Source organism: Cygnus atratus, chromosome 3, assembly GCF_013377495.2.
Source record: "Cygnus atratus isolate AKBS03 ecotype Queensland, Australia chromosome 3, CAtr_DNAZoo_HiC_assembly, whole genome shotgun sequence".
NCBI lineage: Eukaryota > Metazoa > Chordata > Aves > Anseriformes > Anatidae > Cygnus > Cygnus atratus.
The window spans coordinates 38,468,062-38,540,150 of NC_066364.1; positions in this window are offsets into that span (position 1 = coordinate 38,468,062).

Sequence of the window (72,089 nt, forward strand, 5' to 3'; positions counted from 1 at the left end):
TTTGGAGTATCTGTTTTCTTTATTCCCTTTCGGACAGACTTCATTGCCATCACCATGCTGCAGTCGCTGAAGTCTCCATCTGTCGATGCTGAACCACCCCAGCACCTGCATTTTGTGTCCCCCACATGCCAGAACCTGTGTACAGGGATGGGAAGGGGATGCTTGGCTGGCACCGTGGGGGAAGGACCATGCTGCTGAGCTGCGGCTGGGGAGTGCATCCTCCTGTGGACTCCCTGGGTTACTTTAAGCCATGGCTTCCCTACTGAAGACCCAGAGCTAAAGCACTTCTGCATACGTCTGTCTTACCAGGCATGGAAATTCTTCCTATGCTTCTAAACCCTTTGCAAAATATTCTGCCAAGCCCTGGGTTGTGCCCAGGGACTGGGATTTCATTCTTGGCTTCTCTTCATTCTGAAGAACTCTTTCACCTTCCTTCTTTTCCACCGAGAAATGTTTAATTTTCTTAACTTTTCTCTCTGCTTCTCTACCTAAAATTAGACCGCCATTTTCCTTATCTCTGACCAGCTCTATGGTGCTACACTTTTCCATTTATTTATTTAATTTTTTTTAATTTACATTCTCTGTGATTTATTTCTGGGAAAATGTGGCTTGCAGAGAATGTTTACTAATGCTGGAAAAGAAGACAGGGCAAAGTACAAACTGGATTAATTCTTGCCTTCTTTACTGTGCACTTTTCAGGAATGGTCAGTTATTTGTCCTTCAGCCAAACCTGTGAAACTTTTCCAAGGCCTGGGGTCTGCATGTGGGTAGCCTGATGGCATTCAGTGTTGTTCCTGGCTTCAGAGGGGTAAGGCCGGTTGTACCTGAGCCCAAGCCTTGCCTAGCAGTTCTTTTCTGCAATTTTAGGCTTAAGCTGGCAATTAATGCTGTTATCCCCCCAGTCCGTCAGCATGCTTGTTGTACAGAGAACATCACTGACTTGGAGCAGTCCCAGTCCTGGCCTGGGGGAGTGGATGGAGGAGAAGGAAATGGACGCAGAGGACGGGAGAGAGGCCAATCACCTCCAGCTTTTATGAAACTTATGCCCTGTAAAATACTGCAATTATATTGTTTTCTAAGTCCAGTGGGAACTGTTGTTTTTCATGCAATAAATATCTTCCTGCAGTGCTGGCAGCTGTAATATGGCAGCTCTGAAAACCTGAAAGTGAAACTCATTCCAGTAACTTGAGACTGATGCTAGTGACTTTCCATTAGCTAAGCTGAGAGAAAAAATCAAAAAAGGTAAGTGATTTGGTTGTTTAAATTTCTTTCATTTTCCATTTTAGTAACCCCTTCCCTAGGGATAAAGCCCAAGACCTCACCAGCAGTGTTTTTGACAGCGTTTTGCTTGAGTGATGCAGGAGGAACCACTAATGACCAGTAGACCCAATACCATAGTTTTTCTTAAGATTGATGCCCAATTTTTTATACTTCAAATGTTTTGAGGCAAGATGATGTAAGTAATCCTTCATTCTTTGAACACCAACAGTATTTTGTGATTCTGTGATTTTCTTTTCCCATCTTTCGGCTGGTTTGGGGTCTGGGATATACAGAATATTCTATTGATATTCCTGTAGCACAAATTCAAGTGAATAACATAATAATGAAAACCAGCATGCCTCAAGTGACAGGATTAAGCTGAGGTCCTAATGCAGCAAAGCCTTTCTTAGCTCTCAGCGGAGCATCCCTAGAGTTGGGTGCTTCTTGGCACAAATGGAAATGAATGTCCAGAGCATTTCACTGAGAGATACTGAACCTAAGTCACGTGCACTGTTATAATTAAACCAATGCTATTTTGTATGAAAACATGTTTATGAATTATCTGTCATGGCTTGAATGACAAGATCTACAAGCTAGGTTTTCACATTTATTTTTTCACAATGCAAAACATCTCTAGTTTGGTTCAACCTAGTACTTTCAGGTAGATTAATAGGGTCCATGTGTACAAACAAACCCATTAACATATGTTAGACCAGATGATAAAGATGCAATACAAATGCAACCAGCTCCCTAGCATTCCTAGCATGTAGCAGCCCTAGCATGTAGCATTCCTTGGCAAAACTCTTACAGTGGTGCAGGTAATGTGGAGAGAGCTGTGACAATGTACGGAGCCTCCCTCCTCCTCCGTGAATGCTTTCCTCCACTGTTTGTTAAACCACATGGTTAATATTAATTAAAGAGGCAGACCTACTGGAATATAACCTCACATTTCCCAGTTAAAAGGGATGTATTTTCTCACTAAACCATTTTTCTCTGGTCGTGAACACCAACTATGTGCTACTGTTACCTGGGTGTTTGTGAAACATATCCATAGTTCTCATACTGTATCTTAGTTGACAAGCTGTGTATTGACGCAGCTGATCCCAAATTAAACCTTTGGGTTTTGGTCCTCTGGGTCCTACAATTTAGGCACTGTAATTGAGTTCAAGATGTACTCAGATGAGAATAAAGTTTGCAGCAGAACTCTCCCTATTGCAAGAACCTTGCAAGTGCATTTATAATTATTAGTCCATTACCAGAGACATTAGCACAGACACGATAAAAGAGATTTATTTTATTTTCCTGCCAGCCCATGTGTGTGCCTTAATTGCATACCGAAGATACTCTTAGAATCCTCTCTTTCATGTAAATATACTCCATGGTTAGTAAATATTAATGCTGCTCTCTGGCTCCAGCTGTGAGAAGATTTTATTGTTGTGTTAGAGGTTTTGATTAGCCTCCAAAAGGTTTCACAGTGTCTACTCTATTTATCTGAAACGTACGGAACTGCTGCAGGCAAGGGTTGCTACAAAGAAAATCATACACTTTCTCCCATTGTTTTTAATTTTCTCTGTGCAAGTATAATTATTTCTGCCTGTTTAATGCTTCAGCATCATCCTCTGTGCAATTCCAGAGGCACGGAAGAAGCTGCCTGGTACCTTTTCGTTCCAGTTTTCAGCAGACGGTGCTGAAGTAAAAGAAACATATGTCACGTCTTCCCATTATTCTGCCTAACTGTCACGGCGATTTACCCACGAGCTGACGTGATAGCCATAGAGGGAGACGGAGCAAGACCTTTTGCATAACTCAGGGCTCGAGGAAATCCTAGACGCAGACGTGAGGGGCAGCTCGGTGTCTGCCGGTCAGCACCGCGGGGCTCTCCCCGCTGAGATCAGCTGGTGAGTTCGGTGGCCTGTCTTGACCTCTCCTCACCCAGCTGAAGGAATGAAACCCTGCTCAGCTGTCCCTGCCATATCCCTTACAGCAGGCAACGTCTTTGCTGCAGAGTCATCTGAATTGCTGGGTGCTGGGTTGGTGTCCACCCATAAGAGCTGGTTGGTGTCCACCTGTGGGGCTGGTGTCCACCCCACACAGGGACCCTGGTGCTGCTGTGCCCATACAAATGCAGCTCTTGGCAGCTCCAGGTGCATCACGGGGCTCCCAAGTTTTTGCAGTGAGTGGGTTATCCTGAATTCTGCATTGCAAAGAGCAGAAAAACTGGTGTTGCATCCCTCCTGGCTTCTATGAGGGCACAAACTCAGACCATCATGCACGTCCCTGTGGACAGGCCACTTGGTGGTAACAACTTGTATTTACTGGTGACCAGGTCTGGACTGAGGCAGTTGTCTGGAACTGAATTGCCAGTCCCCAGTGTACTCAAGTCCCCTTTAACCTGTCGGATGTTCATCCCACAGGCTTTTTGTCTTTTTAGAAATCAGTGGCTTATTGGTGGGGCTGATCTCTGTTAGTAACACTGCTCTCACGTGGAGGTCACCAGCATCTCTAACATCCACGTCTGCTTTACATAAGCCTTCAGTATAAAACCACAATAGCTTTGCATGCTGAAGGGCAAGTCTTTTTTGTGTTATGCAGGCATTACCACATTTTCAGCTGATCTTTTAAGTGGTTCCTAATAAAATTATTAGGCGACTGGAAAATCTTCAGTAACATTTTTAAATGCAATCCAGCTTCACAATAATAAACTCAGCTTTTAACAATCCTCGTTTATAACAATTCCAACAGCAAGAACTAATTTTCTCTTTGGTAATGAGGACTATTAGAATGACTGTTCACACAGAGCTGACCTGGATTCAATAGTCATGCCTTTTGCTATTTTCACAGCACGCTGTGTTTAGCATGTAAAAACGTACAGCTTTCTGTCTTTAGAAATGGTTTAGAAACTTCTCTCTTTAGAAATTGTTTAAAGGTTGCTAAAATGAAAGCACAGAAGTAAAATACAGCGATGTCCTATGCAAATAACAGGTTTATTCGTTATTCTGATCCGGAAAAATTGCTGAACCCTGCTATGATGTGTACTTTCACAAAGGGCGCATTCATCTCATTCCCACCGGGGTTTGTTATGGTGAGATTACACCACTTCAGCTTTCAGTGTGGGGAAAGGACATGATTATTTTAGTGTTGACAGCATTTATCATTCCACGGGCCTGCTGGCTCTAGCTTGCAGAGCTGGAAGATATTGTCTCCTGAAAGCCCCGGCGAAACTCAGATTACTTCCGATGTAGTGAGGTGATCGAGCAGTTCCCACCAAGCCTTGTCCATCAAAACTGGCAGCGTCCTGCTCCTCACTGCCCCCCGCACAGGGCCAGGGTCACCACGGTCTCTCTGCTGCTCTTCCCCAGTGACCTGCTGGTGGCTCAGGAGTGAGGCCGAGCTGGCTGGGAGCTGCAGGACCATGCTGGCGCTCCTCATCCAGGTCTCACCTCCCATACTTCAGCCAGCTGTGTGCACATGTCCTTCACTGAGCCTCCAGCAGTTCTCAGGGAAGAGCCCTGCATGTACCTTCCTTCTGCTGAGCGGGACATCTCATCCAGGAAAAGGTAAGTTTGGTCCTATTGCCCTCTTGTGGCTGCCCAAAAGAGGCTACAGTAGAGTCTCACCGGCAGTCATTTGCAGAAGTGGCACCTGCTAACATAACTTTCCTGTAGGTTGAAAGCAGTGCCGGGCCCCTAGGTGTAGCTGTGCAGGGTAAGCTGGTGCACCAGCCATGGGACCGTGATGTTTCTGAAAGGGACTTGGGGGTACGGCACTGTGACAGCAGGAGACCAGGCATGAGGACATCTCAGACCAAACCTTCCTCCCCTCTTCTTCCACCACCCTTGCCTTTGCCTTGTGCCTATTTTTCAGCCGCATGGGAAAACCCCCTTGCTGTGGTTTGGCAGCATGCCCTGCTGCTCTCCCATTCAAAGGTGGCCACTAAAAACACGCTGGCAGCCCTAGCAGGAAACCCTTTCCTTACCGTGTGTCCTGTACCCCATAAGTTTACAGTAAGGTGTATGGGAGTAGCACTTCTCTCCCTGTAGGATGGTGACGTATGTGCAGAGCTTGGAAAGGATGCATCCAGTGCCTCTGGTGTTGTGACAGGTGTTAAAAGCTGAAAAACCATGCCCAGGAGGCTACAAAATAGTTTTAAGAAGAGAAGGGGATCATTCTGAAGGGTTTCACAAAAACAAGGATTAGAATCAAACTGTGATGAAAGAGAGCAAAACAAGAAAATGAACACTGCACCCCTCCCAAAGCCTGAACTGCTGTCCATCCATGCATGAGCTTCCTGGGTTCAAGTGCAACCGAGCTGCTTTCTCTCTGCTGCTCCTTCCATCAAGCCCTAGTGCTTCTGCTGGTGCTTACACCTATGGGTAGCCTGAAAATTTACTCTTAAAAGGCACAGCAATAAAAATCAAAGCAGGCTTGTATGCAAGTTAAATCTTCTGATAAGGAGAGGTAATGTTATTTGTTTTCAGTCAAACGAGGGCAATAAAAGCCAAGATGTTTAATGAAACCCCACCTGGTGTATATTGGCCTTGACACAGTATTTTTATTCAACATAGCCTGCACTTAATGGAAATCCTTGGCAAACAGCCCGAGCCAGGGCTATAATGTTTGTAAAATAGCTGTTGCTTTCAGCGTGATTTTCCCCAGCGAAAGCCATGCGAATAAAAAAGCGAAGATTCAGTAACAGTGTAATTGTGTCACATAAAGGCCACCCCGGGGGAAGCCATCTGAAGTTTTAATGTTTTAAAATGAGTACTGAATTCACTCATCTTTGGTAACGAAGGCAGCTCCCGCTCCCGGGCGCAGCTGTGCAAGCGCACCGAAGGGCTGCCGAAGGAGAGCAGAACGAATGCCATTTGCAAGTCAAGTGCCTTTAGACCCCAGATGCTGCTGCCTCATAGCCACTTGCCTGCAGTTCTGTGGCCTTGACGAAGAATAAAAGTTTTCCCTTCAGCACCAGCGCTCACCTGTGACCACCGAAGGCCTGGCTCCGATCTCTCGCTAACGCGGGTGATGGCCCTCCTCAAGGCAGCAGAGGAGCAGGTTGGCGCCAAGCCAGTGAAATGACACCAAGTCAGGCTGGATTTGAAAAGGGGCCGTCACGTACTGCTTGCTAAAATAAACACATCCAGCTTTGGTAGGACAGAGCTGGAGCTTCAGAACCTCCCAAGCTTGTCCTCAGGGTCTGCCCACGCCTGGGCTCCCCTCTTGGTGGTCAGGAGCACCCCAGGGCCACCTCACGCTTTCTGGGCTCTTGGTCTACTCCTCTTCCATTTGGTGCTCGACCATAAACAGCTGCAGGTAGCACACACCATATATATATAGTTTATGAAGAAATGAACTGTTTTTCATCAACAGCACAGCCACCCTCTTGCTGTGTCTCCAGTTACTGCTGTTCCCTTGGGTCTCCAGACGTTAACCCAGCCTCTGTGTCCAGTCCTGGATGACATCTCAGTTTGTAACTCTTCTGACCCTAACAACCCTTTCTGGAAGCCACAGAACCAGTTAAGCTCTCAGAATAACACCCTACAGCATTAATTTCCATTCATTAGCATTTTTTTTTATTGGCTGTTTTTACCGACCACTACTCATTCAGGTATCAGTACTCAGCCTCAAGGTGAGCACCAGCACCTTTCAGTATGTAGACAGGGCTTACAGCGGGTCCTGGGAGAGGCAAGCATATGTGCTGAGGGGAAAATAGGCTACCAACCGAGCCATGTCACCCTCTCAAGTAAAGGCAGAGGGTAACAGCATTTCCTAGCTAACCTCAGGAGTAGTCTCCATAGAGATCAGCAGGCTAAGCATGAGGTGGAATTTGTCTGAGAGGAAAATCTCTCTGAGTGGGGATTTTGGTGAAGAGAAGCTTTCAGTCACCTCTTCTGTGATGCTGCCTGTGTATGGCTGCCTTGCTACGCCCAGCTGCTTCACTGCTTTACTACTCAAAGCTGGCAAATTTGGCATATTTTTAGGGGATGCTTACCTTAGGGGATGCTTACCTTAGGGCATGCTTTGTGATCATCCGGCCTCAGTCATACCCACAGCTGAGAGATTTTAACATGACTTTAAGAAAAACATGGAGCTCAGATACTGAAGTTTTAAGCTACCAAAAATAGTAAGGCATTTATTTTCAGGGGAAAGTTGTTATATTGAACTTAAAAAGGACAGAAGCTGCTGTCTGTCAGACAGGCCAGGCTTCCCCAAGCGTGCCTGGAGCATCAGATGATGTGGAGGGGGAACAACTGGCGTTTTCTGCAGCAGTGGTTAGAGCCCGTGTGTGATTTTGTTGTATCCTTTTGAACATGAGCTCTGCGTGATACAGAGCATTTAATGAGGATTCATGGGCCACCATGGACCAAAAGATTACTGATGAGGAATCCGGAGATAGGCAATTAATGTTTTATTATCTGTGCTCTTAAGATAATGGCTGTGTCTTCTTCATACTTGTACAGCTCCTAACATAATGGGGTCTTCTTTCTCTCTGTGACACTTTTTCCTTGTTCCTTTTTCACAACCTCCCCTCAGTAACCCAGCCAAATGTAAATAGCTAAGAGAAAAGTGACCTTTCCCCTGATATCCATCTGTGCATGGAGAGTGTCAGCAGTGCCTGGCGTCCTCTTTCAGCTGAGTTCAGTGGGAGCTGTTCAGCTGGTTTCACAAGAAGCAAAAGGAGGCTCTTTGGTCAGCCCAAAAGTCCATCCTTTCCACACTGGACAGGAACTGAGGGGTCCCCATTTGGTGGACGCGAGGACCTGTCCTCCCTGGCAGCTTCCACCAGGCCCTGGATCTGCCACTGGCCTTGTATGTACACAGCAAAGCAAGAGGGCACTTGGCCACCGCTGGCTCATGGGTCTTCTTCATTCTCCTGACATGTTGCAAAGGGTAAAGACAGATCCCTCTCCCTCAACTCTAGTTGTGTTTTTCTGCTTCTGAGGAACAGATTCACGAGGTGACCCCAGGCATATGCTTGGATGAGTGAGACGTCAAAGGTGGAGTCTGCCACCACAGTGACCCTCTCCTGGTAGCCCAAACTATTACTGATCCACACCAAATGCTACGAGTGAGGCACAGATACATTTCAGGGTGCACTTGGAGGTCCGGGCCAGCCAAGCTTTCCACGTTGCAAGTGCTGCGTACTCATGCTTCTCCCATTCCTGCTGCAGAGCCCCGTGCGAAGGTTAGCCTAAAATCGCTTTGGTTGGGTCACTTCACAATTTGAACACAGTAACTCCTGCCTGGGCATGTGCCCTGCCCTTCTCTATCCATGAGGGGCATATTAGTGCTAAAAATCCTTGAGTTATTTGTACTTCTTAGCCCCAATAAGCCTTCAAATCAAATAATAGTTCCTTTTTTTATTATTATTATTTTTATTTTATTTTGGTTTGTTTTGGTTTTCTTTATTTTTGGAGAAAAAAAAAGTGTTTTGGTTTATGTGGGTATGAATAACACCTTTTTCACAGTCACATTTGTTTCCTCTGTTTAATTTCTCTGAGATGACTAATTGTTTCAAGAGCTTCATTCCCAGAGCAAAACAAACAAATAAACCCCCTGTGTTACACCCTCCCCAGCTTTCACTAGCCCAAATAAAGACAAAATATATTTTGCCCTCCATAGCTGTAAGTTTTCTCTTCCATCAGACTTTATGTTTGAAACAGATAAGGTTTTCTTTGCATAAGCAATTACCTAGCTATCTCTTTTTGGACACATCTGAATTAACCGTCATCCTAAGCTAAGATCAGAGGCATAGGTAACAAAACTGAATGCAAATTCAGCAAAGTAGAAATTTCAGTTCAGGAGACAGTTATGAATTCAGACTTTCTTTATTAAATTAAAAAGAATAATTCTCTTGGGATCCAGCAGTCTTCAGGAGAAATATCTTCAAGACATTTTTATTTGTCTATAGGTTTTCATTCCCATTGGCATCACTGTAAGGCAAAGCAGGCTAAGAAAAATGCCTTGTTTTATAAGGGTGTTCCATAGGTGTCTGCTTTGGTAGCAGGATGTGTATTCATTATTTATGATGCGAAGGGCTGTCTCCCTGACAAATTTCTCTTTAGTTCATAAAACCTAGCATTTCCTTCCTTGTGGTGTTGACCCAGCTTCCTAAATTAATTTTTTTGATCTCCACCATGTTTTCCAGACACCACAAGCACTCATAGAGATGCTGTTGAAATGTGATCGGTCTGCAGCAGGCACTGAGATCCTGGGGGTGATAGAGTGGGACATCAGCCCAGAGCAGGCGGCAGGGCCACCTGCCTGCCCCCATAACCCTTTCATGGCACGAGCTCACCAGTGCCATGGTGGGAATGCTGGTGCATGAACAGAAGAGACAGCCAGATACCTGAATTTTAGACAGCCAGACTTAGGGGAAACGAATCCTGCCCTGGTGATTAAACCACTTCCATGTGAACCACGCTGGTATTTTGAAATAAAACCAGTGGGTTTCTGGGACTTTTATGCACAAGGAAGCAGCAGGATTAAGGGGGGCTTGTGGTCCAGTGAAATAATCCACATAATTCGTTTTATCTCATTCCTCCTCCCCTTTTAATTTTTTTTTTAACTTTTTGTTAAGTCAGTGACAGTCATTTCCCAGGTGCTTTCAGCAGCAGTGAGGAAGTATATTGGTGCTGAACTTCATCAGCCTGCTGCAACCCCATTTATATTCATGCAGCGACTTCAGAGGCAGGCTCCTGAGGAGTGTGAGACTAAACCAAGCAGACACTTCTCTCAGACTTGTTTCTGCAGTAGCTTGTGAAGGAAATGGGTTTGAGACTCAATACCGCTGCTTTACTGCCATGTGTGTCAGCAGTGTCCCAGCAGAGCTGATAGCTGTGATGAATTAACTAACAACTTATAATAATGAATAACAATGAATTAACTATTACTGAAAAAGCACATGCAGTGGGATATAAGCTACTTTCTGAAATGGGTGATGTGATTTTTGAATTCAAGTACTATGGACTTCAGTGCTTCCCATTGCTCTATTCATTTTGAGGAGCCCAGTTACTCTTCTGGTTAATTGAAATGTTTCAGTGACCATTGGGAGTGAAAATACAGATCTCTTTCAGCATATTCTGTGTAGCTGGAGAATGATGAGAAGATGGAAATGTGGATGGAGGCTGATGAGGGGTGTCTGCCTTATACCACAGTTGCTTCCTGTGTGTTTTATGATCTAAGAGCAGGGAGTGAGGGTCCTTTGCCAAAGCATATGGCAGAAAAAGGCATTTGGCAGAGCAAGTGTCTCTAGGAAACTGTTCCGGGTCTAAGAGCACTGTGTCTCTAGCCAGAAGCCATATGTCAGCTTGTTGCTTGACTGGTTTTGTATTGGACGTGACTCATCAAAACTTCCCATAAACTAGCGTGTAACTGCAATAGCAGTAAGCTAGCTTCACACTTTGTGGGGCACTGTGGTAGGTTTAATTAATCATGCTTTAGTGTTTGATGAGTAGAACTGCAAGGACAGTATCATTTACTTTTTGGTACATAGCACTAGGTAAGAAAAGTTAAAATCTGTATGAAGTAAAAATATTGGACAAATCCAGAGCTGAGCAAGGCTAAAAAAGCTGCTTAAGATGGTGAAGGGAAGTTTGTGCTTGCACAGAAAGCTGTCTGTGCTTGCCCCCCAGCTGAAAACTTTGGCTTTCCATTTCCAAGTCACCTGTTTGTACACTGGTGAGGATTCAAGGAAACCCCAAAACTCCCAAAATGTAAAAAATATTGCTGTTTCCAGAGGGGAAGAGTGTCTTGGTTTTCAGCAGGGAAACAAGCAAGAAGGCAAGAGCTCCTGTGCTTCTCAGATAGGAGCATCATGAGGGGCTGGCTCTGCATGAGCCACTGATGAGGGAGGGCACAAGCCAGCCCCCAAAGCCCCCAGAACAGCGCAGCACCCTGAAAGTCAGGCTGCTTGATGCATGGCCTTGGCATAGCACTGTGTGAAAGCAGAGGGAGAGCACTGCAGGTGCAGCAGCTGCTTTTCAAGGATATTCATCCATTTCCAGTGTGTATGGGGATGCACTCTCTCTCCATTTTCACAGAATCACAGAACTGTAGGGGTTGGAAGGGACCTCAAGAGATCATCGGGTCCAACCCCCCTGCCAAAGCAGGGTCCCTAGAGCAGGTTGCCCAGGTAGGCGTCCAGATGGGCCTTGAATATCTCCAGATATTTTAGTAAAGTTGTTTTCAGGTTAAAGCAGTGTAAAGTGCCAGGTGATTTTTGATAAAAAGTGATGCACAGGAATTCTAACATGATAGACCACGTATCAGCCTGCGAAAGATATTCAGCGTAGGCAAGCCTTAGGTCAGAGATAGTACTTCTGGGAGTAGAGAAGCGCCGCAACTAGCCAAGCACTAGTGATAACAGAAGTTGAAATTTTCACATATGGAAATCTCTGGAAATATTAAATGGGGCGCCTGAGCAAATCCATAGGAAATTCTACAGATTTATGAATATTATTATCTGTGAACTTAAATTACACTGACATTTAAAATGAACAGAAATGGCACTTTAATTGCACTGTAGCCACACTTGTATTGCATATATTTTAATACATTAGAAAGTAGTTAGAGCTGTACTGTACTGTATAGGGTCAGCCCAGGCAATTAGACTTTAAAAATGTGGAAATAAAAAGATCTCAGAGCTCCCACTCAACTAAGGAGAACTGGCTCTGTGGTTCTTTCTCAGTATCACAGAGCAGCAAAAAGAAATCTTCTCTCAGCTTTTTGAAATTGTCCAAGGTGCTCCAGGGCCATGGGTCCTGAAGCCCACTTGCATGAAACTGCTTGTGGGCTTTGGGTAGATGCACTCTTTTGCGATGCTATTCCAAAATAGACAGTGTTTACAAGCACGACTTTGCATAACCCTCCATAATCATGCACGTTGGTGTAGGAAGGGTCTCACACCAGACCCTGAAATATCTGAGATGCTTCCACTGGAGCTAATGGGCTGGATGTCACTTCAGACCCATTGAGGCAGCTTCTGGGTCTGACATTGCTTATCTACTTGGCTGTGGTAGAAATCAGGCTCCTGCTGCGCTTTCATTTTTGCGGAGAGTGCTGCCATATGGGGTCTGATATTGCACCTCTTCCCTGCAATCTTTTTTCTTGTTTGTGGAAAGTCATTAGCAAGGAATTATAAAGAAAAAAAGAGTTCTGCTCTTTCACAAACCCTCAGAAGATATGTTCTGTTAGTGTTTCTTCCAGCTGCTCTGGCAAAGGAACAAATAAAGCCAATGTTAAACATCCAGCAATATCAGAATTTCATCCCAAATCTTCTTGGTTCAGGCACTGAAAAACTTCATGCAGTTCTTCAGTTTTTATGTGTCTCTAGGCAAGTGACTCAGCGGTCTCTACTCAGCTGTGCAATATTAATGACTGCGAAGCAGTGTTTTCAGCCTCAGCTCTGCAGCTGTAAAGCCATACTAGTCCCTAATGCATAAATGTTATTTGCGATATAGGGGTAGGCTTGACTACAGAAGAAGGCTTCCTGGTGCAAAACTTTCAGAAATGAAAACCAATGGTTCGTGCAGCTTCTGCACTTCTAGGCTAAGACTTTGGGCATTTGAAATGGAGCGTTGCACGCTCCTCTGGGTACAATATTTTTTTGTTCCTTGTCCCACACATCCATCTGGTGCCTTGAATACACAAATCTGAGTTCAGCTCTCATGTTTGACAACTGCACAAATGTATCCTCTACTTTGACTGAGTAAGCAATCATATTGACGCTGCAGATCCTATGCACTGATATGCATATATCATATGATATCTTTCTGGTAGAAAGGATCTGAAATGAGTGCATTTGCTGGACTTTTAAAAAACAAATTGCTACTGTAATTTTAACTTGGGAAATATTTACGTAAGAGAGATTCTGACTATCTAAAAGTACTTTCCTAGGAGGATTTTTCTCTCCATGATTCACTGCTTGCTTAGGCAAGGGTTGTCATGCCCTGCCACTGTGTTGCTTCAAGATCCCTTTTCAGTGGGTTAAGTCTGTGTGTCACTATTTCCAAAACACTGTTCCTCATCCCACAGATGTGACCTGCATTCTTTGTTTCTAAAGATGTTTGGGGTTTGCATTTTGGCAATTAAAATTTATGCATCTTAGATGAATCCAAATTACAAAATGAGCCAGATCCCTTTGTATATTTGCCTTGCTATTATTTAGTATGCTACTGTTTGCATCACCTGTAAACATCAGCGATCATAGCTTTAGAATTTCTTCTTTTAGATTAAAATGCTAGATGCTATTCTTTGCTCTAAAGAGATGCTATGATGATGCCATAAGTCTGTTCTGTGTTCCCACTGATGACTTGGATGATGGACTAGAATATGTATGCTTGCTAAATTTGTAGGTGATATGAACCTGGGAGGGACTGCTAACATGCTAAAAGAAAGGACTGGAAATTCAAAGCAGTCCTCCCAAATGGAAGGCATGATCTGAAAATAAAGAGAATGGTTTCAACCAGGAAAAGTACAAGGTAGCATACTTGGGTAGAAATAACCATCTATAGAAACACCTAATTTTGAATACTTGGTTTTCAGAAAATCTGCAGAAAAGACTGGAGTTTTCAATGGATTGCAGGCTCAATACGCCAACACTGTCTATATAATGAAAAAAAAAAAAGAGGTAAATGTTACAGTGGGTAATAGACATCTGTTTAGCTTGCAACATAAATTAAATATTCCTCCTGATCTGGTCAGCACTAGTATGTCTTCTGCTGGAGCTCTATGTTTCAGATGCTGTACTTCTAAGAAAATGTGAATCAGCTGGAGGGAGTGCAGAGGAGAACAACAATGTTGAGTGATCTCAAAAACATGGGCTCCACAGAAAGACAAGACTTACTGGGTCAGCAGAGTCTAAAGAATGAAGGAGTGATAACAGCCTTCCAATTTGTAAAGCTATCCCTAAAGAGAAAGAGAATAACCTCTTTCCCTATCCATAGGACAAGAAGTACAGAGCTTAAATTGCAGCTACTAGAGGTTTTTAAAATCACGTTAAAAAAGAATTTGTCAGGGCTGGTAAAAGTGTCGTTTGACCTCTCCTTGGAATGAGTGTGATTTGGATGACCTCTGAACTTCCTTCTGGTCCTCTTTTGCTACATCACAACCACTGACATAAAGACCTATTGCTGATATATTTTGCTATATTTGATAACATACTGAGTTTTGGAATCACAGACAAGCTTTGCTAAATGCCTTTAGAAATTGCCATTGGATTCTAGTGTAAGGATATGTGGAGTGAGAGGCTGTTTATTCCTTGGAGAAAAAATTGTCTGACTAAGGTATTCACAAAAAAACAAAACAAAACAAAACAGGGAAACAAAGGAGGAGAGGGAAGAAAAAACATTTACAATCAGAGAACCTAATCAATTGGTGGAAACAAAGACAATGACCAGTTACAGTTGTGCTAATGGATAAGAGAGGGAATGTGGGGACGTTTATTTCAGCAAGGCTGTCTGAATGAGGATTTCTAAATTGGGATAAGAAGAAAACGAAGGCCAAGCAATAAGCAAAATGCAGAGACACAGACCTGACAAAGCAATAAAGGAGGCAATGACAAGAAACAAACTTCCCAGTCGCACTGGTTGATGGGCTATCAAACTACAGGAAACACTTCCAGGAAGGTCAGCCTGGACTTTGCATCTGATAAGACTGTGAACCACATGGACATGGATCACGGGCCTGGACTGGGAGCGTGCAGAAATGGCAGAGCTCTGCAAATCCATGGGGGTGTGCAGGGGAAGGGGGAACAAAGATGGGAATAGGTAGAAAAGGGTTTAAAAGGGCCAGCTGCATGTAAAATGGGGCTGGTCAGTATGCTTGTCTGGCTGAGCACTGAGCTTGATCACTGCAGCCTGTCTTGTCTTATTTTTTTCCCATTAAATCTTTTCTTAATTCTCCCCCTCTGTGTTTGCACTCTCTCTCCCGTGTGTGTGTGCTCTGCGAGGCAGGCCTGGGATCTGGGCAGGAGTGCTGGACGGACAGAAGGGCCATGACAGGACTGGAGGAATCTGGGGCTTGTGAACCTAGACGGTGCTGTGTGTGTGTCTGCACTAATGAATTTCTGCCTCTACCAGCTGGAGAGGAGGAAGGGGTCTCAGCTGCCTGTGTTTGTGCCGTGAGTCCTATGTGTAAGTGCTGCTGGAAGCAGCCCTTTGCTGGGCAGCCTGTGTGACTGGTCATGTCAGTGTCCTGTCTCTGCACATGTGCCTTTATATGTGCTCAGCTTTGCGACTGTTGAACTTGCAAAGGAGAAAGCTGCAGCTGCATTCCTGTGCCTGGGCAGGGGCCCTGGGTCCCAGACCCCGAGCTGAAGCCCCGCGGATGGACAGGAGCGGCCCTAGGCTGGAGTGGCTGGAGGGGGCCATCTTTGCTCTTCACCTCACACATTCACACGGTGTTGGTAAACCTGTAACTCTAAACACCTTAAATAAAATGAATACTTCCAGAACTATTCTGTATCAGGTCTTTTTTTTTTTTTTCCTTTTGACTTGGACTTTATCTACTGTAATTTCAGGGAAACCTCTCTGGATTTCATAGGACAGAGACCAAATTCACTTCTGTTTGGCACCTGCATGTGTGCTTCCTTCTCAAAGTAGCCATCATGCCTGATTTGCACCTGCTACCTTATTCTGGGGCTTATGAAATCCTGTGTAAAAGTTTCTATACTCAGAGGCACCAGAGGACAGGGAGATGTGAAAAGTGGGATACCCCAGCTGCAGAAAGCACCCAGGCAGGTTCAACCTGACAATTTCTTTGGCTCAGACTTCTTGGTTCTGCCTCAGGAAGCACAGAAGCCGTATTGGTTTGTCTCCAAGCAAAAGGTGCTGATGCCCCTCAAACACAACATGGTATCTCTGTTCCCATGGTGGTTTGTTAGTAGTTGTTTCCACACAGCTGGACTGTGGTCCAGAGTTTGCCCTCAAACCAGCTTTGCTTGACCAGACATTGCCACTCTTGAGGTGCATTAACCTAAAACATTAGGTGGGATATGAGCATTTTGAGGGCACCTGTGTCTGTTTCTTACTTATTCGCTCCCCTGCTGTGTTTGCCAGCTCCTCGGGAGTGAGTCGTTTCAGGTATGCCTGTTAAATTGACAGTGACTGACATTTATTGCTGGCACCCAGGGATTCCCTGTCACTTGACAACTAGAGGGACCTGTCTAAAAATCATACTTTTCACTTGCACCTTCCCATCCAACCCTTCCTTCAGCCAGTATTTTCTAATATGATCAAAGCATTTCCCCGTCACATACTCTCTCTTCGCTTTGTCGCTTGTGGGGTCTGATGAATCGCCCTTGTTATTATTCTGCATCTGCAGGTCAGCCAGCCACAACACAGTGCCAGCACAACGGTGACAACTGAATTATAACAATTTCTCAGCTTTCTTTGCAGCACGGATATAATATTTATGGCACTATTAATGCACAGCGCTGTCAGGATATTTAAAAGGAGAGTAACTCACCTGTCCCTGTCACACATGCATGTCCTTCATGTTTCAGAAGTGTTAGGAGAATCCTTATCAGTTTTTCTTTCTTAACAGTCTCTGCCGTGAAGCCCAAGTCAAAAATGGCAGGCTCCAGCACAGGAGGGCCTGATGGATCTTTCTGTGGAGACAGCCAGGATAAAACTTCCAGTTGTGCTGCTTACGAAAGTGACTTAGCCTTCAGGCCATAGAGAACTGTAAGCATTTTTCCCCTTTATCTCCCGATTTACGCAGAATTTAAGCTTCTACATATCTTTCTGTATTTGTCCCATAATGTTGCAGGACACCTGGTACTTGGCAAAACCAATACGTGGTGCAAAACTCACTCTGCTGAGTCAAAGAGACCAAATGATGCTGACAGACATGTTGGGTTGGATGTCAGCTGTCTCCCCAGGGCCAGTCCTGGAGCTGGCATCAACACTGCAATTGTGTGCTCTGGCTACATTAGCAGAAATATGACTGATTGCCCTTGACCACGAGTGATTTGGAGCGTATTTGTGCTGTCAAGGGATGGGAAAACAGACATTTGGCATGAAAGAATATGGCAACTCAACTTTTAGCTTCAACCACTTTTGAAATAAGACATAGACCTTGCTAACACAAAAAACCTCTTCACATTTATAACCAGGTGTGCAAGCCACTCCTATGGCCAGTGAAGATAAACCAGAAAAAAAGATTTTATTTTGCTAGTGTTGTTAAACTTTCAAGCTTCAGAGACCAGAATAAATTCTAGCAGTGGATACATACCATATGGGACACACTAAATGCACCAGAACCAGACCTTTTATCTGATTGATAAAGCTGGTGGAGTTTCTATTCACCCGAAAGCAAAAACTAAAACAGACCATAGGATTTAAAGCTTGGAAAAGCCTGCACCATAGCAACTAGGAGGAAACCAAACTCGCATGGGGACATCTATATTGCTGCTGTTGAAATTAGGTGAGATGCACCTTTGGTTCTCCTTGTCCCTGGACTCATCTAGCAAGTAATGTTGGAGATTGAAGAAGACATCTCTCAAACTTGTTTACTGGTCTTTTCCTGCATGAGGGTCCTACAGCACTGCCAGCAGAGTTGGCTAATGCACACAAAAGCACTCCAGTCAGACCAAATCATTGCCTTGGCGATGGGACTGTTATTCTAAGATACTTCTTGCAGACCACTTAGCTACCATCCCACCTGATTTTAAACAAAGGCAGCTGTTCCAAGTGATAAGATGAGGGGAAATGGCCTCAAGTTGCACCAGGGGAAGTTTAGGTTGGATATCAGGAGAAACTTCTTTACTGAAGGGACTGAGCAGCATTAGAATAGGCTGCCCAGAGAAGTGGTTGAGTCACCATCCTGAGGTCTTCAAGAAATGTGTAGATGTAGAACTTAGTAGCATGGTTTAGTGGTGGACTTAGTACTAGATTAGACGTTGGGCTAGATGATCTTAGAAGTCTTTATCAACCTGAATGATTCTATGATTTTGCCCAAAGCTGATGAGGGACCATGGACGTGAACTGTTCTGAAGCGATATGGTGGGGCCTTACACTGTAGCTGGTGATAAGGACTTATACCTACAACTAAAAAGGTTGTGGTCTTGCAGTAACTTTGGGGAAAAAAAATGTTTGACCATTTATGACCATCACTGCCTTTCCAGCAGTGTCTGGTGACCAGAAGTTTTGGTGTCTGGTGGGATTGTAAGTCATTTAGGTACTTCTGGATTGGTCTTCCTTAGACTTCTCCTGCACTTTCATATGAAACTCCAGGAAAGAACTGAGAGAAAGCTGCAGAGGAATGGAAGTGGATGTACAACTGGCCCTCCTCCTAATTTTTCACAAGAGCTTGCTTTTATTTTTCTGCTTGAATAGCTGGTTATTGAATTTCTCTCACGTCTTTGCATCGACCTGGACAAAAACCAACCTCTATTATAGTCACTAAAACAAATCTTGTCTCAGAGAGACACACGTGCCAGTCGTGATGGACATTTCATGGCACAGCCTTTCACTACCCCCCAGCCCAACTCTTTTAAAATGACAAACCTGCATTTAGGAAAAGGAAATTTACTGTGGTTTTTCTGTGCAGATGGTGATAAGCGTGAGTTAGCATTTGTAAGCTTATAAGCACATATGGTTTTGTACATATCAATTAAGGCAGTTGGCTAATCACTCTAATATCGTTACTGATTCATCTGTATGCCTTCAAATAGGCATTTATGCTCAGCCTGCTGGTTTTTGTACGTATGGACTGGATTGTGCAGTTCTTCTTGTCACCATTTGTAGTCAATAACATTTCCTTGGCACCAAAGGGATTAAAAAGGTACATTTCAGAGCTGTGTGGGCAAGTCGTTTGGCCCATGCCTTATGTATAAGGCATGCACATAAAATATTTGTGCGTGTGTGGTTTCTTTTTAAAGGCTCTGCTAGTCATGCCGTGGGCTGAGTGACAACAGCACTATGTCTGTGCACATGGGACATACATGCAGACTCATGTATGCGCTCATCCTGCTGTTTGTGAGCTTGCTGTGCACAGCCACCGCATCCTGACCCTCCCAGCCTCACCTCACAGCCCTGACTGGGCTTACCATCATACCTCCACCTCCAGCAGCCCTGGCAAAGCTAATCTCACCCCAACCTCTCTAGTGTCCATGCAGATACAATATACCCCCCAAACAAGAGCTTAAATACACTGCTGGCCAGGCTGTGGTCTCAGCATGGCAAACCCCCCTTGCTTCACTGCCCATGCACAGCTCTGGGCTTGCACCCCTCCCTCCTCATGCCATTTCCCTTCCCGTTGCTGTATGGATCAAGTTTGTCTTGTGTCCAGACAATACCTGTGAGATCTGTACCCTCCAGAGGCAAGCCCAAGAGCTGGCAAGCCTTCCTCTCAAGGGCTATTGCTCTTCAATGCCCTCACATCCTCTTCAGATATGGGTAGGCTTACCAGTAACCTTGGGACAGATGGACAATTGTTTCCTTTTGTTGTTGGGGAAGTTTGACTCACAGAAATGGGAATGAGGTTTTCATATGTCAGACAAATCTTTGCAAATGGCATCTTTGTGCTTAAATCCACTTGATTATCAACAGCAGTTAACAACCGTAAACCTCTGGAAAACACCAGCTCCCTTAAAACAGGTATCTTGATAAATGCCAAGCCACCTGAGTCTCTGTTTGGACTTTGGGAGGTATTTAGGATAAAAGAATCATGCGAGCTGTAGCTGTTAGGAGGCTTTAGGAACTGGATTGCTTTGGGGTGCCATGATGAAACGACATGGGTCCTCCCCTGGCACAGGAAAACGGGACGGGGGGTGGCCTGACCTGCAAGGCCACCCATCGACCAGAAGAGGTCCACCCCTGCTCCATGGGGATTTTTCGTAGTTTTACTTTCAGGCTGTGGACCATTTTCACAGTACGCAAACACTCTTTTTTCTTTTTTCTTTTTCACTTTTCAGGACTTCATGTCCACTTGTATTAATTTCCAAGTGAATGGTGCCACTCCAGAGCCCGGAACAGAAGTATTTTGAAGAACATTGAATTATTATTACTTTTTTTTTTTTTTTTATCTTTACCTCTGTCTTCAAATTGCTTTTAAACCTGAAGAGTTCCTTTTGTCTTTAAAAAAAATAAATAAATAAACTGCTTTTCGTCCAAAATTTATTTCTGGTTTTGATGCTAAATAATACTTCCTATCTGGACAAAAACCTTAAGTTCCTGAAAGAAAGAAAACTAAAAAGGACATAAAATTTGTGACTGGTTTGCTCCCCTGGCTGTAGTCCTAAGGAAAATTTTTATGTAAGTTCTTCACAGGAGATTATTTATAGACTTTTGCTAGCCACAGTGTTAAAGCTGCTACCAAGAGGTTGCAGGATGGTATTTTTAGCATCCTACCTAGAACCTGGCCATGTGATCTCCTCGTTTCATCATCCCTGAAGAACTACATAATGGAAACTGTGTTATAGCTATAGCAAAGTGAGGACAAAACTGATAGGTCTATGACTACTCAGCACGGAGCTTTGCTTTTGGGCAGTTGCATGAGGATTTTCTTGTCACCCAAGACATTCTAGATTTTCTTTTCTTCCTAGAGCGTTGGCAGTGTGACGGATGAATTTCCAGCTTTTCTCTCCTCCACCAGCACTCTTGTCTTTAGTTAGCCACTCAGTTAACTAGTTGGCCTACAGGAACCTGAATCCTGGTAGCGCTGCACATTGGTAGTTCCTGCTGGCATTAATTGAAACGGAAGGTGCAAAGTGCTTTGGAGACTGGGTCCAGTTAAAGACTGGGCCAGATTTCCATTTTTGCATTTATAATCGCCCTGCGTACAAATTAGACTTAGCTAGCAAATGGGTATTTTCTTATGAAGTTTTTCAAAAACCTGAAGGGGAGGTGAGCAAAACTGTCCAGCAGAAAATGTTTTTTTTTTTTTTCTTTTTGACAAAAACTCAAAATACTCCTCATGAGTGTAGTTTAGATGCATCACACTGCCACTTTGGCTCTGCAGCGTGACCATGTCTGCTGGGATGGATCATCGTGCCTCCGTGGGGGTGGCATGGGGCTCACCTGGCTGCGGCACCTCACGAAAGGGGTGCCTGGCTGGTGGCTTCGCTGATGCTGAAGCATGGGAGCATGGGGAGACCAGGCTGTATACAACACCATAACAGCACTTCTAAATCAAAGCACCTTAGTTGTAGTCTGAAAGGATATTGTGCTCATTTATAAATTTTTGCAACCGTAAATTAAAATCTCTGTGGAAATCAGACCCGGTGAAATATTTAATAGAAATTTAACTCAAACTTTTTTTTTTTTTTTCAGTCAGAAAATTGATTTCAATCATTTCAGCCCAGAGCAAATCTTGCTATCTTGATTAAGTGAGGCAGAGAATATTTGCCAGTTGCTCACATCTCTCATTTAGCTGTGTGCTTTTGAAGGGCAGAGGTTTCTTGCATGACATCTTTGCACCCTGCCTACTTTGTAACAGAGGTCTGGACCCAGCTGAGGCTGCCTAGTCTATTTTTGCCAAGACCTCTAAGTGTCTTACTTTTCACTGGAGTTGAATGTTTTGAATAAGACATCTAAAAATCAGAGCCTTGCCAGCTCTCTAAGGACATCGGCTCCTGTTTTCCTCTCGTGTAAGTGTAGCTACTGAAACACGGGGCACTTCATCTCAAGTAAATGTCTGAGCCTCCTCTCCAGGCAAGCAGTGACGGGCACCTCTTGGAGAGCTGCTGTTCTCGTCTGCTTTTAGGAGGGAATACTTGAAAGTGCTTATCTCTCTCTTCGTGGGCAAGAGGGAGAGCTTAATTTGTAGATGGATGATGTCAGGTGAGATAAATCAGACCCTAACTGGTCTGAATTTTGAGCCTGTGCTTATTCTCCCTGTGGCCCTTCTTGACTTTCTGGGCCCAAGGGGTGGTTATATTACACTGGGGTGGAATGCACTTTTGTAGACAGATTAAAGGGGCCAAGAAATGTAAATGTATAATTAGCACTAATAGCTTAGCTTTCATCATCCCTGTAAAAGTTGCTTCTTCTTTGTAGGTGCTGGTGCATTAACAGTATTGGCATTTGCAGACATCAAGAGTTGCAATCTTGAATTGGAACATTTTCCTGACAGAGAAATTTTTACAGAGCACTCACAGAAAAAGCACCTGCTTGCCTGAAACTGACCCTCACCCATGGTTTACTTTGAGCAAAATTAGTCAGTGGGACAAATTCTGCCATCAAGAGATGGAGAACAAGAGGGTGTGTGACTTCTATTTCAGATTCACTTTTAAAGGTTAGGCTCTGTGCATCTCATATGGTTATAAAATGTTTTTTTTTTGTGGTGTGCTGGGGGATTTGCTCAGCCCTCAGGGTGCCCCCTGACTTGTTCCAACACTTTTCCATCACCATCTCCTGCCTGTCCTACACTTGCCCCATGGGATGGGGCAGCCAAGCAGCGGCTGAAGGCTGGGGAAGGGGTGCCCACGTGTCCACCCTGGGACTGCAGCCCAACAACTCTCCACAGCTCTGTCCCTGCAGTCTGCACAGGGCAGCAGCCCCAGCCTGTTCTGCACAAAAAACCCGTGTGCTCACCGGCACACATCCGCTCCGTGTTTTTTCCCCAGTGCCAGCATGAAGGGCTGCTTTCCATCCCCATCATCCCTGAGGCCAGGCCAGTTCGTGAGGAAATGTGGCAACCAGCACTTTGTCTCTCTGTCATTGACTGTCCTGCTGGGACTGCTCATGTATGGCAGCTCTGCCCTTCTAAAATCCAGGCTCGCTTCAAAATGGCCATGAATTTTCATGAAAAGCCTTCAGAGATATACTGCATAATGACCCGATTTCATGGCTAATGTATATTTCATGTTAGGGTTGCTGTACCTCGAGTTTCCCCTCAAAACCTCTGAGCTTTGTTCTCATGGTTACCAACGTGTCCTCTGAATCCCTCAATAAAGTGCATTAGAGTGGTGCCCACTGGAAATATTATACCCAAACTTTAGGAGACCAGGCCATTATCATGCTCTGTTTTCACTGGCTCCCTCATTCTCCTCACAGGAAAACACTATTTCTTCAGAGCTGAAACCTGGCTCAGAGGATCTCTCACAGAGACTGAATTCAATAAAAATTCACTGCAGACATTTCTGACTTAGAGAAATACAAAATAAAACAAAGCTTGGCAGGTTTGAATTTCTTGGGGAATGCGTTTATAAACTCAGAACTCTTTTGTCTTGGAAAATGAGTTCTTATGAAGAAATGGATCACTGATGTATATCTCTTTTATTAAAGAAAGAACCATAGAAATTAATGACAATACAGAGATAAATAGATTATATTTTAATTGTTTTTCTTTTCCTTTAGAAAATAGAAATTGTTCTGAAAAACAAAAGCAGTGTTTATGGATTTTGCTGGATTTCAGTCTTGGAAAGTACACTTGCTGGTGACTCTGGCCTGCCAGAAACCATATTGCTCACATAAATAATTTTGTCTCAAAAGCAAATTTTTCTTTCATAAACCTAATGGCTTCTGACTGATTAAAGATACATATTTTATATCCTTATCAGGAGAAAGGTCAGGCATACAGTGATGTGATTTTATTTGTAGAGATTCCACTTAGTATAATGCCTGATGAAAGAAATTCCGTTTAACCTTTTGAATGACTTTGGGAGCCTGAAGAAATGTCATGATGCTGTTTCCTTTAGGCATTGTCATCTTCAGACTCCTTCATATCCCATCTCAGCTGCCTCATCTCTCTGTAACAGTTGCTCATAAGAAATATGCCTGCCTTCCTTCATAGTTTGTTGACATTAAAAAAAGAGAAAAGGAGAGAACAGAGAAGAAAGACCTCTAAAAAGGTCTTGTTCCTGTTTATGTTCATATTCTGTCCAACTTTGCTTATAACTCACCCACTTCTGTGCCTGCCCCGCTTGCGTGATGGCCACATATTTTTGGTACAGAGAAGGTGCTTAACTCCAAGGAGAACAGGAGTACAAAGAACTGGCTTTCAAGAAAGCCTTACACTTATTCTCCAGGTACTTACACTCCTGATTGCCTATGGCTTTTGATTCTTGCCATTTTAATAGGTCTATGTTCACATTTTGTTCACTATAACAGGCTTACAACAGGTTGTGCCAATAGAGCAAATATTGCCTGAGGTGGAGTAGCCCCTCTCCTAGGCTTTGCTACAAGCGGATTTCGTTGCAGCCACTAATCAAAGAGGCCTTCTCCTTTTTCCTGTTTCCCAAGAGGTTTTCTTCATAGGTGAAGTCCTCACAGAAACTGCAGTGCTGTTTGCTGAAAGCCTCCAATTTTGTGTGAAAATATTCTGCTTACTGAAAGCATCCAGCCGAGCCAAGCATCCAACCTTTCAGCAGTGGAGCACAGGGGTACCACCGTGGCTTCAGCTGCTGTGAAAGCAGCCACTGAAGTGAGGTCTGTCATCTCCCTTCTTATAGCTGTGATGCTATAGCAGTAATTTTTGTTGGTCATATATTGCTGGGAGACTGACTGAAATGCGACTCAAACCTTTGAGCACCTAAGGGAGTAAACACCAGTGACTCCTGCCCAGCACTGCCCACAGCATTCCCCTGTAAAGTGGCTTCTCCCACCCACCAGCAGTGGTCATACACTGCCTGGGGAGCAAGGCAAGAGGAGCACTGCCTGGTGGGTGGGAAGACACCTTCACACTTGGGCTGTCAAAGGGAAAAGAGCATCAGCCTTTTGATTCCTGCTCCAGGTTTCTGATCCTTCCTCACCCAAGGAAGCTGTGGCCGTTCAGATTTTGGGAAAGGCTTCCTAGCCACCTGACCAAGCCTGACACCTCTTCTTTCTCAGTCCCTTTTCCCTCCTCGTTTCCACTCCGGTGTTCAAAGAGCATAAAGTTTCGCGCCATGCAAAACTTGGTGACTACTTTTGTAGCCATTTCCTTCAAATACCCTAAGCACAAAATTGCATACTGCTCCTGCAGATGGGGGCCAAATGTTACTGCTGAAAGCATCGCTGACGTTTCTGCTGAATTTGGCCCAGAGACTTCCAAGAAAATGTAGTCTGCCTACTCCAAGCTACATTTAGCACAAGCCAGTCATTTGTGACTGTAGCTTATAAATACTCTTAACTACTGGCATACACAATGGGAAATATAATACATCTTATCTGAGGGCCAAGTGTTCGTTATTTATTGCGGTCATTATTCATTTCCATCGTAGCTCCTAATGGGGCTTTAACACTTGCTGGGCCATTAGCCCAGCTAAAGGTCCCAGATTTTCTTGGCACACCTATCATCTGTTTTCTCTGATGTGTGGTTCGTGGCTGGTACGTACGCAAAGGGAAACTGGGCAGCACTAAAGAAAATTCACGCTTATTATTATGTCTCACAGTTCATTATAATGTCATAGTTCGTTCATTTTTTTTCTGTTTTCTTCATTGAGTTTCTTGTAGCCAGATGAGGATCATTAGCTTCTGAAATGAAACATTCTAATTAAGCTGATCTGCGCTGTGCCTTCTAACTCTTCAGATAACATTGCCAAATTAGGAAGGCACAATCGCTTCTGTGTTTGTGTTTAATAAATATTTCAGCACTGCTTGATAAGGCTGACACTACTACATTAAGGACACTGGGAGCCATGTCCTACTGACTCACTGCACTGTGTCTTCCCTTCAGAGGGTGATGTGTGAGGCTGAATCATACCACACTAGCTGTGTGTGCATGGGATTGAGCAGGGAGACGGTTGGCATGACGGGCATGTCCCTTGTTAATCCGATGGAGAGAAAATGTGAGTGATAATTAATCATCTTCATTCATTACCTCCAAAAACAGCCTGTTCCGTCCTCACCATGAAAGGAGAACTGCTGTGAGCTTAGCTCCTCTTCCTCTCTCTGAAAGTTCAAATGGTAAAGGAAATGCCTTTCAGCATGAGTGTAATGGGAAACTACTACAAACATACATATATATTGTCCAGTGGCTGGACTGGTATTAGCAGCTCATGTCTTCTTCGCTCTTAGCCAGGGCTTTGTGAGAACTCATTGGCTCCTCAGGTCTGCTGCTTCATCTGTCCGAAGGACCATGTGTGGAATAGGCACAGAGATGGAGATGGCTAAAAATAAATAAATAAATAAATAAATAAATGCCAAAACAAAAGAGTAGAAGACTATTTCCCATCTCTGTGGGCTTGCAAATAACTGTGCCAGAAGAAATGAGAGGTTGCAACAGAGCTGTGATGGAGCAGATGGGCTGAGCTTGAAATGCTTAAGGGTTGCTGTAGGCATGCCTGCAGGTGTGACTCTGACCTGCCTAATGCCTGGTTGTGCAGAACCACGTACAGCTGACAGACAGACATCCTGATCTCTTGGCACCTTTAGCTCATTTTGCACGGTGATAGAGGGCTGGGAGAACATGATGATGGGGTCCAGGTCTGCACTTCCAAATGTAATGGGCATCAAAGGCTTGTTATATTGAGGGTGGCAACCAAGTTGGAATTGGGTCATGGCCAAAACACAAATTGGACCAGAGCAATGGCCGCAAGCTTGAAGGCAGTAATGAAACACCAAAGTGTTCTCAAGCCCGAGTGCAGACATGACTGCCATCTCCTACCTGTCTACTAGGTCCAGGCCAGTCACTCATCTTTTTGGGCCATACAGTCACAGGACAGAAAGTGACTTCATAGACTATCATCAAATCCAGTCTTGTGCAATCACAAGCAGCTGCATCCCTTAAGTAATATGTCAAACTCCACCTTGAAATCAGACAGGTTTCTTTGCCATCTGTTCCAGAATCTGCAACTAGTTTAATTAGAAGAGAAAGTCTCAGGTTACTCAACACTACCATCACAATGATCATTTTGAACCTTTACTTAATCATCTCTCTGATTCTCCCCACAGAGTGGATGTTTCGGGTATCTTACTGCTGGCATTTCCACTCAAAACTTGTTTGTGGTGCAATAATGCAGGTGCAGTTTCTCATCAGTACTTGCAGTGATGGAGACCTGATTAAACCTCACTTGAAAGTCAGGCCCTCAGGTCCTAATCCTCAAGCTGGCATGTACCAGGGGTGGAAGCTTGTTTGTCTGCTCTCTGAAATGCCTCTTCGCATTGGCATTCACTTAGTGTCTTTGTCACCCCAGCTCTGATTTTTTTCTCTCTTCAGTGAATCATTTATGCACTTTGCTGCTATCAAAGAAAAGTCTTCATTTTCAGCACACTGTCAGAAGAAATTCCTTTGAAAAAAAAAATCTTACTTAGGCAAGCCTTTCAAATGAAAGCAAAAATACCTACTGTCACTCCTGCTCCTCAGGTTTATAAAAAAGAAAGACCTTTTAATGTAATTCTGTCCATCTTTCTGCCTCTACACGACTATCTATTTATTAGTATTTTCTCCAGGGTCAATTCAGTAATTTTTTATAATGTTTCCATTACATTCCTCTGGGGGGAAAATTATTCCATAGGCTGCGGTGGTCTGCTCTTTCTCTACATAGAGGAGTTGACAGTTATAACGTCTCCTTCCTACATAATATCTATTGCATACTTTATCCCTCTTCAGTCTTTGTCATCTAGCAAATGCCTATATAACTTCAAAAACCCTCCCACAGGAGTCAGCGTGAGACACGCATAGGCTGTCACAGCCACACCTAAGCCTGGGAAGTAACAAAATTGGCCTAGTTTTGATGGATTTCTCACTGGTTTTGTAGCTCTGTTTTGAACTCTCTGACTACTTATCAACATCTTCTTTAGAGGAGGAGTGATCTTAGCTAAAGAGTGGTTGCATTAAGAGCATCACTCTGCCAGTGAAATTACACATGGTAATTTTCTGTGTGGAGAGGTCGTATGAGAGTGAGTGAGTGAGCCCATTACTGTGAAAGAGAGAAAATATCCTGTCTTCCAACACAACACCCCTGCTGAAGAAGCCTAAAATGGTATTTAATCTGTATTTCTCTCTTAAGCTCGTTGCAGGTTAATATCCCCTGAGCATTGTCACTGCTCGGTCTTGCTATCGCTGCTGCTCCACGGACTGCTTCTTCTGGTGGGATATTTTTATAATGCACAACTGATCTCCTTGTGTAATTGCATTCTGCCAGTGACTCTGCTCCTCTTACTTAGTGAAGAACGTGGACTGGAAAGGACTCTGTGGGTCACCGAGTTTCCAATTCCAGGAAATTGTGACCTAGATTTAGAGTGCCAAGGGGTCCCAGAACAGGAGCTCGTGCCTTTCCACACATGTATCCCAAACATCCTCCAGCTTCCTGGAAAAGGAATTTTTAACCCCCCAAACCTCAAGATTGTTAGTGTGGCTATTAAAAAACAGTGCTGGACACTATGGCAAAAACAGTGTTGGGCAACTATGCTGCACCCCCAAAACACTAAGCCTTAAAGTTTATGGGGGTTGAATGATCAAAACAAAGGGCTGCACAGGGTGTTTGTGGCTGAAACTGGAAACTGGGGGTGTTTTTTGGTGATTGCTGGTCATACCAGCCTGTGGATCCATCCTTATTGTGGGGAGTACTTAGAAAAGGAAGGGAAATAAAAACAACCAACATATTAATCTCTCACAAAACACTCAGCATTGCCAGCAGGTCATTGGAGGTCCTCCAGGACATGGGGTTGGGTGATATCAACATACCATAGCCTCACTGCAGCTTGTAAGTGATTTTTCTGGTACTCACGCTGTGGCCATGCCACTGTCTTCAGTGAAAACGGAAATCTAATGCTGGGAAAATAAGTGGTAATTCTATAAAACCACTATTACTTGTTGTGTAGACGAAGACAGTCATGCTTAAAAAAAAGCCACTAGCGGTGGCATGAAAAGCATGTTTATTACAAAATACAAATGCTTTCAGAATATGGTGAGCGTTCCCAGTGCAGATGGCCTCAGGATGCAGGGCATGAAGCTAAAACAGGTAAATTATGCATTGGCTTTGGACTGAGACTTCAGCCTGGCTGATGGGACTGTCAAACCCAAAATGTGATCACTGCCCTGGATGGTTCTGGGCTGTTTACTTACAAAACATGCACAAAGCCCCATTCCTCTGCACGCTGCTGGTAGGGCTGAAATTGGGAAGAATGTTTCTTTCCTGACAGCTCCTGGCCTTCATCCTCCCTCAGCCCAAGATCTTCTTGGTTGCAATGACTCCATAAACCCTTCTCTGTTGGGTCCTTGTTTTGGTGACATTCTCCACCCTTAATGTGTATCCCTGTCCTGTATGGGGCTGGTGGGACTGGGTTTGCTTGGAGATGATGGGCAGTGTGGTAAGTTGCCTGTGTAAGGTGCCCAGGGTTGTGCTGCAAACCATCCTCTGATCTTTCTCCAGCTTCCTGCATCTGCTTTCCCCACCTTGGTGCAGAAACAGGCTCCTGGACCTTCCCTCTCTAACACAGACCAATTACCCCTGGGTATTTGCATTTGGCCACAAGGAGACATCTGCCGTGCTGGGTGTTTTGAGCAGCAACTCCCATAGTTTTAGCTATTTCAGCTCACGTGGGAGTCTCTCAGCTTCTGCAACACTCCCGCACAAATTGCATCTCTCACATCCACCAGCTGAACGGGGCTTTACCCAGCCCCTGGCAAAACAATATCTTTGCTTTGCAGCTCGTTTTTACTGCCCTCCTGATAACGAATGTAAACCTTAGTTGTGTGTATGTGATTAAACTCTGAGGGAGGCACAAAGTGATGGCTCCCCACACTTCAGAGCACTTGTAGTGAGTTGTTTGTCTTCTGCAGTTTCTTTAGTAAACACCGCGTAGTGTCAGCCAGCAATTTAATGCTTTGTACTTTAGCATCCCCCATTGCCAGTGAAAGCAACCTTTCCAAAAAAAAAAGAGCTTTTTAGGGTCTTGCTAACTCACTGAGAACACAAAGTAACTTGTGTCATGGCCTCCTCCTGCAAGCCCCAAACCTGACCTGAACACAAGTGTGGTGTCTGGGGAAATGAAGAAAAAATGAGTAACACTAAATAATCACTCTCTCTGTTTTCCCTTTCCATCCTCCAGTGAAGTGCTCTGACCCTCACAGGAGGGTCATCCGACTGTGCTACGCTTCTTATTTCTGGAATTGTTGTTCCATCCTGTTACAAAACCAAACACTAAGAAAGGGGAAAAGGCCTTTTTTTAGACAGAGCATAAGTAATTTGGGAGAAGAGGAAACAAAACCTTGGGAAACAAAGATAAGCTCTAATGGCAGGAAACTATTTCTGAGCATCTGGCAACCTCAGGAAAGACAGACTTCCAAATTAGGAACCAAATCCTGAGGCATTTGGGGCCAGTAATGATGCTTTTGTACTCCCAATCCATGAAGATTAAAACAATTATGGATTGGAAATAGTGTATTTATTTACTACCATTTTTAATGATAATGTTCATAACCTTGTTTGGGTTAAAGTGTTATTTCATTTGGTTGATTACATTGTTCTAAGTCTGCAATATCCTAAGGTTTAACAACCATGCCATGTCTTCACACTTTTATATCCATAATGAATTTTTGTATGTGAATAAAATACCAGTGCTTTGGCTTCCAAAAACCTCTGAGGCAAACATTTTATTACATCATGAAATTAATTTTTATTGCCCTTCTGTTCTGTGAGGCAGAAACACAAAGCAATATGGAAAAAAAAAATCAACCAAAGTGGCCTTTTCAGCAGCTTTGCAGCCAGAATTTCTTCGTAAATCTCAGAGGCGACATGCTCTTCAGATCGATGAGCAAAACTGAGGGGGTAATGGCACATTGTATGAACTGAGTCTACTAAAAAATTCTCCGTGGTATGGGAGTGCTAACTGTTATGGGACTGCCCGGACCATCCTGCTGACTCGCTCAGAAGCACGATGGAGTTTCTGCCTCATACGCTGGCGGGAGGTGCACACATTAGTGTCTGCTTTTGCGTGGTCAGAGTGTGAGTCCACCAGATACCGCATTAACTTTTAGGGCCTGCAGACATGGAGCCCCGCTGCAACATCCGTTGCAGCTTTCTGGCCTGACAGCTGCAGCATAAACGCTGAATTATGGAGTTTAAAAGGAGATTATGGGGTTTATCCTCCCCATTTGCAGGCAGGCAGGAGGTGTCAGGTGAAAAATGCATCCAGAGGCACCAGAGCAGCAGCAGTGCTGGGGATGCATCAGAGGGATGCTCCTGAGGAGGTGACCTCCAGCAGCTGCAGCAGATGTGGGACTGGGGGCCTCTGGGATGCAGGCAGGTGCAGGAAGATGCCACCAGGTGAACTGGCTGTTTATTTAGCTAATTGCTCCAGTTTATGTAGCTGCTCACCCAGGGAGGGAAGGCAGGATCAGGACGTGGCTGGGTAGGTGAATGGGAGGGCGTATGTGCAGCATCTGAACAATTAGATGTCTGCGGCTGTAAATGGGAGCTATGTGCATCCTGTGCTGTTAACACAGCGATGTGTGTGTGCTCACGCATGTCCTGTCAGCATTTGTTTAATGCTTTGGTTGCGCTAGCTTTTTGCCTCTCTGCTTGTGTTTTAATGCGCAGGCACTCGCTGAAGTGCATCCACTTAGCGAGCATCTGGCCTGGCCACGGCTTTGCACTGAACACACATTTTAACCATGTCTGACTTCTCAGTGAGCACTGAGAAAATTAATGGACCCAATATCCTCCTCTGCCAAGAGGGACAGCCTTCCTTCCCTTGCTTCTCTCACATCTTGTGTGTCCCACCTGGGCCTGGGGCTGGCAGGAGCCGACCCCAGGTAGCACCTTGACTTCAAAGGCTCACCTGAAATTAAGGATTTGCTTAAGTATTTATATTAAGTGGAGATCTAATCACCACAGTTATGCATTACCAGGCACGTCACACGGCTGAGGTAATTTGCTTCGTTGGGTTAGTATTTGGACCAGTTATATGGAGTAAAGTGGCATTAAAGAACAAACACAAGATCCAGTCTGTCAGGAAGCCTCCATCAGACAACCCTTTGCTCGGTGTGACATGCCATGCACCACAATCTGGCCTTTAGCTCTTTCCTCACAAGCCCCTAAAAGATCAAATAATTCAAACTTCCACAGCCTTGTGCTCACCATCATGAGCCTATGTGATGGAGATGACCCAGAGATCCCCTGACACATACTGAGATGGGTAAGTGATTCAGGAGCAAACTCTTTTTTTTTTTTCTTTTTTTCTTTTTTTTTTTCCAAGCTCTCCTCACAAAGAGTTGTTCCTGAGGAGGATTTGGGGCTTCTTGCCCCAACAGTACCACCCAGGTGGGGTGAGGACAGGCTGCGGGTGCTTGCTGAGTGACTGGCGCATGCGGATCTTGAGATCCAGCACCTGCACAGGCCATTTTCAAACTCTGTTTCAAGGGTGTACTAGTTCATGCAGCCTGGAAACGCTCCTTTTACAAGTCTTTGTGCTGATAAAGGCCCATCATATGAATATTCAAGAAAGCAAACACCACGGGAGGTTGCTGGCCAAATTCATTAGAATCTCTGAGTGACTGTGTAGGGGAAACGTCCTGGCAGAGCTCATTCAGCTCTCAAACTTGTTAATCCTTACAGCAAAGCCATTATATGGGGAGGATGTGATGGTGATTTGTTTTATCGCTGTTTAACAGTTAGATGAACTTTGGCAATGCAACACAGAGTTAAAGCCTAGTCACGTGCAGTTTAAAGGACCCAGATGAAGGACCTCAGCTCATAGCATGGTCTGGCTACCTCTGAGGCAGAGAGGACACCTAGCTTTTCCCTGCTGATAGCAATGCCCTCTTTTGTTCTCTCCTGTGTTTCTGGAGAGGACTCTGATAACCAGTCTCCTCATTTGGGGCCTCTGTCCTGTGCCTGCAATTAGCTGAGAAGATTCTGGGTCATTCTGGAACATCAACTTTTGTGTTGTCAGTATTTGAAGTGCCCTTTGCAGGCAGGGTGAAGGAATGGGGCCTTCACCCCCGTGAACCAGGATAGCTACTACTGATGGATGAACTATGAGGACTTCTTACAGACATGGTGCAGGAGAGTCCTCAGATGAGTTTTGAGAATGGCTGAGCTCTAGGTGAGTGACAGGCTCCGGAAACAAGATTTAGTTGCCCTGTTATGATGCATTGACTGGTTTTACAGACATCTCCAGGAGATGAGAGCTTTTTGAGTGAAAACAGACATTTCCAGCTCACATATATGAAGGCCTTTTCAGCATCATCAGGGGAGATGAGAAAGGTACTTTTGGTTCATACATAAGATGAAAGTGGTTAACAAGGAGCGGTAACAGGAAGGCATATATATGTGAATAAGTGAGCAGAACAAACAGACCTCCAGGTACTAGAGGCTTGTGTAACTCTTGAGAATTTCATCCTTACTGTTTTCACAAGTGGGTCCTGGAAAGTTGCTGATGGGGTCAGCCTTCAGCCTGATATAACTCAATATAATTGATTCTAATGGGTTTCTTAGGTCATAAAACATGATTTCCATTAGGCCTTCATTCTGTGCTCCTTGGTTATATTTCTAAAACCCTGGATAAGTCAAAAATGCATACTGAAGTGGTTACTAATACTCAGGACTTTAATGAGACTGCTCTCTATCATTTTTACAAGATGATGACGAACAAGCTCTCCAGTTCACTCTACTTATTTTCCATAATATACGTGAATAGGAGTATATGGTATTACAGCTACATAATATGAAGAGAGAAGCATAGGAAGGCGAGGAGCTTCCAGACTATACATTTCTTCAGTATGTACATATAAAGAAGGCTTTGTCCACAAGCGAGATCTCTGCTGAGACCTCAGGCTAGCCCAAACCCACGCTTTCACTATATAATCATGCAAACAGCCTTTCTTAGCCCAAGCTGAGGGGCTTGGTGAGGGGGACACGGATCCTGACTGCCTGCAGTGTATCAGCACTAGCTCACCTGGGCTCAGAGAAACTCCTCCATAAACATCAGGGTCACTTTTTTTTGAAGGGCTCTGGAGCCCCCATTGCACAGAGGAGCAGAGGCAGGGACCAGCCTGGCAAGGGAACAACATCCTACAAGCAGTAGGTGTTACCTCAGCATGACCAGCCCCCAAGGTTTAATCAATGTCACGCAGCAGTCCTCTCAAAGTATCAAAGGATTAGTTTAAAAGCAATGAGATCTTTTCCAAGGAGGTTATGACATTTATTATGCACTGTCTCTCTGCCCATGAGGCTGATCCACAGGTGTCAGAAGAGAAAAGCGAAGCTAAAAATAGTCCTTGGTTCACAGACTGTACAGAAACACAGCTCTGCCCACACCCCCTTGGAGCTAGCAATCCTCTCTTGCTGCTCTCCCATGGTGCCCAACACCCCACTGGAAGCAGCAGTGCTGCCCATGTCCCCAGTCTGTTCAACAGTATGAACTATCCTACACTGCCTTACAGGGACCCATTTCATTCCCTAGAGTCGGCTGCAGCCTGTCTCAAATGCCTCTCTCCATACCCTGCCAGAGACAGAACCCCAGAATGGCCGAGGCTGGCAGGGCCCTCTGGAGGCCACCTGCTCCAACCCCAGCTCAAGGAGGGCCACCCAGAGCAGGCTGCCCAGGCCCAGGCCCAGGTGGCTTTTGAAGGTCTCCATGGAGGAGACTCTACCACCGCTCTGGGCAATCTGTGCTGGTGTTCACTGACCCACACAGCAAAGCTCTTCCTGATGTTCAGACAGAACCTCCCATGTTTCTGTTTGTGCCCATTTTGTCTGGTCCTGGCACCAGACACCACTGAAAAGGGCCTGCCTCCATCTTCTTTGCATCTTCCCTTCAGGTATTTATAGACATTGATAAGATCCTCCAGAGCCTCCTCTTCTCCAGGCTGAACAGTCCCAGCTCTCTCAGCTTCTCTGCATAGGAGAAGTGCTCCAGTCCCTTCATCACCTTGGTGGCCTTCTGCTGGAGACTCTTTCCAGTATGTCTAGGGCTCTCTTGTACTGGGGTTCCCGGAACTGGACACAGCACTCCAATGTGGCCTCACCAATGCTGAGTATAGTGGAAGGACCACCTCCCTTGACTTGCTGACGATGCTCTGCTTAATGAAGCCAAGAAATATCATTAGCTTCCTTAGAGGAAAGGGCACTTTGCTGACTCTTGTTCAACTTGGAGTCCACCAGGACCCCCAAGTCCTTTTCTGCAGAGCTGCTTTCCAGCTGGGTGGCCCCCAGCACATACTGGTGTTGTTCCTCCCCAGGTGCATGACTGCACTTCTCCGTGTTGGACTTTATGAGATTCGTGTCAGGCTACCTCTCCAGCCTGTCAAGTTCCCTCTGTATGGCTGTGCGGCCCTCTGGTGAGTCTGCCACTCCCCCACTTTTGTGTCAAATGCAAATTTACTGGGGGTGCACACTGCCCCATTGTCCAGATCATTAATGAACGTGTTAAACAGGACTGGACCCAGTATTGACCCCCGGGGTACTCTGTTCATTACTGGCCTCCAGCTAGACTTTGTACCACCGACCACTACCGTCTGGGCTTAGCCATTCAGACAATTTTCTATCCACCTCACTGCTCATCCAGCCCATACTTCAACAGCTTTTCTGTGAGGATCTTATAGCCCCTCCTTGCTAGCTCTGCTTCCATCATCTCCTCACTTCTGAGCATTTCCCACATATGTGTACATGCACCTGTTGCTGTCCTTGTGCACTGCTGCCACCAGCTTTACCACCATCCCTTTTCCTTCACCTAATCCAAGGCACAAGGCTTTTCCTTCTGGTTCTTCTCTACAAGGCAACATGAGGAATAGTGTTGACTGAGGAAATTTCTGACCCTTTCCTCTTCCTGAAGCCTTCAAACATAGGGGAATTTTCATGCTAACCTTTCCTCTGTACTACACAAACCTGTGAACATGAAGGTGTATATACCTGGAGATACATGTTTCTTCCTACATTCCTTGCATAAGCTTCTAATTGAAGAGTATGCCATGTTTTCTTCTAGAAACATATTTCTCCTTCTCCTTCTCCTTCTCCTTCTCCTTCTCCTTCTCCTTCTCCTTCTCCTTCTCCTTCTCCTTCTCCTTCTCCTTCTCCTTCTCCTCCTTCTCCTTCTCCTTCTCCTTCTCCTCCTCCTCCTCCTTCTTCTTCTCCCTCTTCTTCAATTAAAAATTCATAAAAGATGCTGTGTTGTTTGGAAATGTGTTAAGACCCTTGGGCAGCACCTAAAATCCCTATGTGAATCTCAACACCCCAACTTTATTCCACTCCCATTCAGGGGATGGTGGAAAAGGTGTTGTTTTCTGTGTGAGCATCTATTCCAAGGCCCTGGCGGTGGGAGAAGCAGAGGGTAACCTGGTTACTCTGAAGGAGTGGAGGAAGGGTAACCGGCATCCATGGTGGTCTTAGGCTTGAAGTTTCCCTTCGCATTGCAGAAAGCCAGCCTGGTCTGCAACATGAGAAAGGGTGACTGGGTTAGATGAGTGGAGTGATGGCTGCAAGGAGTCCTGGGGTCTGAGATCTGAGTGGAGGCTCTGGCAGAGGGGATGCAGATGGTTTACTGATAACAGCATGAGGTGATGGGTGACAACACACCATGGGGTGCACGTTGGAGATCTGATGTTAACAGTGGCTACTTCCCAAGAAGTCCTCGCTGTCTTCTCAGAGGGTGCCTGAATCCCACAGTGGGAGGCACCCTGGAGTGCAGAGCCACGTGGTGCAGCAGAGATGAGCCATCCCAGAGCAGCCAGCTGATGCTTCCAACAATGCCTCCTTGTTGAGATGGAGCAGTATCCAGGGGGGAGAGGAGATTAACCGTGAACAGCGTTGCAGTGTGCTCCCAGGGCAATTCTTCTGGGTCACTGAATGCAGATAAACAAAACCCACAGCAAAGTTAAAGGCAGCCCCTTCATCTAGTCACAGCTACCAAGACAGTAGGTTTATGAATCTGTTTCCTTCTGGAGCTGCTAAAGGTTTGGAGAAATTAACTGTAATATGTTGATGTGAAGATTTATGAGAGGATCAAGGAGATGTGAAAATGAAAGAGTCAACAATATCAGAGCATGACATGAGATAGTCAAGTATTTTATTTCCATTGCATTCATTATTGTCTCTCGGTTGTCAGGAAATAATCTGAGAAGGGAGGCTGCATAGCAGAGGTACGGAAAATAGATGTGATCATTTTCCACAGACGCAAAGAGTACCACTGTAGATATTTTATAACTTGCTAATGTTTTATGCCATTTCTTCAGACATCTGTGCATTGGAGTGACTGAGAACTGCAAATGATGTATAGTTAAGATATCCCCCTATAATTAGGCTGAAATAATGCTGGATTATTCTAGCATAATTATAGGGGGCTATTTTAACTATTAGCTCATTAAAAAGCTATGATGCAAATCTTGTTCTGAAAGAGACGAAAAATGAGGGTATATGAACAAAATGTCAGTGGTCCTCTGCTAAGACCAGATGGAGAGGTATAACTACACGCAATTTATCAGTCAATATATGTAATTATAGCCAGGGTTGCATGGAGTCTGCAATGGCCTTTCATTATGTTTAGCATTTGCAGATGGACACAGTGATGCAGAAATGCTTGGGAAGGAAAGGTGGTACCTATGCAAGAGGGTAGACTTCTGCTGAAATCAGTTGGGGTTTCACATGAAGCCCTGCCATGTGCTCCCATGTAGATGCGAGCCATCATTTAATCCACCTTGCACTTCAGCTGGGGCACACAGGGTTACAGAAGCCAGCACTGCAAGGCCAAAATCCATGAATCAGTGCCTTGGTCCTGTGATGAGGCCAGCACTGGGAAGTGCGGAAGCGTTTACAGCCGGTGTAATCCCTGCTGGAACATGAGGCACTCATCTGTGTCTGATCTGCATCAGGTCACCACTGGTCAAGTATTATGGAGCCAGGCTCCTTCCAGTGATGCGCAGTGCTGGGACAGGGGGCAGTGGGCACAAACTGGAGCACAGGAGGTTCCCTCTGAGCATCAGGAAGCATTTCTTTACTTTGCAGGTGGTGGAGCACTGGCACAGGCTGCCCAGAGAGGTGGTGGAGTCTCCTCCTTGGAGACCTTCAGAAGCCACCTGAAGCACCTGGGCAGCCTGCTCTGGGTGTCCATGCTGTATTTGAGCCACTCTGGGATTCTGTGAATTCAGCCATTGCTGCCGCCTCGCTCAGGGTGATTAAGAAAACATTTTGCTTTGCAAATGCAGCCTGGTGTGCCTGCTCTGCCCAAAGGGGCATCTAATCTCTGGCATCCGACAGCAAGTGGCAGGGCAAAATAAGCGAGCAGAGGAAAAGAAAAATGACTTCTTGCCCTCAAGCATTATGGCAACAAATGGTGAAGAATGTGCCCTCAGGGAAAGGAGAAATGAATGAGATGAATGTGTAATGTCCAATAAGTACATGTCGAATCAAAGAGCACACTCTTAACGCATGAAGTTAGCAGTGTCTGGTGAGGGCAAGGAGCAGAGAGCCAGCTGGGAAATTTATTGTTGTACAGGACTGCATGGTATGTAAATCTTGCTGGAGAGCTCTTTGTGGCTGCTGCAGACTTTTGAAAGGGGAGGTAATTAGTGAAAGACTTTGTTTTACAGGAAAATCACGAAGGAGCAAAATCAACAGAAAGGCAGGAACAGCTCGGGCAAACCTGAAGTCCCAGCCAAGTCCCTTTGTGGTCTGGTCCTCGGCTCCGAGGGCTGGAGAGGAGAAAAGGGAGGGGGGGCTGATGGAGAAAGCGGGGAGGGGGTCTGGGAGATGGGCTGGAGCTGGCTCCGGCTGGACGCTGGAGTTTCTCTTTCTCCCCTCTGCTTTCACCCATGGCTCAGCCCAGGAGCTGAGGGGGCAGCGTTGCTGGGGGCACCGGGGAAGGGTTCACAGCAAAGAGGATTTTTATGCTTGACCGAAGGACAAAGGGGCAGAAGTGAGTGGGAAGGGAAGCCCCAGTGTTTCACCCGATGTTTTTATTTTATTTTTTTTTCATTTGATTAAAGGCTGGGTGAAGAACTACCATTTGACCACGCACCCAGGAGAGCCAGCAGAAAGCATCGGTGTGTGCATTACATTTACAAGTGACTGGGAACGGTGCACGTGGTGAGCTCGTGCCGGCTTGGCAGCACCCCAGTGCACCCCAAAACTGTAGGACGAGGCCGGGGAGCGACACGGAGGCTTGAGCACGGGAGCTGGGCCAAGGTCTGCGAGGAGCAGAGGACCTTCACGAGCGGGGCTGGCGCCTCCCTGCTGCGTGGAGATGCTCCAGGGGAAGATTTGGGCACCTGCTGGGGACTGTCTCGCTGGTGAGAGCGGTACCCAGAGCCTCGGGAGCCACTGGGTGGCGTGTCGACACTTCAAGACGTGGAAGAGCCGGGTCGGTGGAAAAAAAACAAGGCAGAAATGGATGGAGATAATTTACGTGGCCTCCCTTCGGAGCGGGGCGAGAACAGGTGAAACCGGCCCGGCGTACATGAGGGAAGTGGTTATATGTCGTGCCTCCTTCAACAAATAAAAGTCCGGATGATCAAGTGTGCAGGAGTAAAGTTCAGGGGCTGTAAAAGCAGTCAGCTAATGACAAATCACGGCTCTGCCTCGCCTCCGCCGCGCAGGGCACGGGGAGGGGATGGATGCAGGTCCCCTGGGCAGGCAGCTGCCCCAAAATCAGTCCTGGTGCTTAAATGCTGCCCTGTCAGCAAACAGGAGTCTCTCCTCTTTGTGTCTAATTCTGCTGGGCACCAGTCAGGCCACGGGTGCAGTGGTTTGGGATGGGGGCTGGCGGGGGCAGCGGGCCCCCAGACGTGGGCTCTGTGTTTCAAAGCTGTCCTTTGGTAGAGGGACGGCATCTCCTGGGCTGTCACCTTCACCCGCTGGGCTGAGGACAGCCGGCTCACCAGCAGCTGGCCCCGAGCTGGAGAAAGCCAGGAGGGAGATGTCAGCAGAAGTCAGGAGCCAGGACTTTATCTCGGCACCCTCTGGACCTGCCACATTTTTCTCCCAGCTCTGGTGTGTCCCTGCCTGATCCATAACCCCTGTTGCATTTCACAGGCTCGTTTCCCTCTGATTGTTTAACATGGTTAGGAAAATATTTGTAATGCCTCTCTCAGCTTTGCTCGCTGCCTGCAGTTCTCCCTGAAGGAAAGCAAGCTCCAAAACCTCTTGCAGCTGGGCCCGCGAGCACTGCAGCGGAGAGCCACGTGGAGGAGTTCCTCGTCCCCTGGCAGGGTAAGGGCCTGGAGCACGGAGAAGAAGAGAAACTACCTCGATGCGACCAGCGTCCTGAGATGTGTTTTGTCTCTTTTTATCAACTGTCAATACCAATGAACAAGCAGCTCGCTCTGAGGATGTTTCATTTATATGACACTGGGGCTGGGACAGAAAAGGGGAGAACAGCGCTAAGACAAATGATGCTGTTTTCAGCTAATTCAGATAAGCACTTATTCTGAATGCAGCAGCATTGCTACAAATGCTCCTTAGCATCTCTGAGAGCTCCCATGTTCCTACAAGCCACCGACCTGCCTTCACGGCATGGAGGCATCAGCAGGAGAACCTCACAAGTGGCGAGAGGCAGGAAGGTGGCGTTATCAGCCAGGCTGGGGCTGCGTTTGCTCGTGTGTGGGCCACCCCCAGTCCTCCACTTTCCCTCCTTTGTGTGAGGCACGACCATTAGGCATGTCTGCTCTCAGCTACTGGCCATTCATCACTCACCACTGGCCACCAAGTCACTGTCCCTTGCTTGTGGCACTGCAGGTGAGAGGAGGGACCCTAGGCAAGCAGGGGCAGAGGGAAGGGGGTAGGCAGGGCAGGGGGTGGCCACCTGGAAGCAAACATGCACTCTTCTCTAGAGTTGTGCTCTGAGCGCCAGGCAGCATTTCTGTGCTGTGAGGTGACAGAGTGCTGGCACAGGCTGCCCGGAGAGGCGGTGGGGTCTCCTCCTCGGAGATCTTCAGAAGCCACCTGGACGTGGTGCTGGGCAGCCTGCTCTGGGTGTCCCTGCTTGGGCAGGGGTTGGGGCAGGTGGCCTCCAGAGGGCCCTGCCGGCCTCAGCCCTTCTGGGGTTCTGTGATTCTTCTGGCTGAAGGAATCATTTTTACTCCAGCGTGGTGGAAATGAGGAAAGTAGAGGTGAACAGTCTTCTGTAGTTTGTCCGTTCTGCAGCAAAACCGTGGTGGTACTGGCGAGGATTTCCTGCCTGGCCTCGGGACAGTCCCCTCCTGCTTCCAGTGTCCCCCCTGTCAAAGCTGAAACCCTCGGTGCCTGCAACCGGTTTGAGCCCCGTGAGAGGAGGGTGCTCTGTGGCGTTCGGGAGTCTGCTTGGAGGCTGATGCTGTGGCTCCTTTTCAGAGTGAGCTCTGGGAAGGGGCCGGGCTGCTGGCAGCCAGCTCTGCTAGAAGAGCGAGGCTCCTGCTGCAAGGGGGTCATCTCCCATCCCTGGGAAGGACAATAAGAGGGAATCCACACTACAGCACCTCTCCTTCGGTGGCACAAAGGTGCCATCTGCCCCATCCTGCTGCCAGGAAACCGAGGCAGAGAACAAAACCGAAGCAGCTCTCACCCTTTGTCAGGAGGTCTGTGGTGGGACAGAGACCAAACCTTGTGTCTCAGGTTCTCAGGTAATCTGCCCTTCTTGCAGGTTCTCATAAAGTTCCCTGTGGAGAAAGATGCTTCATCCGGATCAAGACCAGGACGTACCTCTCCTCTGAACAGCACCCCACGTGGCAGCTGGCTCCGGCAGGCTGTAGGAGGCACACCAGCAAAATCTAGCAAGATCCCAGGCACAGCGTCCCCAAAGTGCCAGTCGCTCCCGCCTCAAGCAGGATGGAGACAGGTTTTGTAGGGCAGCCCCAGCATCGTGGAGCCACTGGTTAGCTGAGCATCCCCTCCGGCGGGCTGCAGGGATGATCGTGCTGTGCGGTCCTTAGTCGGTGGGGGAAGGAGAGCGTTACTCCTGCCTTTTTTTTTTTTTTTCTTTATTCCTTCCAGGATAATAGATTCCTCCCCTCCCCAATTCTGTTATTCACATGAGATCATGTAGTCCAGGACATTCTGTCCTTAAAGACAAAATGGAAAAATGAGCAGAAATAATGATATAAGTCAGGGAATATTACACTTAATGAGTAGGACTGCCTGCTTTGCCTCCCCCTGCACTGTCCAAGAAAGTGCCGATAAAGCAGGGTAGATATGTGACTTGATGCTGGTGCCTGAATACATTAGTCAATTTTAATCTTTTTATTTTGCAATAATTACAGCATCGACTGTGCCCTTTCTGTCTGAGAGAAAGTTTATAATGCTTGGGAGCACCTGTGTGAGAAAAATGGCTTTTATTGATGCGTTTCCATGTGATGCTTTTGCACAGCGTTGCTCGTGGCCCCAAAGCACCGCGAGGTGATGTTCCTGCTCAGTGCCAGCTCCAGGCTCTTGGCACCTCGGAGGGTTTGTGGGAGGGCACGGTGGCACCAGCCTCACTGCGAGCCCCTGGCCTTGCTTTCCCCACATGTTTGAATGTCTCCACAGCCCCGTTTTGGGGAGGGCACTGGATAAAAAGCAAGTTTTGCCAAAGCAGGAATGCCTCCCAGGATGTTGGGAGGGATGCTGGGGGCACTGCAAGGGCTGGCTGGTGGAGGCGTGGTGTAACCCTCATCTCACGAGGTCTGGCTGAAAGCAAAGCTGGTGGTCCCCTGCTTCCAGGAGCTCTATGTGAGGTGTGAAACCAGCATCTCCTGGGGCAGAGTCAGCTCCGTCCCCTTCACACCCACTTTGCTGCTGTTGGTGCTGCACAGCTGGAGCCAGCTCTGACCCATGGGCAGCCTTCCCCCTCCTGCTTTCGGCTTACAGGTGTTTTTAGTGTTCACCTGCTTGGGTGAATAACGCTTTTGCCTAGTGATAAATGTGCTCAGTTTATTTGGGAGGGCAGCCTGGATTCTGAATCCAAAGCTGATCACTGAATTAGGCACGTGCTGGGTCACAGCGGAGCCGTAAGCTGGCGGGGTGCTGCAGGGAGGGTGCCGGGCATGTGAGCCCACCAAAGATGTTGTGTTTATTTCATTTTAGCATTTCTCAATTTCAAAACAATAAAAGGCTGCTCGTGTGTAAACTTACTAAACAAAGGAGGCTGCCAATAGGCCCGACAACGTTTCCTTGGTAACATTTCTTAGCTTTTACCCCAGTGATTGATATCCAAGGATAGCCATTTGCTTTCTGCAGACGAGCAGGAGAATAGGGCTCAATGATTCCCTTCCTGGCTCCTGAAAGCCGAGGGAGGAGAAGCAATCCATTACAGTCGGTGTGGTTTTACTCATTATTTAAAGGGGGAAAAAAATGAAGAAGAAGAAAAAAAAAAGCAAACAACAACCCAAGAAAAACAGCAGACAAATTGCACTTGGCACCTGATCCAAAAAATCCTGTACTTGGTAGAAAAACTCTTTCGCTTCACGCGGCTCCAGACCAGACTCCTGATGCGTGCTTCAGACTGGCTGTCATCTGACCACATTTCTGTGCTGTGCCCTTCGCTTTGCCTGATTAAAAACCTTTTGTGCAGGCACTGTTCCTTTCTCTGTTTGTTTTGGCATCTGCCCTCGACGCCACCTACCTTGGAAAACCAAACTGGCCAGCCACTGGGGGCTGGCTCCTGCTCTGATGTAGCAGCCAGACATCCCCAAATTCAATACAAGTGAGGAGAGTGGCATTTGTGAGCCCAGTCAGAGCTTGTCCAGCAGCAGCTGTAGGTGCAGAGGGGTCTCCCATGGATGGAAACATTCCTGGCACATTGGGGTGAAGCCCTGGGGCTGCCCCAACCCCATGGGTCTGGTGAAGGAGCTGGGGGCAGTGATGCTTTGGTCCCATTTGCTCCTCCGTGGCCATGCCCCCAGGCAGCCCCGTTTGCAGGGAGCTTGATGGAAGCTGTCACGCTGTCTCTGTGCTGTTTGTCATGTCCTCCCTGGGTTTTCTTCCTCACTAAAGGGTTTTCTCCCTACCTTGCCCCTTTTCGGGGTTTGAAGTGAAGCTAACTGCAGTTCTGCCCCCCTCTCCTGTATCCCCAGCAATGGGCAGCAGCAACGTCTATGGGAGGAAAGGGGACATGTTTTCTCCAGCACCCCAGAGATCATTGCAGCCAAGCAAAAAGAGAGAAATTCATACACGGACACATCTATTTTTCAGATGCTTGGACACCTGAGAGGTTCATCCTTCCCTTCTTTCCCTTTTCCTGCAGTTTACCCCAATTTTAGCTTCTTCCAAGCCTCCCCCAACCAGAAGTCCCTTTCTGCTTGTGTCTCCTAAACCCATCACAGCCCTTCCCTGTCTTTTCCAGGACTCCACTCCTCTGCAGCCTCCTCAATGCCACTGGTGGCCCCCAGAAGAGAAGCAGAGGTGGCTGTGGCCAGCCGGTGGCCTGTCCCCCAGCCCAGGCACAGGTCCTCATGGAGAAGGTGGCCCTGGTGGGCTGATGGACGGGTGAAGGACAAGCAGTGGGATCACAATACATCTCGTTTCTGTTGGGAAAGGGGAGCAATCGATGAACATACAACAAATCAATGCTGTTTGGTTGGTTTTTGTTTCTTTTTTTTTTTTTTTCCTCTTTGAAATGTGATCTTCTCCATTAGGATGCCAGCCGCTGCTCCATTAATAGTTCATATTCAACCGCCAGTGCTAGGTGGTACCCAAGGCCTGAGGAAATGCAAAATTTAAAAAAAATATGGACAGCAATTGATCCAGCAAGTTGTATAATCATATGATAGAAGTAGAAGATTTTATTTTTGTAAGCTGAGTACCTTACTTTCTGAAGCCTGAGATATATTTGCACACTACAGGAGCATTATATTGCTTATAAAATTATCCAGTCCTTTTTATAATCCAGCACCAGTACAGCCTGTCCCAAATAACTCTTTTAAAGATGTACTCCACAACCATACCGTGTATGTAATTATTCCTCTTTGTTTTTCTTCATGACTTGTTTCACCCGGTGTCTCCCTCTTTCCAATGACAGATCGCCTGTACCTGCGGGCATAAAGTGTGCTAGTCCTTTAAGGACACTGTCCACCTCCCAGCTCCAGCACTCCTCTTGCTGTTTCTCCTTCCAAAAATTGAGATATTTTGGTGGATGTGTTTGCAGGGTTTGGCAGAGGAAGGAGAGGGGACCCCCTGCAGAAGGAGGCTGCAGCCCGCAGGGACAAGGAAAGGCCAGGCTGCGAATGGTGATGTGCAAACAGGGACCTGCAAAAAAACAACCCCCTGTGCCCAGGCTCGCAATGTTTAGGAGCCCCCTGGGCTGGTGGGCTGCTTCTCTTCTCTGCAGGTAAACTCTGTGCCTGCCTGCAGCCTCCCCAGAGCCTGCCCGTGACTCATCCTGGCTTCAGCACCAGCCCTGCTGCCAGGTCCCTGCCAGCCGCCTTGCCTCTCCGCTCACTCCGTGAGTTTCCCCAGCTGAGCTGCTCTCAGAAAACCCCCTTTTTCCCCTCCTCCTGATCCCAAATACAACCGCCAGAACACCAAAACCAGCTTTCTGCTCTGCCACCCAGCCGCCCCTTTCAGCACGGCTTATAAGACGCAGAGCCAGTGCAAAGAGATGCACTGTGGCAGCTACACCACCCATTCCAGCTGCTCTCTCTCCACTTGCAGCACCAAAATGAAGCTTTGCCCACATGCCACAGAAATAGGTTAGGTCACCAAAAATTTTCAGACTCTGCAGATACTGGCAAGCACCTTTGTGTTGTCAGGTTTGTGCTTCACAACTTTACCTGCACTCGTGTAGATGGGAGGCATCTAAGAGAAACTGGCCTCTAGGAGCAGGTAGTATTTGGAGATGTTTTGGAGATGTTCAGGGTCACTGGTGCTGCCCGGTTCCATCTGAGCCCAGCTAGAGCAGATGTGGTTTATGAGTTACTGCTCCCACCAGTGTGAGGGGCCTATATCTGCTCTCCACAGAAGGAAACTCAGTCTTCAGTGACCTAGACCTAAACATCGCCAGAAAGGGCAATATCCTAGGAAAGAGACCCTACGTTACATCTGGATTATTGTCCAGGGCTTTGCTGACCTAGAAGAGGGGGACTTTCTAGCTGACGCAAAAGGGCAGGCTGACTGTTCAGGATATGTGCTCTTAGCCTTGCATGTACAGCTGAGGTAGTGAAGCAAGCACACTCTAAATCATCCCTTTCCTTGCTCCAAACAATGGAAAAGCATTGTTTCCTCCAAACAATGGAAACCAGAAACTGCCAAAGTGCTGATATGATAAGGGGGTGGAGGAGAGGCAAGGTCAGAAGTACCCTTCTTGCTGACTTCCTGGCTATAGACACATGCTCTATACTTCCCTAAAAATGAAGGCCGGACTCAGATGCTCTAAAAATCTGTATTGGCGATGTCAGACCCTTGCCCTTACTACCTGGATGCATATGGCATGTAACTAAGGAAACTGAGCATGCTGCAGATGCCTTGGTTTGAAATGTCTCTGCCGAGAGCTGGTTGAGGCACAGGACTTCTATTCCACAAGAGAGCCTGACATTTTAAAAAGTTTGGTTCGTCAGAAAAATGAGTCATTCCCCCTGACCCCACTTAAAAAAAAGAAAAAAAAATCTGTGGGGAGTGAGGGAAAGGGAAAAAGAACGGCTTGCAAAAATCAAACCATTCTTATTCTTTATTTTCCCTGGTGCAGAACAGAGGAACAGCTGCTCCTGTCTCCTGAGGATGCCCCGGCCAGGAGCTGAGCAGCCTCCAGTCCCAGCGAGCCCCCGTGACTTTGGGCTCCCTTAGCAGAGCTGAGCCCCAGCTGGGGCCGGGGATGCCTTCCTCACCCCAGCGTCACCTTGATGTGGGGCCCTGCTGAGCCCAACCCACTCCTGCAGCCTCATGTCAGTTTTATTTCCCACTCAGATTTTGGACCAAGGTTGGTTTTGCTGGAAATTTCCTCACTAGCTTTGCTTGATGCATTTGTATGGTATGCAGTCACACCCAGGTTTGCACTTTTAAAGAAATAATATTATTTATCGCAGGGAACCATCACACGTCTGCATGGAAGCACCGAGACTCACTTCTTGGCCACGACAACAGCACTTCTGGATGCCGAAAGAGATTGTGCTGACATGCTGGAAAAAACAACTTGTTAAAGATGACTGGCTCACTGCTCGGACCGAAATGGCAACATTTGAACACACAATACGCTCAAAGATGATTAAGCCGGGGAACTGTAATGATATGTGAAACCAATTCTCATTAATACCGGACTGAAACGCATAGCCCTGTGCGAAGGAGAGAAATCTCCATGCGCCTAGTAATGGAGATCAGTGCCTTAATGATCATTACACTACTAAAACTATACACTAATACCACAGCAGGTCACGGGGGTCAGAGCAAATGCTTCTTTCTTTGTATTACATGCTTTTATGTCTTCATTTACTCCACCAATTCTCTCATTATTTCCTCCTCATCTGCTATTCACAAGCGTAATTTCTTTGGCTGACGTTCCCCTCCTCTCTCACCAAGAGACGATCGATACTACAGCATCTGCCTCCCTGCAACGCCTCGTGCACGACAAGATATGTCCGAGCAGGTTCCTCCGGGACCTTCTTTTCCAGCCCCGCTCCATCTGAATCGGGGAGGAGATGAGGATGCGATGCACAGCGCCCAGGCTTTCACCTCTCTCTCTGCGAGGTGATGCCCGGGAGAAATCCATACGCTGCCATTTGCTCTCAGAGCCTGCATTAATAAGCCATTGATGAGGTGAATAACAGCACAAATTAGCTGAGCCCATACGTGAATTAAAAGCTCTCGGGTAGGCGGGATGGGGCTGGGAGCCTTGCTGGGGCACGGGGCAGTGTCCGGCACGGAGACGTGGGAGAGTTCAGCCTTCCCCCGTGCTCATCTAATGTTTGTGCTATGATAAATAGAGATTTATTGGCATTTACCTCAGCGAAGCAAAGCAAGATCTTTCCCTGTTTGTCCTCCAGAAAAAAAAAAAATCTGATTATCAAATATTAGCCTGTCTAGCCTCAGCACAACAGCAGCAAAACCTGCCCGTCTCTGCTCCGTGCATGCATGCACCAGAGCACTGGGGCCGCTCTCATGGCTCGGTCTTTGGCTGTGGCATGGTAAATAGCTGGGTGGTGAAATAGCTGGGTGTTAAAACCCTGCTCCTTTCTCACCGTGCTGATTGGGCTTGGTTTGTCATGTAGCAGGGTTGCCATATGAAACAGAGACCTCGTACCATTGTCAGCTGGGTCAGGAAGGAAAACTCTACCATGTTTATTTATTTATTTTTTTCTTCCTTTTATTTCCTGATTCAATACTGCCTGCCTTCCCTTGCTCTTTACTAGCCAGCATTTCCTACTCCTGGGCTGTCTGCAAAGGAAAGCTATCTAACTCTGAAATTTAATAAAAGCCTCTTAAGTGATTTGGGAGTGCGTAGGAGAGAGAGATCTTTAGAAGCAAACATTACTGCTGGGGTGTACATGTAGCTTAATAGGATTTTCTTTGTGAATCTGAGCTCTTAATAAGACAATGTGAGATTAAGGAAGAATGGAAAGATTTTATTTATTTAGGTATCCATCTAAATGTGTTTTTGTTCCTTTCAGTGAAAAGTGTGTCAAAAGATAGCCCCATCCTAATAATGCTGAGTTGGGATTGTATTTTTTTCCTCAGTTGCTTGTCGAACATCACTTCCCCATCCTCTCTGCTGTTTTGCCTGTAATTTTGCTTTTTCCTTTACCTAGTCTCTCCTCCAAATTTCTTTCATCCCTCTCCAGATTTTTTTTTTTTAATCCTCTAAGACCAGTCTGTTTCTTTCCAGAGGATGACTGAGAGGAGTGTGAAAATGAGTCTCACCAGACTTACTCGCTGTTTCCTCTGTGTTCCTGGATTACTGGGACAGACCAAAGCTCTACAGATGAAAAGGTGCCCACGAGCTACTCTGAGTAAGTGCCTGTTCAGGATCCTTTAGTGCAGTGTATGTTTTTTCCTAAAACAAGATGCACTAACCCAGCAGCCCCTGTAAAAGAAAAGCAATTTAATTATAGCCAAGAGATAAAAGCAGAAATGGCTCTCAGACAAAAAACTCTGACGATTATATCTGAAGTCATGTGAAAGGACACCCACCGAGGAAAAAGGAACTCAGCACAGATAGCACGAGGCACTACCACATGAAATACCACTTCCTAGGGTTTTTTTACAAAACAAAAAAATGTGGGAGCTTATATTAAAGGGACTCACGGCTCCAAGGCAGGTGTTTCTTCTCTTTCTTAGGCTTTCTATAGCATCCAGGCCTGATCATGTTCTGCTATGGTGAATAGGAAGTGTAAGAGAATAGGGAAAATGACATATTTTGAAATACAATTACAGTAGCATGTCAAAAATAGAGAGAATTGCAAGGAACATCAGAAAGATCTTTAGACAGCGAGAAAGCTGGGCAACATTATGGCAAACGAAATGGAGTGTGAAAACTCCAGGAGGCAATGGAGAATAGAAGCAATAATTGACTGCAGTCACTCCGAGGGAAGCATACATCACTGTCATCAAGGGACGTAAAATCAAAGTGGCTGGTCAGTGGTGGTCCAAAAAGAAGTTGGAGAGATGCTAAACTGTGGATAGAGAGCGTTGCTGGGTAATGCTGATACCCCACAGCCTGCGGGGTGTCCCAGGTGCAGGTGACACCGCTGCTGCCTCATTGCGCGGCAGCCAACAAGGCTTTTCACTGCCTGCATGCTGCAAGCTGCCTGCCTCTCCGGTGATTGCCAGCATTGTCACAGGGACTGTAATAGCTGTAGCTTGTTTTCTGATGAGCTGCACGAGCCCAGGGCATGATCTGCCAGCAGCGACAAGCCAGGCTGAGACCTCCTGAGAGCAGCACGGCTGGGACAAGGTGGAGATACAAACTCTGGTGTTTGGGGAAGTGCCAGCACTGGGTGTTTCTTCCTAGCACCCAAATGGGTTTGGTGCCTCTTTTTCTCAGCCTGCTTTTCATGTCGTGCACCCAAATTAGCAAAGAGATTTTTACTTAGAAAATAAAATATATATATATATTCTGAATGTTGTAGACTCTGCCGTATCAAAAATGAATGTCTCAGTGTCAGCGTGTGGCTTAGGAGAATCACAGAATCACAGGATGGCCGAGGTTGGAAGGGACCTCTGAGGATCATCTAGTCCAATCTCCCTGCCGAGCAGGATCACCTAGAGCACACTGCAGGATGGCATCCAGGCGGGGTTTGAATATCTCCAGAGAAGGAGACTCCACAGTCTCTCTGGGCAGCCTGTCCCAGTGCTCTGTCACCCTCGCAGAACAGAATTGCCCTCTCATATTCAGCCAGAACCTCCTGTGCTTCAGTTTGTGCCTGTTGCCTCTCATCCTGTCACTGAGCACAACTTAAAAGAGACCGGCTCCATCCTCTCAACACCCTCCCCTCAGATATTTTTACACATTGGTGAGGTCTCCCCTCAGCCTTCTCTTTCCCAGGCTAAACAGGCCCAGCTCTCTCAGCCTGTCCTCGTACGACAGGTGCTCCAGGCCTCTCATCATCTTCGTAGTCCTCCTCTGGACTCGCTCCAGTAGCTCCATGTCCCTCTTGTACTGGGGAGCCTGGCACTGGACACAAGGCTCCAGGTGTGGCCTCAGCAGGGCTGAGCAGAGGGGGAGGATCACCTCCCTTGACCTACAACATGGAGGTGATTCTGGAACTTGCTAAGCTGTACCCACTGCACAGGGTGCTATCAGGGGAAACACAATGAGATATCAGGCATGGAAACACAGCACTTGCATAAGGACTGAGGCCAGAGAGAGCTGCTGTGTTGTTGGGCACTGTGCAGTGGTCAGGTGTCACCCCTGACACGAGTCCCAGCGCACGTGCCATAGCGGGTTAGGGTGTTGCTGTGGGAGGAAGGGGGAGGACAAAAACCCTGCCACCCGCTCCTGAGCAGATCTGCCACTGTGTAGTTTCCTGACTACAATTTTTCTGCTGCCTCCCTCTCGAGGAGCAGATAACTCACCTCCCTGCCTGCCTCCTCCTTCACAGATATTCCGCTCCCTGATGCAATTAATTCACCCGTCTCCATTTCACAGGTCTCAGATGCTGGGTATCACTTAAGCCTTTGAGCAGTTGCCTTGACTTCAGTGAAGCCATTTGCAGAAGTGAGAACTACTGAAGTGAAGAAGAGTTTACCTGCAATTTGCAGCAGTTGCTCACATTTCAACTCAGGACTGCGTAGCTTTTTGAGCCAAAAAGATTCAGACGCTCTATATGCAGGGTTGTTGCATTCTCCTAACGCAATGAATGATTCATTCCAGTCGTGACTGAAAAGCTCAGGGCTTGCCTGCAATTGGAAATTTACCAAAATAGTTATTCTGGAATAACTCTTGGGGTAGCGGCTCTTCTTCTGGAATGAAAATGCCCACACAGCGTGTGGCGACAACAGCCTGGTTCTGGAAGAGCTGCTCTGGTGCATTTGCAAGTGTTGACTTCCTAATGTCTGGGGCTGCCTCACTGCTTATCCGAGCTGTGGGATTGCAGACGAGGAGGTATGAAAGGGTTTGTTTTGGTGTCTGAACATAATAGTAGATCTGATCTGCAACTGTGTTTTTGAGAGACCCATAAAAATAAATGGGTGGAAACAACAGAGCAGATTATTAGCACCAAGGTCCTCAGCAGAACCAGAGCCGTAACAGCACAGTGGAACTTATTTTATGACCTAATTTGTAGCTTAAGTTTTCCATCAGAGATTGCCTGGGACATAAGGTTACATTGCTATAGTTTAGTTGTATTTCTTTCTCGTTTCACATTACAGCTGCTAGCAGAGAGAAAGGCTAGAATATTAGGGATTTATTTTGGCCCTTGCTACTTCTCAGCACCATCATTTCACCGCATGTCCCCCAAAGTGACAGAGTGCACGGCCAGCATACCTCTTCTTTGCAAGCAAGAAATCTGGGCAGTCCCTCAAATGCTTTATTTCCTTTATTTATTTTATTTTATTTTATTTTATTTTATTTTATTTTATTTTATTTTATTCATTTATTTATTTTTTATGAAGTCCCCACACTTGAGGGTGCAACTAATAAGACGAAGTAAAGCTTTTAGGTCCTCAGGGTACATATTAAGGCAGCAGAAGGCACAATTCCTCCCTCTCCCAGCCCTTTCCAGTTACCTTTAAAAACCAGCTGTTGGCAATGCTATGGCCAGATCCAGCCTCCAAGCGCCCTCCGTGTCCATTTGGTGGAAACACCAGAGCAGACATTGACCGGGGAAGGAATCGGAAAGAAATAAACCACTTTACTACCTGTGCAATAGCCTTTATTGTCTGGTTCTTAAAATATCCCCGTGGCCTAATATATGCTGTAAAGACAGTTTAGGCTCTTAATGGATAAACAGCCATAAACAGCAACGCGCAGGCAGGATTTAAGACCATCCACAAACAGTTCATTTTCAGGCATTGTAAACTGGCAGGAAGACATTAAAATCTATGCATATTGCTGGAGAAAGTATAACTGGGAAGGGAGCCTAGAACATCTCACATGTTTCTGCCCCAAGACAAATGTATTCTGGGCAAAGATTACCAACGTAATGACTAAAAATTACATCCAGGCTCAGGAGAGCTGTTTTCCATCCTCCAGGGTGACAATGGGGACAGCAAAGCTCTGTGAACAATGAAAGGGGTGCAGAAAAGGACTCGAACCCCTGAAGGCTGAGGAGCAGGAGAAGCCTCCAAGCACGGCCAAGCCCGTGCCCATGCTCCCGCTCTGCTGTAGGGTCTCCAGAGTCAATATTGCATGTTATGAGCAACACGTTCTGTCTTCAGGAGATGAAAGCTAGGAGGGTCTTATTTTCTGGGCACATTTCAGCCAATTGCATTTATCTATGAGCCAGATATGGGCACGGCAAGGGAGAATGTCACCGGTAGATCGGAAAAATGGGGATTTAACTTTTTATGCATGTGTTCAATCCAGGAGCCTGAATTATCGGAGCTAGTATTTTCCTAATCACCGCTATTCTCTGTGTACCCCCTTTCAGATACTACGTTCCCTGGAAAACTGATGCTAGCTTATGAATAGGCAATTACTTGTTTCTTCCTTCCTGCCTGGAGGAGGGATGAGAGGAAGGTGCCCCAAGGATGCCTTTCCACTTCTGGAAGATGGTAGCTTGCAAATTCAAATGATGCTTTCTTTGTTTTTATCCTTTAAGAGACTCTAGGTAGGAAAGGCTTTAAAAAACAGCGCAGCCTGTGCTTGCCTGTGGAGGTTAGGAGGGAGGTAAGCACAGGCTGACGTGAGGGCTGTTACCAGCAGTCGGGGATTAATCAGGCCTCAGGAGAAGACCATTAGAGCTGGAGGATGTCCTCGGCGGTACGCTGAGAGAGACCAACCCCTGGCTAAACTGAAGAGTGGGACGGAGAATTAACTGGTAGTGAGGATGGTCTGACGGGCTGGGCAGATACAAACTGACTTCTCTCTGGTTAACAACCTGGGTAAAGCACCTGGATCCTGCCTGAAGAAGTCTGGCGGAGAGATGGGGCAGTGCAGCAGTGGCTGAAGAGAGGTTTAAAACCACACACGCCAGGAAAAGGTTACTGATGCAGCAAGCAAAAAGTCTTCAGGTTCCTGAGCTAAGCTGGCTCCTTCCACCTCCCTGCCAAGCATCTCACTTTGGGAGTGATTATTTCCCTCCGATGGGTGCTTTTAGTGGTGTTTTCTGTGCCGCCAGCTAGCCAGTGTGTGGGAACAAGATTTTCTCTTTATTTGCAGGAGCCAGTATACCTAGAGGTTTGACTCAAACTTGCTTTGATGTTCCAATAACAAGATATTAAAGCTGTAATGTTTGTTATGTTAACAAGCTGTGGTGTTTGTTTTAGTTTAAGGCTTATATTTTCTGTAGTTCAGCATGAGGCTCCCTGTTCTTTATGAAAATTTTTTAAAAAGCAGTCGTCTCTCAGTGCTCTGTTTACATATTTTTCTTGCAGTCCTTTATTAAAGGTGCTATTAAAAAATAGGAAGTTACATAGAAGAACCTGTATCTCTTTATCGTATGTGTGCTGGATGGGATTATCAACTCAACAAACATTTAAAATACATTTACTGACCCTCTTATCTTCCTAAATTTGATGTATGCTTTATATCACAGTTTAATTTAATTTCCATATTAACTCTATTATCTGTAAATATAAAGGGCATGAATTCTTCCTTTAAGAGAGAGAAATAGATCGAATTGCATGAAATGGCAGCAGATGTTATTTTTCTCCAAGAAATTCATTTAAATGAACTGCACAAAAACCTGAAGTAGGAATTGGGGAACTGAGCCTATGCTTCTTCTAGAAAAATCAGTTTGTGGCAGTTGTGTTCTGGAAACATGGTCTATTACAAAATAATTGAAAACTCCAGTTTCTGCAGTAAGAGGCCAATTTTTAAATACGATTGATTTGCCGGTGATGTACCCAACAGACTGAAGAACAGTTGAAAGCAGAGTCATTTCTGCAACCCGCAGAGAGTCCTGCCCAGATCTCAGAGGCCATTTGCAGTCAGATGACTTTCAAGAACTTGTAAATCGCTCCTTGGCATTGCAGGAGAAAAACATGACTGCCCCAAGCGCTCAGCCGTAGCTTTGTCAGCAGGTTGAGGACTGCATTTCCATAGGAGAATTTCCTTCCCCCTGAACAACTAGTATGTATTTCAGTGCCATCCGCACAGATACACCCTGTACTGACTTTGCTGAGGTGAATATTCATCAGGCTCCCCTTTCCCTGTGCCCATCTGATCTCAAGCTGCAACGACTGATTTGAGGCAGGGGATTTGTGTGGCTGAGAGAAAGAGGATGGAGGAGCAGGTACTTCTGTTTCCAAGAGACCTGGCAGCCCATCTGCACAGTGCTGGAGACAAGGGCCATCATCCTGCTCCCTGTGAGTGGACTGCTTCCCATCCATGCCCCGGCTCTCCCTCCCTGGTACATCTCCATTTATTCATTTTGAAAATATCATCATCTCCCTAAGCAGACATAGAGTACACTCCAGGAACATCCTCTCTTTCATCTCTAAAACAGACTGATGAGAAATTCACCCTTTCTCTCCTAAGATCACTTTCCCAACCTCTTATCATTACAGGCAGATCCAGCCCATAAGCTCAGCTGTGTCAGCTTAGCAGCTTTTCTTAACACAGGCATTTGCCAGAGAAATAGAAACTGCAGATTTCTCGGAGCTTATTAAAGGACAGATTTCTCTGGTGATCCCTCCGAGGGGTCTCAGCGTGGAAAGCAGGAGTTAGCCCACAGCTGGCTGCCGCTGGGCAGTTAGTGGCAAAAAAACCTCAGTCCCACAGGGTTAGGGTATACCAAAGCCTTCCAGACCCCTGCATTTCCAAAACACTACAAAGCAGACCTAAATAACCTGTTCTCTTCAGTGAAAAGCAGATGCAGTGGAAGAGATCCTCAATGGCAACTGAACAGAGCTTTGTTGACTGAAGCTTCTGGCCCTTAAATGTTTGGTTTTTTTTGAGTGTAAACTCACTGTTTTTGATGGTAGACTTACTTCAGCACTATAAATTGTTCCTGTGGAACTGAAAAACTACATTTTCCCCATAAATCAGGCCATGTTGGTTCTGTGGCCCATTAGGACGTGCCCAGTTATAGTTGCATGAGTTTCACAGGGCTGAGATGATCCCCAGCTTGGAGGCTATCAAAAGCACGTGTGGCCTGCAGGGGAGCAGGGACCACGTCGGTACAGCCTGGTGCAGAGTCAAGCACGCCCGTTCCCCTTGCCCATGTCTGCCCGTGGTGTTCTGGCCCCAGCTGGACCTACCTGCCACCCTCCTGGCAGCCAGTGCTTGAGCTGCAGCCAGTGGAGCAACTTTGAAGGCTTCTCTGAGGAAGAAAATGCAAATTCTTCTGCAGCTGTGCCAGCCGCTGCAGCAGGGCTGCTGCACATTCGTATGGCTTTGACGGAGTCGAAGCACGACTGAAGAAATTCAGTGAAGAAAAACATCTACTGAGGACTGTTAAATGAAAAAAGCGGGGAGTCCCTGGGCCCCAAACTGCAGGATACCTATGCCTGGTACCTATGGTGCCCTGGGAGAGGGGAAAGGAAGACACCAGAGACACCATTTTTGTCCCCTGGCAGCAGTCTTCCTTGAAGACCTGCCCCTCCTCAGCTTTCTGGTTATGGCACTTGGACATGGTGGGAAAAATGGTGCTCCTAGGGCCAAAAAGGGGGTTCACCAACTCTCTGTCTCTGCATGGAGGGGAGCAAGTTCTGCCTCTGGAAGGAAGAACATGGAAAAGCCACCCAATAGGACCACCACAGGAATGTGCTGCCTCCATGGTCACTGCCAATGGGCCTTCCTATAGGGCCTGGGGATGGATTTCCCATTCCCACCTCTGAGATTTATAAAATCATCAGGAGCTCGCTATGGGGCAGAGCAGCCCAAAACCTGCCAATCAAACATCCGGTAAATGTATCTCCCACTGTTCTTGTCTCAGCTGCTCAGCTTTAGAGGAAAAGGACTGACTACAAGGAGCATCACTTAGGTCCCATTAAGGGCACAGCTGGTGGGGAATGTCTTGTCAACCCTGATAGCCTGAAAGTGCAACGGATCAGCTCAGGACACTTCAGCCCTTCAGAGCATGTAAGACACTGGCTGGCTCAGGCTGTCACATAGCAGCAGTAGCATACAAAGTGGCAAGAGGTTAGGAATGCTGTTTTTTTATTATTTTTTTAAAAGAAGATTTAATGTAATGACTCTGTCCAGAATATGGGGTAGCATGAAATTGTGCGTTGCCATTTGTTTTCCCAGTGCATTTTGAACATAGACCACGAAAACACCTTAGAGTTTAGCAGAGGTTTAAAAAGCATTTTATTATATGTGAAAATAAAGATACGTCTTAAGCATCATGTCTCACATTCAGAGGAGATAACCTCAACCTTGACTTCCCTTCCAGCAGCACCTCCCTCCCTAATGGCACATTCTCTGTGTGCACATTTAAAAGCTGAAGTGCTTAGAAGCAGCCAGACCCTGCAGATAAGCAGCCATTCAGCAATGGAGCATCTCAGTCATAAGGAGAAGGCAGTAAACAGACTCAAGGATTTGGATAGGGAGGAAGAGACCAAAAGGAAAAAAAAATCATTTAGTATACTTGAAAATGGGCTTACTGCTTTCTTCTCCTTGAAACAGGATTATCACATTTCAGAAATAACACTTTCAGACCCATTTCTCATGGTATTTTTCAGTCTTCTGGCTAGGAAATCAGTCCCACCTTCAAGGTGAGGTCTTGGAGGCAATATATATCCCATGCTACAGGAGATACAAATTAATTTCTTGTGTTGTCTGGTTTCTGAAGTTTAGGTGTGTTATACGAGGGAGAGAATGCACTACTCCAAATTAAACTGGATGCCCAGTACCTGATTTTCAAAAGTTTCTCAGTCCCTTGAAAGTTGAGCTCAAGAGAAAAAAGAGCGGCTTTAAAACTGTGAGTGGCCCCATTGACTTCAGCAGAACTCCCATAGGCTTCCTCAGTGACTTATGAGGTTTGCTGGATTAAGATCATCATGTCCTTACTGTGATGCAGATGTCAGTGCCACTGCATGCTCCCCACAATTAGGAATCCCGCTCTTTTCATGTAGAGAGATGTGGAATCAGTATCTGGCCAGATAACGGGACCTAACTTTTTAACTACTGAACTAACTTTTTTTTGGCATCAGCACCCAGAGCCCACCAACTATCTCCCAGGTTCCTCTTCCCAGTGTTCCAAGTCTTCCCTGTTTCATTTTATCACTGGCAACAAATTGTATTTTTCTTACTCTACGAAAAAGTACGGCTGTTTTGGATAAAATCTGGTATTTGTGCTGCTGGAGAAGAAATGTTCTGAAAAAAATATATATATATATGTTTTTTTTTTCTTGATTTGCAACCCAACAAATTCTGCATTGAATTTAGGGCTTCAAATAAAAATCTGACAGTGCATAGTGTGGTCTTCAGTCAAATGCAATTTCTGCTTCTGGCTGGAAAGTGGAAATTCAGTATAACCTCCATGTGAACCTATAAATCACCACAAGCTTAGAGAGGAGTTTTATGGACCATTCAATCCACCTGGTTGCTGAGATAGATAAATGTCTAATTTTACAACATTCCCAAGCAAGATGAGGTTCGTCTGTTTTGCCTACGAACCTCTTACACAGCTTCGTCAGTAACACAAAGTCCCAAACTGGAGAAAGCTGTTGCTGAAGGAATGGCCTTATGCCAGTTTGTACCATCTGAGACTAGCTCTGTCCAGTATATATATTAGCAATTATAGTGCAGGGTGCGCTGTACATCTGACAAAACGAGCTGCGGCATAATCAATAAACTTAATTACCTATCACAGCCTGCCCACGTAGTACACAATTTTAATTCAATTAGAACTTCCAAAAAATGATACATAGCAGAGCAGATATATTTATCACTGAGGTCTAAATCAGCTGTGCATGTCAAGGCTGACACTTAAAAATGAAGACATTTATAGTTTCTGGAGCCCAAAGAAACCCACATAGAAAAGCACATTCTTTTCTTCTCAAAATAACTAAAAATGATTTGTCACTGATGGAGAAGTCTCTGCCCAGAAAATGAGTCCAGAACCACAGTAAGTAGCACATTGCCTCCCCAGAGCCCTGGCAGCATGCAAATCGACTCATGCACGCGGCGGTGGGGGGAATCACAGCACGGGCTCTAATGAAGTGGCCAAGAGACTGGCCCTGCCTCCACCGCCCCAGCCTCCAGGATGCAGCAAGTCAGGAGGATGCCTCCTAGCCCAACAGGGACACAAACATTCCCCTGCCTTCCTATCACAATATTAAAAAGTATAAGCCTTCATCACAGTTTTCCCAAGCACAAAAACTTTCCATGTGTCCTCACCCAACAGTTTCTGTGTTTCATCTGTAGGGATTTCTTTCATCCATACTGCTGCCCCTGCATGTAAGCAAGTTTCAGCAACAGCCCCAGTTTTTAAAGTTCATGTAGCTCTTACCACTAGGTGTGATTTATGTAGTCCTTTCTTTTATCTCCCTGGCTTTCTTTCACCAACATCAGGAACAGCTTTTCTCATTTCCTGCAGGACTTGGAATGTGGGTGGGTGGGGGGTTAGGTGCACTTGCTCTAAGTATGTCCTTCCTATGACAAATACACAAGGATGTCACACCGTGAGGAATTAAAAATGACTAGCTGGCAATGAGTATAAAGCTAATAGCAGAAAAAACTAATCAGGAACAACAGACAGGGGATTCGCTGCAGAACTTAAAACCAATGGGGCGTCCTGGTCACCGAGGCAAGTCCTTTGCTATTGTAGGCACCATGTCCTGTAATCAAATTCACAAATGTATTCATGGCCTGTTCATACCCTTTTGTTCTCGTGCAAGTGCTGTCCTTCAGCATAACAGCTGTTTTCCTTCCCTGGTGTCTACCCCCAATATGTTTATAGGCAGCAATCAGATCCTTTGTTTTGCTAGCTTTAACAAGGCGAGCTCCTCCTCCTTCTTCTGCGTGAGGCTGCCTGTTCCCTCTAGCACGTCCCTGGGCTTGTTCCAGCTGATTTTATCTTCCATGATGTGGGACATCAGGTTGGCACAGGTGGACTGAGGTCTTGCTGGTGCCTTCTACACCAGCATTGCTCTTCGCCTTTCTGTTGTGCAAAATACCTGGACTCTGAACTGCTTTGACGTTTTTGTTTTTTTTTTTTTCCTTCTTTCTGTTACTGTTAAGTCAGGTTTGATAAAAATCAGCCCATGCCATGTTTCAGACACTGTTCACCCCAAACCATACGTAGGTCCTTCCAGAGGCTGTTTGTCTGAGAAAGTCTTGCAAGGATGGACCCATGCCCAAACTAAAAACATCACCTTGCTTCCTTCTTCACCTTAAGGCAATGTCTATTTTAAAATCCATTTAGGCTCCCTGGTCTGGAATAGCACCTCAGTTGCTGATCACAGCTGTGTCTCTTGTGCCCGTGACTGCAACACTGGAGCCCTGGGAGCTCTCCTGGAAGGAGCTGTGGTCACCCACAGCAGTGGGAATCCAGCAGGGCCCCTCCAACTCACATTGTCCTTCACCCCTGCAGCCTTAGGCCAAAGCCATTTGACCAGGCCATACTCCCATTAGCTTGCTGAGGCCCATGTGGCCCTGATCCTCCAGCTCTCCCCGCAGAGAAGTACCAGTCCTACATCGGATGGGAGTATCTCATTTTTTTGTGCTTCCAATGTGGACCTGGAGCCAGAGGTCCCGGCAGCCATTTCAGCTGCAGGCCTTCAGGTAGCGCTTCTGAGGAACTCTGTCCACAGTGCCAGGAGCCGGGACAGCCAAAGGGCCCCCGAATAAATGAAGCTGAGAGAGCCTCATTCCCTAAAACCTCCTGTCTCTCCAGGACAGAAATGCCAAGCACCTGGCCTGTTGGCTCACAGTATCAGGACAGTTTATGTGTCTTTATAAATTGGCCCTATCTTCATCAAGGAAAAAGACTGTGCTCCTGCTATGTGCCAGCTGTGACTGAGGACACCAAGAGAGTTTGCAGAATTAAAACAAGCCGCTAGGGCAAGATGTAATTTCTTTCCTTCCCCGTTCTGTTAATTTTGACACGTAAACAGCCATGAAAGCTACAGATTGTTTTGGCTTCAGCAGGGCTTTACCTCAGCAGTACTGCACATATTGGCTGATGTCAGTGAACAGCGCACCTCTCCCTCCCTGGCAAATCCTCTGCTTCTGCAGAATCTAAACTTCCATTAAAAAAAAAAAAGAAAAAAAAAAAAAGAAAAGAGGAGAGTTTCCAGCCTTCCTGATTACAAATTAACCCCCAAATGTGAACAGAGCATAGCTGATGCTGTGCAGGCTCCTGCTGCTCCCGGCAGCCTGAAACGACGGCTCCGAGATGTGCGAAACCTGGGGCCCGTGCGAGTGCGATGGCAGCACTAATGTGGGGCCTCAGCGACAGCCCCAGGCCTGCCAGCGCTGCAATTTTGTGTCACTAGGGTGTGTGTGTGTGGAGTAGGAGCTGGAGGACAGAGAAGGTGTGAGGAGATGTCATGGGGAAGGGAGTGCAAAGGGAGGAAAGACGGAGGGGAAAGAGAGCAGGGGGAGATGTCTGAGGGCACCATGCTGCCGCCTCTTCTCTCTCCTGGCACTTTTGGGGGCTCTTCTCTCTGGTCACTGAAGGAGATCCACAGCTCAGGACCAGCTGTTAGGTGGTTGCCTGTTATCTGCTTCCAGGGAGTTTTGCCCCGTTCCCCATTCCTCCATGGTTAGGATGAAGGCTGATATTTGCAGAATACCTGCAGACAGGGCCCAGAGACCCTTCTGAAAGTGCACCTGGTGGCAGGATCTGCTGGCTCAGACTCAGGGTCTGGTATGTTGCCATTTCTTTCCTTTATTAAACTTTCACCTGTGGCTGGTAGCAAAGACAGAGATGAAATCTGGGGGATCTCGCTGGTAATGCATGAGATGTGGGGAGAAGTGCTTTCCGGCATCACAGGCTGCCCCAACAGAGGTGCAGGGGAAGGAAATGAAAGGGGCAAGAGGCACTTTTAGGTGTCTGTAGGAACTGAAGGAAAGTTGGAAAAGGAGATGTGATTACTGCTGTGGTTGGAAAGATGTTGCGCTTGAGAAATGTCTGGAAGACTTTTAAAACATACTGAGGGAATACAGTAGAAAGAGGGTAAGAGAAGGGCACAGACTGAGGTGAATGTCTAGGAAATGCATGTTGTCAGTAGGATGGTGGGTTATATGGCAGAGAGGCTGGAGAATATAAGAGAGAGTGGTGTGGAGCCTGGGATGGCTACTCCGAAGTGCCATGGAGCCAGAGGTGACTGGAGGTGTCTCCCAGCTGACTTTGGACAGGAAGATTCAAAATCAGACCTGTTACAGAAAAATAAATGTTACATGTGTGATGGGGGAGGGACAAGTCAGATCTGCTCACAGGCTAATGTTCTGTTAGCAGATGAAATACCAGGTTTAAGAAAATAATGTGAAGAAATTTCTGCAAATAAAACTAACCTGACACTTCTGCTCTCAGATGCAAGGATATATTTATGGTGATTACGGTGGATGAGCAACGAATGTTCAGTCTTTATATTTTTTTCTCCTGACATCTATTCTGATTTGCAAATGATAGGCCAGCACTCGACTGATTACAGGATTATGTGACTAACTTCCAGCAGAAAAAGAGAAATCTGTCTTTTTTTTTTTCTCTGCTTGAGATGGAAGCAAAGTCATCAGCACTGAAGACTTGGCATCAGGGCTCTAGTTTATTTTCAGCTGAATATTGAGAATTCTGGGCAAACTCAGCACAGTCCATCACATTCAGATCTTTTCATGTGAGACTTAGCGAGACTCATGGCACTGATGGAATAGAGGAGAATGCAGGAATTATTAATGCCAGCAGTATTATGTAGTGCTTGGTACCTACCTTACGGGAATAGTAGGATTGTGCTGACACACAGCACAGTTTTATTTATTTTTCACTACTCAATCTGTTTCCAAATTACATGAATCCCAGTTGTTAAGGCTGAGATGGAAGACAGGATGATCTGGGGAGCAAAGGGGAAGTAATCTGCCTGCATGCAGATATTCTGCATAAGTTGTACCTCACTGTGATGTCCTGTGTGTGTCCCCATGCCAAGCAGGACTAGCATCTGATGCTTCACATGATATGTCTGCATCCTGCCCCAGAAGGGCATGCAGCATTTGGAAATGCTCTGAAAGTCCTGAAGTCAGTCTTAGCCCTGCTCTATACCCCGCATGGCCATTGCTCACTCACCTAGCTTTCCTTTCACTTTTCCATAAAATTACTGCTATCAACATTGTTACCACCACGGCTGTGTCATGCTCGATGATATTAGGAATACAGGCTGTGGTCATGCAACAAAAACAGCTCCTGAGAGTGCTGTGGGTCAGTGTATGGCAGTTAGGGTTGGACTCAGGACCACAGCCAGAGAAGTCCCTGCTCCTGGGTAACAGGGACAGTGCCACAGCCCCAGGGGCATGAGCCGAAGGAGCTGGGGACAGGTGGGAATGCAGGGGCAGAGACTGGGGGTGCAGAGCAGAAGGGGGAGCTGTCAGCCTTCCCAGTCCTTCTGACAAATCCACACTGAATATGCAACTTCTTCACGAGCCCAGTGCAGTGATCAGGGTTTGTACAGCTCCTGGAGAACTAAATGTTCCAGGTAAGTGCTATTATTAGGTGTCCTGCAAGCAGAGGAGCAGAACAAGCAAGCATCCAGCTTTGTAACCTGCGGGTACTGAATTTGAAAAGCCGGAGAGGACAGAAAGGCAGACTCCACAGGAAAGGAGAGGGACTGGGAGAAGGAGATGCTCCCCCTGTGGACACAGAAGCTGCCCTAACAAAGATGCGCATATAGAGTGGGCAGAGACGCAGGGCAGAGGCAAGATTGAGCTTCGGCTTAAGAGGTCTGAATTTTGGATATGCAGCGAGTAGCCTTGCAGAAAGAGAAATGCTGCAGGATGCACAATGCTTCTCCACCTGGGGAAAGAGCGGTACCTAGGAAAGCAGAAATGGTGAAAAGGCTGCAGTGATGCACGGGGAGTAATTATTTGCTGTTTCGTGTAACGCAGGGTTAGGGTTTCCCCTGGAACAAGCAGGTGGTGCATACACCACCAGCTGCATGCATTTTCGCACACAAAGCATTGCTAACGGGGGATCTCCTTGCCACGGGAACCGGTGGAGAACAAGTGTGTTAACGGGCTCGGAACTGGATCAGACACATTGAGAAACGTTAGATCCTGCGGTGTCTATCAAACGTGACGATCCACTGTGATCCACTGTGGAAGCTGACGAAGCTCAGCCCCGGAGGAGCACAGCCTGGTGGGTGAGCTGCAGATGGGGATGGCCCAAAAAGGACCCAGAGAAATTAAAGAAGCGATGCCCTCCCCCCAGCGAGCCTTCCAGCTGCTGCCGCCTCCTCAGCTACTGCCCGACAGCAGGCAGCAAGGTCTGCGGGAGCCGGGGAGAGGGAGGGGAAGCTCTCCCTGCCCCTAGCACCCAGCACGGTTCATACAGCCAAGTGTGACTCGGGGGGAGCCCCAGAGAGATGCTGTAGGAGCACAGAATAAAGCAAAGCCCCACCCTGCCCATTTTCAGCCCCCAATACTGTGGTCCGCCATCCCCAGGCTCGGGGCTGTACCCACACAGAGCCACAACAGAGTCCCGAGGTGGGAGAGCAGGGATGACCATCTTCTTCGTGCTCTCCTGAAGCTTCCCCGGGGACTGACTGAGCCTAACGGCAGACAGCAATAATTACTACTGCTTAATCAGAACTGTTTGAGGATAAATTCTATTTAATGAGAATCCGTTTTGCATGCACCAGGTAATTAAAGAATGTTTAAACAGGAAAAGAGGTGTGAGATTCTCAGCACTGCTCTCTGGAGGGATGGAGCAAAATAAGGACAAATGTGGATTTGGCCAAGTGTTTCCATCAGGCAGAAGTGTCCAGAAGGATGAAAAATGAATCCCTCTGCACCCCCTGTTACTGCACATCCCCAGGATGGTGTTGGGTGTGTGTGCAGCCAGACCTGAGCAAAATCCCAGCACTGCAGGAGACCTTGTGCCTGGCTTAGCATGGTGCAGTGACGAGCAGCGCCGTCACCCCCAAAACCCACGGCCCACCCTAATGCAGTACCCCCCAACACCGTGGTGCCTCCCTTCCTTTCCCTTGCCCTACCTTGCCAATGCCAGCAGTGGTAGCTACTGACAGAGGACGGGAAAAGCTTCACGGAAAGCAGCGGCTTAAATGATACATACACAAAAATGTCACGTTTGGATTTTGCTCGTGCTTAGAGCCCTTTCCTCCTCTCCTGGCACTGCCCGTCTGAGAATCCTGCACGTCTCCAGAGGCAGCATATTATGAGCACAGAAATAGCTGTGTGGGAATGAGGAACAGCTCAAATAACTAATTCCTATCAGCTCACACTCCTCAGCAATCCCCGAGGCTTTCACCCTCCAGCAGCAAATACCTCCGGAGGGCAGCTCACACCAGCTACCAGTTGGTAGCCGAGGGAGTGGATCGAGACCCCTGGATGTGGCTGTTCCTCTGCCATCCCAACCAGAATGACCAGTTTAGACGAGACAACCGGAGAGAAATGCACCTCACCTAACTTTAAAAGCCTGCACTGTGATGCTAGCACTCTAGACTCTCTTTATAGTCGATGGAGAATAAGCTACTTCTACATGTGACTCGCGGGATCTCTTTTAGACATATTTTTTAGGATGAGATGTGCTTACGCATCAGAAGTGCTTATTTCTCTTCACTGCCTATAAAGGAGCCAGTATGACTAGCTCAGCTGTTGACGTGTGCACTGTAGGAATCTAAATTTGGGCAGATGAATCCCGTTTCCAACTTTCCGACTGCTGAAGTTAGGTAACATGAGTTCCACTGTGGGCATGTGCTAAATATTTGAATATATGCTATTTTTTAATTCACCCCCTCTTTGCAAGACGACCACATCAGTAGGGTTATCTGTGGGAAGAGGAAACACAGTGTGTCAATAAAACTAGAAGACATCTAAATTTCATGCTTTTTTTCTAGCACTGATTACCATGAGAGCTACAGCAGCTTCCTTAATCCCTCTGCATTTTAAGTTTTACCATTATTTGATTTTCAAGTGTTAGCTTACATTTCAACTCCTGAACATACAAACAATGCTTTTGAGAACTTTGCCACTCTGTTTTCTCCTCATATTTTTATATGAACGCATAATTTTGTGTCCAGATTCCTTATGTTTTGAGTGTTTTGGCTTTATTTTCCCCCTTCCACTGGGAATTGCTATGCATTTCTTTCATAAATCTGAATTCTCAAACCCGAAGAATTATACTAGTCTCCAGTATCAGAGCAGCACTCCTCCACATTTGCTAGCTGCAAGAAAAGCATTTCTCATTTTCTCTCCCTTTTAATTTTCCTAGTTTCGTTGATTCTTAAATTCTTTGCTGATGTGTAGGGCAGCATGTTCTGTTCCAGAAGAAGCCTTGGGAACAAATGCCTGCCAGAGAAAAGGCTTTTATAATCTATTGTGTGTGCGTGCCATTGTGCTAGTGGGTAGTTTGACACCTATTTCTGCTTGGCTCACCGCTCCTTATGGCAAAAGTTCTTTCACTCTGGAGACTTGGGAGGGAACTACTGCAGGCAACTACTGCTTGCAAGGATGCAAACACTCACCCCTTATCCCATATGGCAGATATGTTACAGGGAATTTCTCGTTAGTCATAAATGTTGGTTAAAAAAAAAAGATGGACGAGGTTTAAAATCCACCAGGAACGACGCTGTGTGGGGAGGGCTGTCACCATACCCAGATTATTCTGCCTAGGAGCCCATAAATTTTAAGCGGAGGCAAACCTCTTTACAAGCACCAGCAGGATGTTCACCACCTCTGAACAAAGGAGCAGGGAGGCGCTAATGGTGCCCCAGGGAGCCCACAACTTGTGGTGCAGCCCAAGGAGTGGAAAAGAGCTGGGCAGTCTCACCAAGGTGATGGCTGAAAGGCTGGAGAGCATCTGAAGAGCTCACAGCCGTCTTTGCACTGAACAGGAGTATTTTTCTAAAGAACGCACACGAGAGAGCCACAATCACGGAGAAAGTGTAGAACACGCACCCACAAAGACTAAATTTAAAAGATGTGCTTAGCAGGGAACACATGCATAGCATATGGATGCAGCTGACGGAAGAGCTGTTGGACTCCGTTCAAGATACCACTCACATAGCAGATGAACCGTCATAAATTTAAGCTACACATGTCACATCCTTACCACTAAGGTTCCCTGTAGTCGTGTGTGAACGCAGTTTAGTTGCTGGCTCGCGGCTCGCCAGCTAGCTCAGTCGCTCTCTGAGCGCACAAGCGGGGTGGGCAGGACACGTAACGTAGAGAGATCCTCAGCTGCTCCTCGCCTTCCTCCACGTAGGAGCTCCTGGGCTTTTTGCAGCCCCTGCCCTGGCATGCGCTAGCCCCGGTGCTTGCTGCCTAATGGGGGCCGCGTGCCGTCCTCCGGCTCCTCAGCTGCTCGCGGACTGACGGACCATCTCCTTTAACATTTGCTTTGATACATTTTCTCGCATTAAGTTAAGCTCCTTGAGCTGATTAAAAGCCTTCCAAGATTATATTGTTGCCAAGCCTTCTACACACACAAGCACACATGCAGCCCAAGACAATCATTGTGAACAAGGAGACAAATAAAATCTATTCTGGATCTCCAATTATGATGTTTGTGGCTAAGTTTCTGTCCTCTGGCCAATTTTATATATCACTGAGCCAATCCATGTCTCTGATGAATATATATGAATGCCAGGTTATTATTCTTTGGCAATTACTTTCAGCTATTACAGTCTTTTAATGTAAAATACAATATACTGACAAAACTGTTAGAACAGGTAAACATTTTCTGAGCAAAAACCAGACCTCTCATTTCCATGCAGCGCTGCAGTCGTAAGAAATTTCTAGCAGCTGCTTGCAAGGAATTAAAAGTTTTAGCTTTGCACCACCCTTTTGGAACCTAATTTTATAAGCAGCTGCCTACAGTCCATTAATTTGAACCCAAGATGCCCTCTGAGTTAATCTAGTGCTAAAGAAAGCATTAGTTTCCATTCCAAAATGTACTTTATCACACATCCGTGCTGCCCTGTTTGCATATCTGTTTGACTCAAGGCAATAGCAGGGTGCTATTTAAGCACCAATTACATTTTGGTAATCCACACAATATATAACAAGAAGAGGAAGACTGAATGACTTTAAACCTTGTTAGAATCAGAAGAAAAAAAAAAAAAGGAAGAAAGAAAGAAAAGAAAAATAAACCCCACAGACTTAAGCCTTCACTGGAAGGATTTTTAGGGAAGTCTTGCATATTTCTTGGTAGCGAAGCTCCTTAACATTATGCCTAATACTCAGATTTTGTGGATGTACAAATCTGGAGCTAAATATTCTGAATGTTCAGATTCCCTTTTCTCTAATGAATCTAAATGAAATTAAAATTCTAACACCAGTTCTCTTTGGTTATAGTCAGATGTAAGCAGAATAATGATATTTGTCCCCAGTGGATCTATATTATGGTAGCAGCCGGTGATACCACTCTGTGATGGCAGTTTCTTTCAGATTTGGGGCTGTATGGTAGAAACACAGATGCAGAGGCAGTCATATGATTTGGGGCTGTATGGTAGAAACACAGATGCAGGAGCATCTGTGATATGATTTGGAGGATAACCTGCTGTTTGATGAGGCTATAGCTGCTGCAGGATTTGGAGGTTTCTTTGATGGCAGGTTTTGCTGTTGATATTACTGTTATTGACTTGTGGCAAAGAGGTAATGAAGAGAAATGGCATGAATAGGAAAGTAAGTTGGAGCAGAAAACACAGAAAAGAAAAATTATTATCGAGCCAAATAAAGATAGCATGGTTTTTTTTTTAAGATATTAAGCAGAAGTGAATATTAATACCTCCGTGAACTTGAAGATTTTCCCTAAATCTAAAATGCATCATGGAAAAAAGATGCATCTCTTAGCTGGAAATGTAGACTGATGGGCAGAATAGGCTGAAAATATTCTGTAATGAATGGTGCAGCCAGGGTCATGATTTATTAGTCTAAATAGAGATAGTGAGGATAAGAAAAGGCCCTACACTGAGAGGTGATTAAATTTGACTGAACCGTGGGATGCACTTGAAGATCAGTGGGTTGTGGTCATGGTTAAGTCTGAAAGGGAACCAGAACAGTTAACACTTTAAGCAAACTCCAGTGAGCTAAAACTGCAGTAATGAAAGGCAACAAGAAAGGAAGTGTTGATGACAAAAGACTGGAGTTTCTGGACGAGTGCTTCAGGGATGGAAAGGCCATAATCTAAAGGTGATGTGAGAGGACTAAGTCAAAGGCAACACGTCCATGACATCGGAGAAAGACGGGAAGAAGGCAGAGCTTTGTGCAGAGATATGACAAGCACCAGTTTAGCCATCCTGAATTTAAGATTGCAGCCATGCAGTAAGTAAAATCAGAAAGAAAATTAAAGGTATGGATTTCATCGGATGCCTGGATTTGCAAAGCATAGCTAATATTTCTCAGCCCAAAGCAGCTAAAGGGGTGCATGGCTTGAGATTGTAAGAAATGGACCAGAAAGTCAGGTTCTTGTTGGGCTCTTTTGTAAACCACCAGGAGTATGAGGGGAGAACAACAAAGTGAAGGGAAGCAGAGAATTGGTGAAGAACTATGTCACAAAACCCCAAAGTGAACAGGGCTTCAAGAGCAAAGTGGTAGAGAAAGTTGAAAAGCCAGAGGGCAGAAGATGCAGTATATGTGCTGGGACATTGTATCAGTCCATATCTAGCTAGTAAGAGAGCTTTTGCTTGCATCATATTTATGGAGAGCCTGTATTTCAAGAACTTTTACTGTATTCTAAATTAAATTGACCACAATCTACCTATACAAGATTCATAATGTTTCCCTCTGCCTGGCACTTTAGACTTGTGAACCCTTGAAAAGAGGAAAACATCTTGAATTAAATTTTCTAAGCAGACAGAATGTTCTTTTTTTTTCCCCTCTAGTTTAAATTTAAATTTATGTTTCCAAATTTACATATTCAAAAACTTATTCTGAAACCTGTTTGGAATTTGGATGTCTCTTTTTATCACATTTCACGTAATTGCAGCTGCTTCTGGAATTGAGGCATCACCCCTGCAGCTACCGGATGTTGAAGGACAAAAAAAAATGAATTGCTTGAAACAAAACTGAAGCCACATTTCTATTCTGCATTTGAGCTGCTGACATTTTCTAGATAACACCAAGAGATGTCAGAATACTGGCTGTTAAAGCAGTCTATGTTTGGAGCCTATTAAGTTGAATTCTGAGAGTGAAGGAAATGTGAAGACTTCTGGAGGGACTGACATATACCATTACTTGCTTTATTTCAATTTTATAGGAAAAAAAAAAGATTTTTTTTTTGCCCAGGAGTTCCTCTTAAAATGTGACAGGTCCCTGAGAGCCTGCAATTTCACTCTAATTCCTCTGTGTATTTGAAGGCTCCACAATACAGCTCCTGTCCTTCAGATGAGGAAGGGCTGAGAGGAACTCCTATCAGAGCCTCCTACTCTTATTACTGTCAGTAGCCACTACTGACCTGTTTTACTCTTTGAACCAGTAATTCTGCCTCTTTTTTTGTTCCCACATTATGTTGTTCAAGTGACCCAGATTGCCTCCTCTGGCTGATAAAGGTGTAGCTCCACCGAGGTCCAATGAGTTATACCAGGGTGCAAGTCTGGAAGGAGGAGGGGGCTCTGAGAGTATTGGTCAGGTCACTTCTGTGTTGTATAAAGCAACCAGAATGATCTTGGTCTTGCTTCCTAAGCACCCTCTTGTCTTCCCATGCAGTAGTAAATTTAGGGAGGTTTCCTGTGAGCAGAATTGTCCCTGGAGCTCCTTGGCATGCACAGTCAGTCTGGCAGGACGTCCCTCCAGAGACCATGCTCCCCTCAGACCCTTGCTCCAGCTCCAATGCCCCATGCACAGGAGAAGCTGTCTCAGCACTGACCTTCACCCATCCACTGCACAGGGTACTGAGCCTGACACATGAGATGCTAAGAAAAAAGCACGAAGAAATGATAAGACCACAACTGCAAACAGCTATTGCTTTCAGAGCCAAGCTGGCTCTTTACCAAGCTAAAATATCCTGCTCTTCCACACCCACGGCCTTGGAAAATTTGCACAGGGTGGGGTAAGATGCACAGGGCTGGGTAGGGTGCAAATAGCTGGGGAGGGTATGTAGGGTTGGGTGCGGTGCATACAGCTGGGGAGAGCTGAGCCTGGTCTGACAGACCCAGATGGACTCCTTCCAGACCTTGCTGGGATGTCTCTGCCAACCTGCTAACCTCAATCCTTGGTTAACAGACAGCTGGTGGCATTTAATCAGAGGCACCATTCACGTATATCTGCCGCATCAACAAGCCTTCTGAACTGTGTTGTGCTGGGTAATGCAGGTCTATCGGTTGCTTCCTTCAGTTGCTCGCAGAGCCTTTTGTGTCTGGCAGTTTACGGATTATCTTAAATATTGTTTCTGTCTTCGAAGATAAATGCGTTTAGAGGCATTCGAACATCCATCATACCCGAGCAAGAAATATTACACAACAAGTTCTCCTCCTGCACAGCAGTTGGCCAGAGGATTTCTGCTGAAGCTCCCGTGAAGCTCAGCCTACACTGCCCTTGGCACTGACGTTCCCCATCTCCCTGTAACTGCCTGGGTTCATGGCACGATCCTTCAACAGTACTGCCATTGCCAGCCTCAAAGGCAGCTAGGGTAGGTATCAACCTGATTGGGGCTGCTATGGGACCGTGTAGACCCCTTGCCAAGCCACTGAAAACTTAGAGGAAGCAATCTGAGCATACAGAGCTATGTCAGGCAATTCACACCATGGTCTGGAAGGCTGGATCCAAGCAGAAACAGCCCAAGAAGCTGAAATCCTTTGTATATGATTGTGTTACTACCATGTGAAGTAATTTGTAGCTAATTTCACTGAATTTAGCTTTCCAGTGTTTCTTTTCAGGAGCTAATTGAGCTTCTCCTCAGTTTGGATCTTTGTGTGACGACTTGTAGTGATGGAGGATGCAAGAGGGCAGAGGCAGATAGCTGCTGCTGACTTGACTGTGATGGTGGGAGCACTGTGCACCAGATACACAGAGTGCAACGCAAACACTTGTCTTTGCCAGCACTTTAATTCAGCCCCTAGAAGACCTGAGTGCATTACAAATGGCTCAAGCCTTACTATAAGAGCCTGGTACTCTGATTAACTAAGTTAGGGTCAACTTAAAATTCAGTGAAATGTTTCTTCACAGTGGAAACACAAGAGGCTGAACGCTCTTCAACCTAAGCAGTAACGACTGACTCTTCCAAAGACCCTGTGACTATTAGCCTGTATCTGTGTGCTAGTCAGCAAAATAACAGCCCTCATTCCCCTCTCAAACTGGGATCAAGCAGGAGATAGTCCACCAAACTCAGTTCACCTAGGAGGCTCAAACGTAATGCAAATGAAGAATGAGGCCAACAGATTTTATGGCTTTAACTCTTTTCTTAGTTTGAAGGAAAAATACCCCCTTGAAAAT